The sequence below is a fragment of the Ursus americanus genome, chromosome 35, assembly GCF_024610735.1.
Source record: "Ursus americanus isolate L20-20 chromosome 35, mUrsAme1.1.p, whole genome shotgun sequence".
Classification (NCBI taxonomy): Eukaryota; Metazoa; Chordata; class Mammalia; order Carnivora; family Ursidae; genus Ursus; species Ursus americanus.
The window spans coordinates 3,587,562-3,659,650 of record NC_142161.1 but is presented as its reverse complement, the minus strand read 5'-3'; the positions used below and the strand labels follow the sequence as shown (position 1 = coordinate 3,659,650).

At 41.8% G+C, this 72,089-nt stretch overlaps 1 non-coding gene, 2 pseudogenes and 1 gene segment (V, D, J or C); 1 reads left to right on the top strand and 3 right to left on the bottom strand.

Annotated features, from left to right (window-relative positions):
- Positions 1-23,841: 23,841 nt before the first annotated feature.
- Positions 23,842-23,948, top strand: LOC123792268 (U6 spliceosomal RNA). Its single transcript, XR_006779671.2, has one exon. It is a non-coding gene; the product is annotated as a U6 spliceosomal RNA (small nuclear RNA).
- Positions 23,949-33,498: 9,550 nt separating this feature from the next.
- On the bottom strand, positions 33,499-34,070 carry LOC123792259 (T cell receptor alpha variable 13-1 pseudogene; annotated as a pseudogene).
- A 7,832-nt stretch (positions 34,071-41,902) lies between these two features.
- Positions 41,903-42,894, bottom strand: LOC123792261 (T cell receptor alpha variable 9-2-like). The segment is given in 2 exon segments: positions 41,903-42,492; positions 42,816-42,894. Coding segments are annotated over 2 exon segments (381 nt in total).
- An 11,308-nt stretch (positions 42,895-54,202) lies between these two features.
- Positions 54,203-54,706, bottom strand: LOC123792239 (T cell receptor alpha variable 9-2 pseudogene; annotated as a pseudogene).
- Between the last annotated feature and the right edge of the window lie 17,383 nt (positions 54,707-72,089).

The following is a 72,089-nucleotide window of genomic DNA, read 5'->3' as shown; positions in this document are numbered from 1 at the left end:
TGCTTCTCTCTCTCTCTCTCTTTCAGAAATAAGTAAATAAATAAAATCTTTTTAAAAAGGAAAAAAGAAACAGTATAGCGCATGGATGCAGAAGTTGTTATCTGTAACTTTAAAAAGGAGGCCTACAGAGAAATATTTTGAATTTTGGTTCACACAAGACTTGCACACCAGTGAGAGAAGATATAGCAGAGTAAATCTGGATATTTAATGGCTTTTCTTAACACATAATTTATATAACAATAAAATGCACCAAATTAAACAATTCTCTAAGGTTTGCCACATGTATGTATTTGTGAAGCCCTCACCACATTTGAGATAATGAACATATGCATCGCCCTAAATGTTACCTCTCTGAGGTAATGTAATCCTTCTCTCAGCCCTCACCACTCCCATTTCTAGGGAATGCTTCTGTCATGAATTAGTCTACATAATTTATAACTTTGTATAAATGGAATCATATGTACTCTTTTGTCTAGCTTCTTCTAGCATAATTGTTTTGAGAGTCTTGCATAGGCATAACTGTCAAGAGTTTGTTTCTCTCTGTTGCTGTGTGGTATCCCAACACGTGCCTATAAAACACTTTGCCTATTCACCTGTTGATGACCATACCGATTAGTCCCAGTGGGGCTCTTACAAACAAAACTGCTATGAACATTTGCATATGAAATTTCTCTACAGACATATGCTTTCATTTCTCTTGGGTCCATATCTGGGAGTACAATGGCTGGATCATATGGTAGGCGTACATTTGACTTGCTTAAACCAATATGTTCTAGTAGGTCTTTTTTGTAGGTTCCCTTGCATTTTCTGCTCAAATACGCTCTCTGTTAATAAAGATAAGTTCACTTCTTCCCTTCCAAACTGTATGGCTTTTGTTTCTTCTACTTGCCTTTGACATTGGCTCGAATCTCTACTTCAATATTAAACACAACTGGCTGGGAGCCAAAATTCTTCCCTTATTTCTGAAACTGAGGAGAAAGCAGTTAAGCTTTCACCATCAAGTATGACATTTGATGTAGATTTTTCTGAAGCCCTTTTTCAAGGTGAGGAAATTCCCTTCAATTCTATCTAATTTGCTGGGAGTTTTAATCAGGAATGGATCTGAATTTTGTCAAATGCTTTTTCTGTACCTACTGAGATTACCCCCCTAAACTGCTCATCTGCTACTTGTCAATCTCTCTGGGTATATTACTGATAAATTGTCACAACAAAATACTAAAGAAGATACACTCTCCCATTTTCCCAGTGATGAAACAAAGCTCAAAAGTATCAAGAAAGTTCATAGCAGAGCTAATAGTTTAGAACACAGAGCTGGATGATAGCAAAAGCCTGTTCCCTCTTTTTGACACCAGAGATTGTCAAATTTCAGAGACAGACTAGCGGGTAGCAAATGACTTCTTCCTAAGCCTTTGAACTATTTTAAAAGTGTCTTTTATAGGTTCTTTATTTACGCAAATGGAACTACTAAAAAAGAATTAAATAATTGCAGGTGTGGATCTTTTACCAAAAGAGGAAAGAAAACGTATTATACTGGATGCCCAAACTGCTATTTAGCAGCTGACGGAGGGTAGTGGCTTCACCATTCCGCCCAGACCAGTTATTCACACCCGAAATACGCAATGTACTGTAGCAAGAGTGAAAAACTCTTCCAGGATTTTGTGATTCACCGATATACTGGTGCTCCTTTCATGACTAGTGGTCACTCTGTTTCTGTTCCTAGAAACTTGCTTGTGATAACACAGTCTAGAGCATAGCTGTTCCAATTAACAGTATAAATGTGTCTAAATTTTTAAAAAATAGAATGGCCTTATGACCCTGCAATCTAGTATGATATATACTCAAACATTGAAAGAATTTGGATATTTACCATAAATATTGAGACGTTTTTGAATTCCTGTTTCTACCAAAACATGGAAGCAACCCAAAAGTCCAACAACAGATAGGAATGGATAAACAAAACGTGGTATGACATACACTGGAATATTATTGAACCTTAAAAAGCAAAGAAATTCTGACACGTGATGCAAGTGGGTGCATCCTGAGGACTTTACGTTAAAGGATGTATCAAAAAATGACCAATACTGTATAATTCCACTTCTACAAGGTCTAAAGTAGTTAAAATCATGGAAAGATAGGCAAAACAGTAGTTCTCAAGGACTAGAGGAATGGAGTAAAGGAAACTTATGGTTTAATGAGTACAAATATTCAGTTTTTCAAGATGACAAGAACTCTAGAAGTGGATGGTGGTGCTGTTTGAACAATGTAAATGTATTCGTAACACTGAACAGTACCCTCAGAAAATGAAAATGCTCAAATGGTAAAAATGAATGTGAAAAAGGTATAATTTTATAATTAAAAAAATTTGAGGATATACTTAATTAAGATTTCTACTCTACAAATCTGCCTCACAACCGAATATAAGAGGGTGTTACAAGACCAATTATTAACCATTCATTACCATCCAATTTTATTTTATTTATTTTTTAAGATTTTATTTATTTATTTGACAGAGGGAGAGACAGCCAGCGAGAGAGGGAACACAAGCAGGAGAGTGTGAGAGGAAGAAACAGGCTCCCAGCAGAAGAGCCTGATGTGGGGCTCGATCCCAGGACCTTGGGATCATGCCCTGAGCTGAAGGTAGACGCTTAACAACTGAGCCACCCAGGTGCCCCTAATTTTAAGGCACTGAGTAAAAGGGGGTAGAGGTGGAAGGAGGGAAATGAAGAGAGTGAGGATTTTGGAGTGTGGAACATTGATCAAACAAGGAGGGTTTGGACATATGCAAACTGAGTCACATGTAGGCAAAAAAAATGCCTTTGAAGGAGTGTTGAAGAGAAGCAGGAACTCACAAAAGGGAAAATTCACACTCTGCTCCTTCACAGGGACCACCTAGAGCCCCTAGTTATGATCCTTTGCGGATAAGACGGGTGGGAAGCAGGTCAAACTCCTGTATGCAAACTGCGGACACCCATGCTGGGGGTGTTAATAAGATGGAGTGAACACAGAGCAAGTCCCTTAGAAATTAACATGAGTACAGATGACTCACAGCCAACAAACCTAATTACACCAACCACTACACACACAACACTCAGTGCCTCACCCGCACATCATCGCACCCTGCAACCTGCCACCAGCGCACTTGGGGGCAGCAAGAGGGAGCTTCTGTAAGCGGCTAGTGAGCATGTGCAGAAAGCAGCCCCATCACAAGGGTTGGGAGAAACCACACATATGCAGTCAGCATCAGCCTGGGGAAAGCCAACGAAAGGGAGACTCTCAGCATCCAGTCTGGCCTCACAGGATGGAGAGAAGGCCCTGAAGTTGGTGCTCAGCGGTCCCAGACAGTAGGAGACAGACATGCCCCCCGCAGTGAAGGTGTGAAGCCTGACCCTGTCTGGATCTGAGCTACGGACTCCCCGCCCACTCCAGCTAAACCCTTGCTGCTTCCACTGTGTCTGTACTCCTCTAAATAGGATCAAGCATTCAAACCTGTAGCAAGAGCACCCTCTGTCTTGCTTCTAACCAGACTTAAGAAGAAATGAACTGATAACATAGACACGTGCTTCCTTCTGACCCCATTGTCAGGCCGGCAGGAAATGGGACAATCAGGAGTCACGTTGCTTCTGCTGCCGGGAGCTGGGGGTACAAGGAGGGAAAGAATCGAGCCCATCGATGTGTTGGGCTGCCGTCCTGACCTCCTTCGCTGTGTGTGATAAACTGAATTTAATCTGATGTGTTTCCCAATGAGAACAAGCCAGTTAGCAATAACTCACAACCATAACTCAGCTAAGAGAAACCACATTCACCACGACAATGGCCAATTAGATCCATCCTTAGCTAGGAAAGCTTCAAGGGACCTTGACAGGAGCCTACCCTTGAGCAGGAGTGGGACAAGGAGAGAATTAAATATTTACACAACTTTTTTCACTCCATCGATTTCTCTACAGAACTAGAGAAATACGTTTCTTTTTTTTAAACATTTATTTTTTTTATTATGTTCAGTTTGTCAGCATATAGTACATCTTAAGTTTTTGTTGAGAAATAAGCTTTTTAAAAAGAAGGTTGTGGCTAGTAATGTTTAATTCAATGAAATGCGAACACGTGGCAGGGAGATTGGCAGCCCATCGTCTCTGCATTAGCCATTAGTCCAAATGCTTTTGTGCAATCTACTAATAATAGTAAGGTGGCTATTACATGCATATAAATGTTTTGCCATATATCTCAGAAAGAAAGGTTTTCATTACAGGGATGACAAAAAATTACAAGCCCTGCAATAAATTGAATTATCTTAAAACAACAGAGCTTTATTAAGAAAGACATATAAATGGAGTGAAAGAGTATGTCCTAAAATGATCAAATAATCAGATATACACATAAGGTCCTTCATTTTTCACAAATCAATTTATAAATTTAATTCAAACATCAAACTTAAATTAAAACTATGAGTAAGTAGCAGAATTGACCTTTCCTTCTTTCTTTAACAAACATCTACTATAATCGATTATGTGAAAAAGTTTGTGCTAGGTACCACAAATATAGCAGTGAATGAGATGTAGAAGATGAGATGTCTTTTAAGTTGTATGAGAGAGGTATTGCAAATAGATATTTACCGAATTTTATAAACAAAAATAGATTTGTGAGTTTTATCTGAAGCTCCCATTGTCAACTGACTCCTGACCTTAATTTCCCTCAAACACACAAATAGTACATCCCATCCCTGGGCTCCAGGGAAGACCCATGACACAGTTTCTGAACAAAAAAAGGATCAAAGTACATAGAAAGGTCTGTCAAATTATGCCCCATTGAGAAGGAAGAAAATTATATGAATATGTAATTAATTAAAATATCTCAGCTATTTTAAAGCACATGTTAAATCAAAACTTAAAAATGAAATTAAAACAAGGAAGAACTTTGAGGTAAAGAATTGATGAAGTGGGGAATGCTCAAATCAAAATACATAAAGTGAAAAGATCATGAAACTGATTACAATACAAATATTTAGTGACCAAAGGAATATTAGCAATATTATATGATTACAGAAATATCACTTTTGTATTTGCACTTTCCATATTTCTGTATTTGGCATGTAATGTTTAAGAATCACAAAAATAAAAAATGATTTTGAAACAGAATATTTAAGTGCCCATCCATAAAAAGGACTGTAGCGTTGGTCCTAAAGGGTTATTAATAGGAGACGAGTCTTAATAGCAAATGTAGAGTTCTTTAAAAACTGAATTTCAGAATAAAGCATTACTAATTCCACTCAAGAATCCATTAAACAACAGTCATCCAACAAAGTGTTCTAACCTGTCTGCGTCATCTCCATCCTAATAGCATTATGTACGCTTTTAACATCTAACACATTAGCTTCCACTTACAGACAGACAACAGCACAAACGCTGTCCTGGAAGGTCTGTGTCAAAGGCCAGGGGGCTGCCCCGGTGGCAGGTTTGAGTGCAGGCAGCAGGTGTCTGGGGAGCAGTGTGTGCTTGCAGCACAGAAGTACACAGCTGAGTCTTCAGGCTGCGTGTCTGCGATGTGCAGGGACAGATGTCTGGCCGTCCTGTTCAGTAAGACAGTGAGCCTTTGGTCTTCTTTTGTGGTCATGCTTGAACGAATGTATATAAGGAGCCGGGGACCTTTTCCAAGCTCTTGCTTGTACCAAGGGAAGTAGACTGAGGCACTGTCTGAATAGCTGCAGTTGATGACAGAGCTGCGTCCCTGCCACACACTCAGGGTAGAAGGCCGCTGCTCCACAGTCTCTCCTCGGCTGAACCCTGTGCAGAAAGAAAAGGTCAGAGAGAGGAGAAGAGATTCCAGGTTCTTACCCATCTGAATGCTCTTTTCTACACTAACGGGGGAAACATGAGTAAAGCCGGTCTTGACTTCTGAAGACCATCCACTAATATCCTCTGTGTCCCATACTTGTCAATTCACAGCTCAGCTGCAGCCACGAGAACACGATTAAAGCTCCCCTGGATGTCTTCATGGCTCCTCCCCATTAGACCAGCTTCAGAACTGCAGCCTCCGGCCAGCTCAGCTCCTGCTCTTGCCAGGCCGCCCCTTCCTCTAACAGAGGACTTTCCCACGTTGTCCACCAGCCAATGAGAAAAAGGCCCTGCTCCTGCCACAGTCTAGTGCACCAGATGCACGAAAACGTGCCCTCCACGTGTTTTGCGTCGGCACAGGTGCACTTCCGTCTGTGGTCACAGCGCTACTGATCTCACCGGGGAAATGCGCTTCTCCTCGCCTGTGCCTCCGAGGGGCTCACCTGCAGCAAGGCGGCAATCAGTCAAACAAATTATATGTTAGATCAGGGATGGAGTGCACAGCGAGAATGTGGAGGTCAAGATTTATACCTCTGCGCACCACTGAGGCACTGATACTAAGCTGGAAAGAGGTAGATGCTATCGCTGTTTATTCCATGATGGGCTGGTGCACGTGTCTGACATCAGGAAGGAATCAAGATTTACTCCCTTCAACAAAGAAAATAGAAAATCTTCCCTTTCTGCCAAATCCACCGTCCTCAATTGTCTGTTATGGAGAGAAATTATTTCTAAAAGGAACATGGAAGCCAAAGATTAGAGTAAGAGAGAGAACATCAGTTGTTATTTCAAATGTCTCTTACCTCAGACTCTGCTCCTCCTACTTGGTCTTACCCATGACCTTGCTATTTTATTTCCAGAGGACTGACAATACCCTCAGTCAAAATGTGGAATCTGCCCTCAGTTAAGATGATTGTGACAAAAAAGTAAAGGAGCAAGTCTCAATGACAAGGGAGCAGGGGAGTAACTTCCATCAGTTATTACTATGGCAACAACAGGAAAATTTTTTTTTTTTTAAGATTTTATTTATTTATTTGACAGAGAGAGAGACAGCCAGCGAGAGAGGGAACACAAGCAGGGGGAGTGGGAGAGGAAGAAGCAGGCTCACAACGGAGGAGCCTGATGTGGGACTCGATCCCAGAACGCCGGGATCACGCCCTGAGCTGAAGGCAGACACTTAACCGCTGTGCCACCCAGGCGCCCCTAACAATAGGAAAATTTTGACCCAAAGTTTGAATAATTTGCATAGAGAAATCTGACATGATTTGAGAAATCTTTGAGAATGTTGTGTGTCTTATATAATGCAAAGTGTTAAAAGGCAGAGTAGAAATTCTGAGAAAACATCAAGATGCAAACTCAGAAAATATAACTGTATGTAACTTTATACTTGAAGGGATTACATTTTCTCCAATCAAAATGGACAACATGTCCTCCAGTGCAATTACTGACTCGTAGCCCCAGGACGATTTCCTCTTCAGTGTTACCATCTATCCTGTCATGCTTCCCACTTCCTGGCAACACTGCTTCACGTTCCATACTCCATCAGATTTCTCCTAAACACCACAGCAGTGTTCTTTCCCTGATGCTCATTGATAAAGTTCTCCAGTCCTTGAATTTCCAGAATTATCTCCCTCTGCCAAAACCCCTTTCTCATTCACATTAATTTCTGGAAATTTCTGACGACCTTTGTGAGAATAAATCCAGGGAAGCATAAATATTGCATGTGCTCCGGGAATGGCACCAACAGGAAACTGGTCCTAAAGAAGTGATCAGGAGAGAAGGTCTCTGGGAACAAAGACTACCTCATTTCTAAAAGCGAAGTCCCTTTCCTGTGATTCCTACTCATGAATCCTCTGAAATACAAACAATAAACTCGTCTTCATCCTCCCTCCCACCATGAAAGATTTAAAGACAGCTATGGTGAAGAACATCAACTCAATATATAAACATATGTGTAGGGGCGCCTGGATGGCACAGCGGTTAAGCGTCTGCCTTCGGCTCAGGGCGTGATCCCGGCGTTATGGGATCGAGCCCCACATCAGGCTCCTCCGCTGGGAGCCTGCTTCTTCCTCTCCCACGCCCCCTGCTTGTGTTCCCTCTCTCGCTGGCTGTCTCTATCTGTGTTAAATAAATAAATAAAATCTTTAAAAAAATAAAAATAAACATAGTGTATATATGAAATTGTTTTTATGTTTCGAAAACTTCTTGATTCAGAGAATTTTCCATTCTCTTAACCATTCGCCATAAAATAAGAATTCTCAAACTCTTCTTTGGACAAATTTCCTTCTTTTCAGAGATAGATTTTTAGGTCAATTTTTAACTACCTCACAGTTTTGCATTATCCAGAATATCATAGAATCAGAATCATGTCATAAGTAGCATTTTTGGATTGGCTGCTTTCACTTAGTAAAATGCATATGTTTCCCCTCTCCATGGCTTGATACCTCACAGATGGACCACCAATTATTTGTTCATCCAACTATTGAAGGACATGCTTCTTACTCCCAAGTTTTGGCAATTATGAATAAACTGCCATAAAACAACTGTGTACAAGTGTGTGTAGACATAAGTTTTCAACCCCTGGGTAAATACTCAGGAAGCCACTGTAAGAGTACGTTTAGTTGTATAAGAAACTGCCAGACAGCTTTATTAAAATGTCCATGTAAACACTTTCCTTCTGTAGTAATTTCCTGACAACATTTACTATGCCCTTTGCTGATGTCAAAGCCCCAGCTAGTCCAAAGCAGCCACAGACCCCAGGTGGCCCTGCCCGCTGCTCAGCGCACACGCTGCCTGCCATGACCCAGACCCCGTGCGCTCCTGCCTGTGTCCTACTGCCCCAGGCATCTCTCTGCTCAGGCACTTGCGCCTCCCACTCACGGGACTCACTTATAAAGGACAAGGACAAAGATAAAATTACTATGAATTTCAAGACAGTGAGGGCCCAGCATTAAACCAAGGGCAGGCTTCCTTGGGAGAGCGTGGGGCTGTGTAACTGCCCAGGTCCCCTGTTCAAGAAGCTGGCTCTGCTCCCAGCTTTGGGAGTCTGCCTGGTTACCTTCATCTGAATTTTCAGGGACCCAGTCTTTCCTGTCAATGCCCTTTCGTCAACATAACAACCAGAGCAGGCTGGGATTCCCTGTGTGCTGGAATCCTTACACATGCAAGTTTCAACTTTGGGTTTGGGGTAAGCAGTCTTTGTCTCTGGCTACAACAGAGATGGGTTCTTTAGGGGAATCCTGGAAGCTCTCTGCTCCCTTTCCCAACCTGGGCAGGATGTTATAAAACCGTGATCTATAGATTCATTCAAAATGCAAGGAAGAGCATGGATTTTCATGGAACACAATGAAAATTTCCGTGAGATCTTCCCACAAGGTGCTATTTAGAAATGACTTAAAAGGATACTTTTGTCAGTGATACATGTCAACACATCGTACAAATTGATCAATAGAAATCATTTAGATTTTGTGATTCTATAGCGAATTCTGTATGAGGTTCTCAGAGGATAAGCTCTTATGTCACCTCAGATTCACTGATTTAAGAATAATATGAGCTGCACCAAGTCACTTAGGCTCTAAAATCCTCCTTTTATTCGTGCATAAAATAAAGTACTTATTTACACAGTGTTATCTTATGGAAATAGAAAATAAATGTGGTAAGATAAATAGAGTGCCAAACGGTCAATAAAATTATTTTATTATATTTGTATTTCCAGGAGTGGAAAAGCTGAATACGGACCTTAAAAAATATTACGTTCTTTACATTTCTTTGAAGAAGAACTGCCTACAGGTAACTAAAAAAATTCAGGCATCTCTTTCTGTTTGTTGACGACCATTGAATTTTCTGCACATTTTCCATTTGGCTACTTACATATAATTTACATGCTACCTGCCAGGAGATCTGCTTTCCCAGGGCATTGGATATGGACATCTCTGTCACCTGCTCCAATGGTTCCACAGTAGAACTTTTTAGCTGCAAAGGACTTTCTGGGAAGAAAAAGGTCAAGAAAAGCAAATGAAATGACAACCCTGATGGGTCTCATTTTGGAGGGAAAAGGTGCTGTAACATAGATCTGAAAATCTGAAAATGTGCCAAGGCTGCTGTGGGTGCAGATGCCCCAGGGAGGGGCCGGGGCGCATGTGCAGCTGCAGTTGGCGTGCAGGCCCCAGATCAGCAGGCAGCACTGTGTCTCCGCAGCGCACAGGTAGGAGGCTGCGTCTTCCAGCTGGGAGGCCGCGATGTGGAGGGTGCTGGACCGTTCCCTCGTGTTCAGTGTGCAGTTGAGCCTTCCACTCTGCTTCGTGCCCGAAGCCACGTAAATCAGCCTGGTGAGGCCACCGTCCCCGGGGTTCTGTCGGAACCACTGCACACTGTCCACAACTTGGGAAAAATTGCACTTCAGAGCAGCGCCAGCTCCCTCCCGGGGGCTCAGGACTGAAGGGCTCTGCTCCACCTCCAGCCCTCTCACCCCTGCGTGGAAAGAGAAGAACAAACACAGGTCATGTCACTGGGGGTCACTAATGCAGTTTCCAAACTTGTAAAATGTCCCGAGACACACCCCTGGGGATTTAGGACTCTCTCGGAACTCAGTGTCAGCTCCCCCCACCACTGTGGGCTGCGGACCGCTCCCCAGCCCCGTCTGGACGCCCCCACTCACAGCACACCTGCACCCACAGGAGCCCCAGCAGAGCTCCCCAGTGTCTGCTCATGATTCCTTGTAGTTGCCGAATTACCGACACCCGTACTGTGCAGAGAGTAGAGTCCTGGGCCAGAGAAACTGTGTCTTACAGTCAAACGTTCCAGCAGAGCCACTGAGCACCAGTCACTCCTCAGCCCTGCCGCTCAGGGAACTCGAGACTCCACCCACAGTGGCCCAGTGGCACTGCACAGTAATGTCTCCAAAATTGTGCTTGTCAACAGTGCAGACAGACAGGGTCATAATTTCCAATATAGGAAGATACAAGAGATTTTTTTTTCTTAAAGCATTTTATGTAAGTAATTTGTTGGTTAGTGTGTGAAGAAAGATGAGTGATATTTCTAGAAGAGTCAGTGAGGAAAGGAGGTTACACAGAATCTTGAAACATTATGGCGAAGAGTGTCTCCATTCCCCAAATTGCATAGTCTGAAAGACAATGTGAGAATTCAGTCATGTAAAAATACTGATAAAGGAAAACTATCTGATAGCATGCATTGTGTATTGCAGAATAAATACAACTTCTTGAAATCAAGAGAGTTCTAGAAACCAAGACAGACAGTCCATCTGCACAGAAAATGATTCCAACCAGCATTTGGTTGGTGAAAAATAGGTTGTCTGCATAATGTCCCCTCTGATTTAATTTCCACTTCTCCACCTCTCCTGCTCACCCTGTCCACCACCACAGCTGAGTCTGTCCAGGCCACATGTTGCTTGTCATAGTCAATAGTGTCCTCTCCCTTTTCTTCTTTTATTTTCCTTATTTTTTCCTCTCTTATTCTTCTCTTCATTCTTCACTCTCATCAGAGATACATGAAAAGGTAGGATATGTGGGATACAGAAACAGTTTCAAGGCCGGTAAGTTTAAGCGATTTTATTCATAACAATTAACAACAGGTAGTGGGATCTTCTCTGTTCAGTTTCCATGGTCCAAATGCCCAGTAATAATCCTACCCTGGTACCTGTACAGAATTACCTGCATAGTGGATTTCTAGAGACGTGGCCCCCAGGTGTCTGAAGTTGATATGCAATGACAGAACTGAAAATCTGAGATCAACTTTACAACTTTACTCAAACTCTGTCCCTCCCTCTCTCAACCCCCCAATTATCACAGATAATTGAAAACATATTGGTAAACATTTTTTCTTTCCAATCTCCAAACATCCCTTATGTTCTTATAAGAGTACCTTAAAGTTGTTATCAAGGAATTTTTTAGGGAGTAATTCTAGGAATTTATAATTTATTTTTTTATTGTGTTCAATTAGCCGACATATAATATGTCATTAGTTTTTTATGTAGGAATTTATAATTTATGACTATAATTGGACTGGCTCACGTGATTTCTTTTTTATCTTTAACTGCTCAAGCCTGGACCATCAGAAAGTCTATCTTTCTGGTAAAGCCTAGAATGCCCCCTAGAGGAATGAAGCTGTCAGCAAAAACCCCTTCAGACCAAGCAACTCAGCAGACACATATCCCCAGCCCCATTCATTCCAAGCTTCCTGATGAAGGAAATGGAGACGGTCAGGAAAGAAGATATCTGCTTAGATTGAATGGGGATTACAAGTGAACCAAATCCTACTTTTAAAATGGAATTGCATGGAAACTGGTATCAGAAAATAATTCAGTAATTCTCACCTTCTGCTATTTTTTTGATTTCATAGCTTAGTTCAATAGAAATCCATAATAATTTATTGAGCTTTTAGTTTCAGTGGGGTAATTTACTAGATGCTCAGAATATATAAAACTGCAATGGAATATTATTCAGCCATAAAAAAAGAATGAAATCTTGCCATTTGCAACGACGTGGATAGAGCCTGAGAGTATAATGCTGAGGGAAATGAGTCTGCCAGAGAAAGACAAAGACCATGTAATTTCACTCATATGGAATTTAAGAAACAAACCAAACAGGAAAAGGGAAAAAATAAGAGAGAGACAGATAAATCAAGAAACAGACCCTTAACTAAAGAAAACAATCTGATGGCTACCAGAAGGGAGACGTTTGGGGGATGGGTTCATTGGTGAGGGGCTGAAGGACTGCCCTTGTCCTGATGGCACCGGGTGTTCTGTGGAAGGGCTGAATCACTATAACACTGTATGTTAACTAACTGGAAATAAAATTAAGACAATAAATAAATAAATAAATAAATAAATAAATAAATAAATAAACCATACTAGTTTACAGTCTACAGGAGAAGACAAAAATATACATAATTATAATAGAGTGGAAGAGTAGGACCCTAAGAGGAGTGAAAACTAAAAACCGTGTGACCCCAGAGGAGGGACAATTGTGCACAGTTTAGGTCAATGGACAAAATCCTATGACGAAGATAATCATTCTCTCCTTTCTCCTTTTTGGTGACAAGAATAGAGGAGAGTATGGATACACCTTTAGGATGACTTTTGTGACTTTTTATTACCTTTAACAATAGGAGAAATTTGTGAACACATGAATTATTAAAGTAATAAAACATTACCTGGAGAGTAAAATCCCTTTGGCTGTCACGCCCACATCTGACCCTTTGTCACTATTACCCTAATTCTTGCTCCATCCCGGCAATTTGGAGTTGAGGCTTCCAGATGTTCTACTAGACTTGAATCAACAGAAAATATATAAGATTGTATTTATAATTTATTACAATACAAATATACATACTGGCTCTACCTTTCTGTACCTTGATTTATGAACTCAATAGTAAATCGTGTAGGTCTTACTATATTAATCCATATACATCCCTTGTTCCATTATATTCCATACCGGGGATAGACTTCCATTTATACATCCTTTCTTCTACTGATTAAAGGTTAAGATGATTTATTTTATCTATGAAATACTACACCACTATAAAGCCTGTTGGGCATTCTTCACATGAGCACATGTTTTGCTAGGAACAGAGACTAAGAAGAAATGAAGGAATAAGCCCTGGGGCTAGCAGATGAAAATTACTCCAGGTGGTGGAAAGTCAGGGACAAAGGGCCTGAGGAAGAATGAAGATAATTCATGTTCTGATTATTGTGTTGGAAGGCTTTCTTTTTCTATTATTTTCCTAAATGTGCCATGCAATGGTGTTTTATTCTCTCATTTCATAAACTCTTAATGAAACTCCGTCCTGATATAGAGATAGTATATAGTTTGCTCCATCCAGCCAGTGAGGTTTTCTAAATATAGTAAATTAGCAAAAGAAAAAGCACACCCAAAGAGAAGCACTGGTATATACAAGGAAAAAAATCTCAGAATAAAACTCGACATAGAAAAAATGTACACACTTGCACACATACACACACACACACAATCTGAGGATATTGTCATTGAAACAGAAAGACACTTTACTTCTCCCAAATCAGCAAAGAAAAAGAGAAAATTCTATCAGTGGAACGGAAAAGAGAGGAATAAAGTGAAAGCATATGGAGCACTACCAGAATATTAGTAATAGGTTCAAATATATTGGTAATCAAACATATATTTACAAAATTATTGAAATGAATCAAAATTTAAAACGATTTGTCCATGTTGCTTGAGAGACAAATCTAAAAGAAGACAACAGGAAACAGGAGCGGGTGGGCTGGGATTTTCCTACTGCTCCAGGGTGCAAAGTCTAAAGTCCCCTCCTCACCTGCTAAACCCACCACACCCAAGGAGAGAACCCAAAGGATTGCCAGTTCTGCAAAAGAGGCAGTCAAAAGGTGTCCAAGAGAACACTTAGCTAGCAAACTAGATAACTCTTACAAAGGAAAGATCTAAGAAAAAAAAAGACAAAGGCTAAAAAAAAACAAAGGAAACTAAAAAAACTCAGCACAGCAAGGAAGACAATCAAAAGCATCAAAAGTCATCCTGCAGAGCCGGAGAAAACATTTGCGAGCCGCCTATATATAAGCGGTTATTATCCAAACTGTATAAGGAACTCCTACAATAATAGTTTAAAAAAAAAACTAATAAGCCAATCAAAGGTATCTTAGGACTAGAATGGACATTTCTTGAAGAAGACGTTCAAATGGGCAGCAAGAACGTGAGCAAACACTCAATGTCACTGATTAACAGGAAAATGTAATCAAAGCCCCAGTGAAATACACTTCACACAGTCATGCAATTATGCGAAAATGGGCCATTCAATTAAGTATCTCTGTGTTTAAAATATTGGTATTTCCCACAACATACAGGTGGGAGAAAAAAGCACATACTTTATTTATTTTTTTTAAGATTATTTATTTATTTATTTATTTATTTATTTATTTATTTATTTATTTATTTGACAGAGATAGAGACAGCCAGCGAGAGAGGGAACACAAGCAGGGGGAGTGGGAGAGGAAGAAGCAGGCTCATAGCGGAGGAGCCTGATTGAGGCTCAATCCCAGGACCCCGGGATCACGCCCTGAGCCGAAGGCAGACGCCTAATGACTGCGCTACCCAGGCGCCCCAAAAGCACATACTTTAAACTGTGTAATTTTCTAGTTCCTTTTTAATGATGACTATCTCAATGTATTTGCCTGTACATTTACTTAACTTCTCTGCTTTCATCCATACTTTATACATTTAAGAAAATTGATGGCTATTATCAAAAACACAAAAAGCAGGTGTTGTCAAGGATGTGAAGAGACTGGAGCACTTGCACACTGTTGGTGGGAATGCACAATGCTGTAACCATGGAAAACAGTAGAGAGGTTTTTCAAAAAGTTTAAAATAGAACGACCATATGATCCAGTAATCCCAATTCTGAGTACATTTCAAAAAGAATCGAAATCAGGATCTCAAAGAGATACTAAGCCCTCCTATGCCCATTACAGCACTGTTCACAATAGCCAAGATGGGGAAACTACTTGAACGTCCAATAACAGATGAATGCATACAGAAAGTGTGCTATATACATGAGTGGATTACTGCTTAGCCTTAAAACGGAGAAAAACAAACAAACCAGGAAATCCTACAATATGCAAGCACAAGGGTGACTCTTGAGGACATTACGCTAACTGAAATACGCCAGTCACAGTAAGACGAACAACGCGAGACTCCACTCTAATGTGGTATCTACAATAGTCAGATACTGAGATTCACAGAGTGAGACACAGAAGAGGTTGTCGTGGGCTCTAGGGACGGGGTAGTGGGGAGTTACTAATCCATAGGCAAGATGAAAGAGTAGAGAGCTGCTGTACAACATTGTACCCATCGGCAACAATCATGTATCGTACACTTAAAATTTTAAGAGGCTCTATCTCATGATAAGTGTCTTTAAACAATACAAATTAAAATTTAAAACAATAAGACAGCTCAGTTCTCCCTGTTAGAACAGCCAAAATCCAAAATACTAACACCATCAAATGGTTGTGTCAAAAACTGAGAAATAGCCCAGGTTAAGCCAATGAATTTCACCAAAGTAGCAATTAGTAAAAATGTCATGTGCACACCCCAAAAAGACAATTCATGAACTCGGAGCACTAAACCAAACCATGGAATGACGTTCAGGGGTATATTGTTAGAAAGCAGCTCATACAGTGAGGAGACAGTGAGTGTCTATTCTGCACAGGGATTGGTTATATCAGAATTGCTGTAAATATTATCAGAAATTGGTCAGTGGGTACCCCACCTCAAACTTGGGTAACAGTTCCAGTTTCGCTTGTGACTTCCAGACGCACAGCAAAAAACGATGCAGGTCAAGTTGCTCTGGCAAAATCAACTAAATTAAGCTTTGTTTGTAGGACTACATTCATTTAGCAAGTGATCACTGCCCAGGGACTTGTCAAGGCTGCTCTGTTTGGTTTTTATTTTAGTGTGGGCAAGAATGTCCAGCAATAGGAAACCTCATTCGTGGCTGACGGGAACGCACAATGGTACCGCCACAATGGAACACAAGCGTAGCTGTTTCTTACATAACTAAACAGACTCCTACCGTATGATGTCGCCACAACAATCCTGGGCGTCTACCCAAATGGCTGGAAAACTGCGTACACAAAAACGTGAACAAAATAGTTTACAGCAAATTTATTCACGATTGCCGAAACAGGAAAGCAGCAACCAAGATGTCCTTCGGAAGGGGCGCCTGGGTGGCTCAGTCGTTAAGCGTCTCCCTTCAGCTCAGGGCGTGATCCCGGCGATCTGGGATCGAGCCCCACATCAGGCTCCTCCGCTGGAAGCCTGCTTCTTCCTCTCCCACTCCCCCTGCTTGTGTTCCCTGTCTCCCTCTCTCTGTCAAACAAATAAATAAAATCTTAAAAAAAAAAAAAAAGATGTCCTTCAGAAGAAGAAAGGGTAAGGGAACTATGGTACAGCCACACAAAGGAATCTTACTCAGTGCTCAAAGAAATGAGCTATCAACCATGGGAAGACATGGAGGAATTTACATGAATATTTCTAAGTGAAAGAAGCCAATCTGAAAAGTCAGCGTTCTGTTTGATACTTAGTATGCGACATTCTGGAAAAGGTTAAACTAGGGAGACAGTAAAAAGATCAGTGGCTCTCAGGGGTTAGAGGGTGGAACTGAAGCACTTCCTTGAGTAAAGGAAAGACGAACTGGTGAACAAAAATAAAAAAGTTTAGTATTACACAAGATTTTGGGGAAATTTTTCATGTGTCCTTCTCATTTTCTCAAAGACCAACATCCAATCTTTCCTGGGTTTAGAAGCGATCATTGCTTCTTTGAAAGAGCCATGGATGCATGGCTGTTCTGTGATTTAGAAATTCTCTCACTTGCTTCCCATATTTTACTTCCCTCCACCCCAATACACTCAACACACGCACACACAGGTACACATGCACCAACGTGGGCAACACCATCTTCCTCAATTATCCAAAATATGTGGTTGCTGCTTTTCCCTACCCTTTCCCAAGGGCTCAGCACACACCGAGGTGCTTCCACAGCAGGCCTGGGTTTCTCCTTCTCGAGACTTTCATGCAAGTTTGCCTTTCTCCGTGGCACACCGTGTGTCTCTAAAAGTGTCACAGACACAGCAACACCCACCAGGCTGCCCTGAACAACTTGTGGGGCTGGACGTTCACTGCAAGCCTGAGCAAGAGACCCCTTCATTAGTTTTGTTTGTTTGTTTGTTTGTTTTAAAGCTTTATTTATTCATTTTGGAGACAGAGAGAGCCCAGGAGGAGGGGAAGGAGAAGAAGGAAAGGAGACAGAGAGAGTGGTTGACTCCCTGCCAAGTGCTCAGGCAGCCTGATGCAGGGCTGGATCACAGGATCCTGAGATCATGACCTGAGTTGAAATCAAGAGTCAGACATGTAAGTGACTGAGCCTCTAAGGCGCACTGAGAGCCATTCATTGGTACTTTGTTTTATCTTGAAATTATTTCCCCTCGCCCTGAGGAAAAGTAAGCATCAAACTGTTTCCTGTGTCACTAAGGAGCAGCTAGGGTTGGGGATGTTTCTTCTGGTTCCTGTGCTCTAGTCGTTTGTATGATTTTGTATCAAGCAGACACTGAGGGACAGACGACCACAGACTGAGCTGGAACCAGAGTGGCTCAGTCAGAGACGCTCAGCATCCAGGACCCTGTTGTGCTCAGAGTTTGTGTTCAGCTCCCCCTGCAGTCCCCGTCACTGTGTCATTCATGACACAGTAGTACACAGCGGAATCTGACGCTTGCACTGAGCCTTTCTCCAGGTGGAAGGATTTGGATTTGCTGTCCAAAGTGGCTTCAAATCCTTTGTTGCTTTCCTTTTTGTCACTAAAAGCCCTGAGTAAGAGCTGTAGACCTTCACTGGGATGCTGGACATACCAGAAAAGAGTTGGGGACCCTGTCGTTGAATAGATACAGTTTATAGTCAGAGAAGTCTTTTCTGAGAGGGTCACTTGGCCTTCTGTCTGGGTCACTGAGTTTCCCTGGGTTTCTCCTGAGGGGGAAAAAAAGAGACTTGTGTCATGTTGGGCATAAAGCTCTCGGGTAAAAATTAGAGTTAAAGGTTTTGGTGACACAATATAAAATAGGATCCAATTTTTCAGAGGCATTTTACTTACCAAGCATTAAGAGTACCACAGTCACGAAGCCTGGAGAACACTTCATCTCTGCAGTGTCACCTAAATAATGCTCTTCATTCTTACCATGAAGAAACCTTGGAGTGACAGAGAAATGAACAGTGGAAGCCCACATTTCACACAGGAAATGTGATTGTGATAGGAAGCTCCGCCCCCTGGTGGACGGGGACTGAAGTGCGTGCGTGTTGGCCAGAGTCCTCCCCAAGTCAGCCAAGTGTTTCATCCCTGACTTCATGAGGCACATGTCAGTCTTCAGGTGCCCTCAGAATTCTGAACAACAGAAATCCTGTCCTCTCAGGTCTATTCGTTCTTAAGACACTACCTGATACGGAAGTTCTATAACACAGCATCTGAGAGTGTTTCTGTAGCTGTAGCTGGGAGGGTAACAATCTTCTAAAGCATCTTACTACAGTGCTTCATATTCTCATGTGCCATGTGGGCCAGCCTGTAACCCACCGACTTCCAGGAAAGGGGATGGGGTTGAATACAGAAAAAGTAATAGGAAGTCAGGTCATTGCTGAGTGATCCCGTGTTTTTTGACATTGTACCCTGATAGAATAGTGACTGTCATTTTTTACATACTCACTAAATATTTTTATTTAACAAAAATAATGAACAAATGGTCTTTACTTGAAGTACAGTATCTACTGGGTCTTAAAATAATACCAATCTTAAGGAATACTATCTTTTTCATAAAAACTTTTCAGAAAAAATGGCACAGTATTTGATAGATACTTTGATAATCAAATATTCTTAATTTTCAGAATTATCAAAAACTGAAAATAGGAATCATAGACAGAAGAAACGCCATATGTAAAGTTGTCAGATCCCTAGAGAATGACCCGAGATTCTTATCTTATGTTCTCACTGTTTTGTTGACTCCGACGTAAGATGACACTGTAGTGTATGGGAATCAGGCAGCAAATACTAATGCTGCACTCTTAACAGGTTTTAGCTTCAAGGATGCTTTCCATTACCATGCCTCTGTCAGGCTTGTTGCAATATTTAAAAAAAGTAATAATCCCCACAAGGTAAGAAATCAGGATTATGAGGATAACCTTCTGGAAAGGGACACATCTTCAGTAAAGCCCTGTAAACATTTACCTCTAGACATACAGATGGAAGCTTAGCTCAGGCTGTTTCCTGGAGGACACTCTCCACAGAATCAGGTCAAGGGGCTTCATGAGTCCAGAGCCAACATTCTTTTTTCTGGCACTTCACAATACAATTATTTTGAGATTCTTCCATAGTCATAATTATTAAGACTGTTTCTTTCTGTTGCTGTGTAGTATCCCAACACGTGCTTATAAAACAGTTTGTCTATTCACCTGTTGATGACCATACCAATTAGCCCCAGTGAAGATCTCGCAAATAAAGCTGTTATGAACATTTGCATATAAGATAATTTATAGACATATGCTTTCATTTCTCTTGCACCCATATCTGGGAGTAGAGTGGCTGGATCATATGGTAGGCGTAGATTTGATTTTCTTAAACCAGTTTTTTCTAGTAGCTTTTTTTCATAGATTCCTTTGCATTTTCTGCTCAGACAATTATGCTGCTATTATTAAAGATAAGTTCACTTCTTGCTTTCCAAACCGTATGGCCTTTGTTTCCTCACGTGCCTTATTACATGGGCTGGAACCTCTACTTCAATATGAAATACGAGTGCTGAGAGCCAAAACTCTTCCCTTACTGCTGAAACTAAGGAAAAAGAGTTAAGCTTTCACCATCAAGGATGACATTTGATGTAGACTTTTTGTGAAGTCCTTTTTTAAGGTGAGGAAATTCCCTTCAGTTCTCTGTAATTTGCTGGGAGTTTTAATCGGGAATGGATCTGGATTTTGTCAAATGTTTTTTCTTTCTTTTTTTTTTAAAGATTTTATTTATTTATTTGACAGAGATAGAGACAGCCAGCGAGAAAGGGAACACAAGCAGGGGGAGTGGGAGAGGAAGAAGCAGGCTCATAGCAGAGGAGCCTGATGTGGGGCTCGATCCCATAACGCCGGGATCACGCCGTGAGCCGAAGGCAGACGCTTAACCACTGTGCCACCCAGGCACCCCTGTCAAATGTTTTTTCTGTACCTACTGAGATTACCCCCCTAAATTGCTCATCTGCTACTTGTCAATCTCTCTGGGTATATTATTGATAAATTGTCACAACAAAATACTAAAGAAGATACACTATCCCATTTTACCAGTGATGAAACAAAGCTCACAGTTATCAAGAAAGTTCATGGCAGAGCTAATAGTTTAGAACACAGAGCTGGATGATACCAAAAGCCTGTTCCCCCTCTTTGACACTAGAGATTGTCAAATTTCAGAGAGATTTGGAAATCTCTTCTGAGATTCTTCCTATGCTTTGGAAATATTTTAAGAGTGTCTTTTACGGGTTCTTTATTTATGCAAATGGAACTAATAAAGAAGAATTATTTAATTCTTAGATGAATAGGAATACGGTCTCAGATGTGACCCTTTTATCAAAAGAGGAAAGAAAACATATTATACTGGATGCCCAAACTGCTATTCAGCAGCTGACCAGTGGGTAGTGACTTCACGATTCCTCCCAGACCAGTTATTCACACTCGAAATACCCAATGTACTGTAGCAAGGGTGACAAACTCTTCCAGGATTTTGTGATTCACCGATATACTGGCGCTCCTTTCATGACTAGTGGTCACTCTTTCTCTGTTCCTAGAAACTTGCTTGTGATAACACAGTCTAGAGCATAGCTGTTCCAATTAACAGCATAAATGTGTCTAACTTTTTAAAAAATAGAATGGCCTTATGACCCAGCAATCCACTTCCAATATATACTCACAATTAAAAAGAATTTGGACGTTTACCATAAATATTGAGATGTTTTTGAATTCCACTTTCTACCAAAAGGTGGAAACAACCCAAAAGTCCATCAGCAGATAGACATGGATAGACAAAATGGTATCTTACATACACTGGAATATTATCGAACCCTAAAAAGCGAAGAAATTCTGACACGTGATGCAAGTGGATGCATCCTGAGGACATTATGTCAAATGAAATTTCAAAAAAATAACCAACACCGTGTAATTCCACTTCTATGAGGACTAAAGAGGTTCAACTCAAGGAAGGAGAAAGCAGAATAGTAGTTCTTAAGGATTGGAGGATTGGAGTAAAGGAGAGTTATTGTTTAATGAGTACAAATATTCAGTTTGTCAAGATGAAAAGATTCTAGAAATGGAAGGTGGTGCTGGTGGAACAACAATGTAAATGTATTTCATAACATTGAACTGTACACTCAAAAAATGTTCAAATGGTAAAAATGAATGTGAAAATGGTAAAATTTTATAATTAAAAAAATTTGAGGAGCTACTTAAGATTTCTACTCTACAAATCTGCTTTCCAAACAAATATAAGAGGGGGTTATAATGGAAGACCAATTATCAACCACCCATTTTCAAGGCCCTGCGGTAATGGGGTCAGAGCTGGAAGGAGGAACATGAAGAGAATGAGGATTTTGGAGTGTGGAACATTGATCAAACAAGGAGGGCTTGGACGTATGCAAACTGAGTCACATGTTAGCAAAAAATGCCTTTGAAGGAAGATTGAAGCGAAGAGCAAGAACTGACAAAGGGGAAAATTCACACTCTGCTCCTTCACTGTGTCCCCCTAGAGCCCGTAATTATGAGCATTTGTGGAGAAGACAGGTGGGAACAGGTAAACCTCCTGTATGCAAACTGTGCACGAGGACGCTGGAGGCGTTAACAAGACGGAGTGAGAAAAGCTACGTTATAGAGCGGGCCCTTGGAAACTCAATGTCAGTACAATTGACTCACAGCAAACAAACCTAATTAAACTAATCATTAAATGGCATAAAACAGCATGGAATAAAACAAACAAAAGAAGGAAAACCACAGAGACATTTCGCGGCCTTCCTTATTCTAACACTGCCTGTAATATGTGACTCAACAAATATTTACTGAACACACTGATTTGAAAAATCCAACAATTCACACCCGTTATTGCTGACTTTGAGTCAAAGCTTTCTAAACTTCCTTAGCTAATTCTTTTGGCTGAATCTAATTGCAAAATGGCAAATTGTTTATTGGGGCTACTCTAGTCCTCAACAAACAACGTCAACACAAATGTTCAGGGATGAGGAAGTGTTTGATGCATGATAACTCTTATCCAGAGAGGTATTTCTTAGAGTGAAGTTTCCCTCCAAGCCTACACGTGTGCTGCCACAGCCCTAGCCACTTCCTGTCTGGGATGGCAATTCCCTCACCACCCCCCTGGGGCCCGACAACAGAGAGGGGCATCAGGAAGAGCCCTGGGTTTGGGTACACCTCCCTCCATCACGCCACTCACTGTGGCCTCCCTCAGTGCACAGAAATACACTGCGGAGTCCTCCAACTCTGAAGCTGACATGACAAGTTGGATGGATTTTCTTGTCTTCTGGAAATTCAGTGAGTAGCGACCATTAGTGGCATTTTGCTGGCTGTAAGAATCCTGACGAATCAGGAAAATCATTGCCCCACTGCTGGGCTGCTTGTACCACAGTAGACTGTAACTTGGGTCACTTGTACTAAGTGTGCATTCCAGAGCGACAGCCCCCTTCTCCTGCACTAACATCGCCGGTTGGGCTTGAGTTACCTTCTGGGCAATACTGGATCCTGAAGGAAAAAACATAGAATCAGAGACTTCGGGAATATGTGATGTGGCACAAAGAACTTTCTATTTTACACACTGTCGTCCCTCCTTCCCAAGGCATCCACAAGATGCCGACTATCTCTCATGATTTTAAGTCATAGAGGAGGCACATTCCCACAGGGACCGTCTTACCTAGCCACACGGAAGCCACGAGCACCCTCAGAAGCCTGGAGAGCAACATGTTTGAGTTCTCCCACTAGATGGAAAATGTATTCTTCAATTTCAGGGCTTGGTACAGTGAGGGGAGCCTGACAAGGTGAGGGAAGGATTGCTGGGTATGTGCTGCTGTGGCCCCGGAACAGGAAGCAGGGGTTTCCTGGTGGAGCAAATGTGTGGGTCCTGTCATAGCTCTCTATCTTCCAGCTGCGAGTCTCACTACCCCACATCCTTTTGCACTAAGCGACTTTTTTAAATTTAAATTTAATTAGCCAAAATGTAGTACGTCACTAGTTTCAGACATAGTGTTCAACAATTGGTCAATTGTGTAAAAGCCCCCAGGGGGCATTAAGCAACCCCAATTGAAAACATTACATCTGAAAATAAACATGAGTAAAATCCATATCGAAATGAGGATTGCAGGTCGATGGGTTAGCTAACTGTGATATGTTCATTCATTGCACCTGTGATAAAAGTGGGTGGATGGCACTTACTGAAAATATGACAGGTGGGGCTCACCTTGGGAGCACATATATTAAAATTGGAACCATACAGAGAAAATTGGCATGGCTTGTGTGCAAGAATGACATGCAAAGTCACGAAGCATTCCATAATTTTTAAAAAACTGCTTGTAATTAATTATGTACACAACATAAAATGTAAGAATTATGAAGGGGCGCCTGGGTGGCGCAGTCATTAAGCATCTGCCTTCGCTCAGGGCATGATCCCAGCGTTATGGGATCGAGCCCCACATCAGGCTCCTCTGCTATGAGCCTGCTTCTTCCTCTCCCACTCCCCCTGCTTGTGTTCCCTCTCTCGCTGGCTGTCTCTCTCTCTGTCAAATAAACAAATAAAATCTTTAAAAAAGAAAAGAATTATGAAGAAAAGTTGTAAGACTCATGTATGTTCCCACTATGTGATTTCACCTAAGGCAGAAATGAATCACGTTGTGATAAGAAGGCAGTGTTTAGACTCATCACTGTCGCTCTTTCAATGTACCATATTGTTACGACAGTGTTCCTCCTCATGACCCATGTCTGTTCAGATGCCCACCTTAGGGCCAAAAGCAGAAAAATCAAATCCCTCTTTGCTGAAGAGTTTGGGCTGCAGCCCTCAGACAATAGATCCTGTCACCGAGGTCTCCGTCTCCTCACTGTGTCATTTCCACAGCGCAGCTCTGTTCAGAAAGGCCGGAATAGACACCAGAGTTTGGTCATTAGGTTATCAATCCTTTGAATTTATATTTTTCCCATTACATCAGTTGAACCATAATAAGCTTCCATGGTTCGTATGCTCAGTTCTGAGCACTCGAGGGGACCACTCGGTCTACTTACATCCTTCCTTCCTCCCCAATGATGTGGTTTTGGAATATAGGTGAGGTTCAGTGTGGTGGAGTCCGGAGCTGATGACCAAGAAAGAATTCTTGAGGCGTCTTTGGAGCAAAATTGGTGTTTTATTAAAGCACAGGACAGGACCCGTGGGCAGAAAGAGCTGCTGCCCCAGCTTGTGAGGGGTGGCTGATGATAGACTATGGGGTTGGGGGAAGCTAAGGAAAAAGGGAGGTTGAAATAATACTTTCATACTGTAAACAAGACTCATAGGATACCAGAGGCCTTGCCATTGTCAAGTGAAGGTTGTTTTTCCCTCTAGCAAGGCATTAGCGTGAAGATGGTTGGGAACTTCCTGAAGGAACATCACACTCTGCCTGCTTCAAGCATCTGTCCATGGGCTGCAGGTTATAAAGACAGTTAATTGTATCTACACTGCCTTCTGGAAGCTAGGTTATTGATAGAAATGTTTTGTAATTGTAGATTGCTAACACATTTGTAAACTGAGGGAGACTCATGTCTGGCAGGATTGTGATTTCTATAAATTAACTCTTTGTTTTTCCTTTCCTTAGCTTTAGGGCAGCCAGGAGTGCCTGAGGAATGTCACCTACATCCCACGGGGGGGGGGGGCGTCTGCTTCTGCTTTGTGCTCAACTTGCCTTCTGTTCCCTCATCACCAATACCCTCAACACATGCACACACACGCACACACACGCGCACACACATGCACCAATGCTGGCAGCACCATCTTCCTCAATTCTCTAAAAATGTGTGGTGCTTCTTTTCCCTGACCCTCTCCCTAGGGCACAGCCCACACCGAGGTGCTTCCACACCAGCCCCGGGTTTCCCTTCCTCTAGTCTTTCACGCAAGCTTGCCCCTCTCCATATACAGCTCATTTTCTAAAATGGGTTGGCATCACTGCCTGCTGATACTTCTTTCCTCTTTCTCTTTCTGTTTGCAACTTCCACCCCTTTGGGATGTCTTTACTAAAATTCTAAAAGAGTATTAGATGGCCTTGGGTGGTGCAGCTCAGATCCTGATCTCAGTGTCCCAGGATCCAGCCCCCTGTCGGGCTCACTGTTCAGCAGGAAGTCTGCTTCTCCCTCCCCCTTCTCATCCCTCTGCTTGTGCTTGCCCACTCTGTACCTCAAATAAATAAATAAAATGTTTATTTAAAAAGGTATTAGAGAAATCAAGAGATAAATGTGTATTATTAATCTACCATGAGTTTCTTTTTTTTAGAGACTTCAATTTTAAGTAATCTCAACCCAACATGGGCTCAAGCTTACACCCTGGAGAACCAGATTTCCAGCTCAAGCCACAGAGCCAGCCAGGCACCCCTAATCTACTGTGTTTATCCAAAAGTCTGATAAAACTCTTATTGTATGCCCTTTGAATACTTTCAAGTATATATTCACATGCATTTATATTTACAAAGGTTTGAAAATAAAATTTACATTTTAAAGCAATTAAATAAAAAATTAACTAACCAAGAATATTTAACAAAAATATAAGGGACTATGTTAATATTCTGATCATAGTTCATTCATAAAATCTGCAGATAAGGAGATGATTTTTAGAGAAGATTGCAACAATATTGGCAAAGTCTGGCAGTGCAATACAGACATTGCTTTTTCTATTATTTTTTCCACAACTTCACTAACTCCCATACATTCTGCCAATCGCATGATTCGTGGCTCTCTGTAAGAGGTTGCAAACAGGAGTTAGGGAAATCTGTAGGATTTCTCTCCCACTGTCACCTATCGATCTACATTGTTAGGAAATATCAGTGAAAGAGCATTTTCTCTCATCCTATTTTCTGGGCACTGAGAATTATCTCACTTGAGTTCTTACGGTCAGAAAGCCAACTGACCTATTTAACTGTTCAGGACATGACCCACATTCTCCATTCTGTTTCTGCCCCCAAGTCTTCATGTTGAATATCAGCCTGTGTCTGCCAGCTGATCTACTAGAAAAGAAGCCAGGGAAGAAGTCCCCAGACTTTCTTTTCCGTGCTCGGATACATGTGTTCCACCTCCTTTCTTCCCTTCCCTTCTTTCTCTACTAAAACCTGCTTTGGGGCTGAAGCTCTCCCATCACCTCTCCTGCCACATCATGTCAGGAACACACCAGGCAGAGGCCACCTTCTCAGACACACCGTGTGTCTCTGAAAGTGTCACAGACACAGCAACACCCACCAGGATACCCTGAACAACTTGTGGGCTGGACGTTCACTGCAAGGATGAGTAAGAGACCCCTTCATTGTTACGTGGTTTTACCTTGAAATCACTTACGCCCTGGCTGAGGGACTCTTGGCATCAAACTGTCCTCAGTGTCACTAAGGAACAGCTGAGGTGGGGATGTGATTTCTGGTTCCTATACTCTCAACATCTCTATGATTTTGTATCAAGCAGACACTGGGAGACAGACAACCATAGACTGAGCTGGAACCAGAGTGGGTCAGTCAGAGACGCTCAGCATCCAGGTCCCTGTTCTGCTCAGAGTTTGCGCTCAGCTCCCCCTGCAGTCCCCGTCACTGTGTCACTCAGGGCACAGTAGTACACAGCTGAATCCGACGCTTGCACTGAGCCTTTCTCCAGGTGGAAGGATTTGTAATCTCTGTTGTACGTGGCTACAAATCCTTTATTGCTTCCTTTCTCCTGGTCCCTCGATCCTTTCAGGAGGAGCTGTGGACCTTCTCCCGGATACTGGACATACCAGAAAAGGGCAGGGTACTGTGATGCTGAGTAAGTACAATTCATAGTCAGGAAAGCCTTTTCTGAAAGAGTCACTTCGCCCTCTGTCTGGGTCACTGAGTCTCCATGGGTTTGTCCTGAGGAAAAAGAAAAGAGACCTGTGTCATCTTGGGCATAAACCTCTCGGATAAAATTATAGTCAAACCTTTTTCTGATACAAAAGAAGAAAGAATCCAAATTTTAAGTAGGATTTTACTTACCAAGCATTAAGAGTACCACAGTCACGAAGCCTGAAGAACACTTCATCTCTGCAGTGTCACCTAAATAATGCTCTTCATTCTTACCATGAAGAAACCTTGGAGTGACAGAGAAATGATCAGTGCAAGCCCACATTTCACACAGGAAATGTGATTGTGGCAGGAAGCTGCGCCTCCTGGTGGACGGGGACTGAAGTGCGTGCATGTTGGCCAGAGTCCTTAAACACTGAAAGAGACAATACCAGACTGGTCATGCAATTACTACTCCAGACCCCTTCATAAAACCCAATCCCGCCAGAAGCATCATTAAATCAGATAGCTGAACTAATGAGTATCTCTTGGATATGTCAATTTACAAAAAAATCATGTGGTTGATGTCAGTATGTTTTTAGCTTCCAAATATTAGAAAGACAATGAGGTTTCTTAACATTCTAACTTTTCTTAACCCTTTCATGTAGCTCTTGCATCCTATTAGAAAGGAACAGAAAATACATCAATTATTTGATGTACTCATGAAATTAAAAAAAAAATCCTGCCATAAAAACAAAGTCTCAGATTTACAAAGACACCATAGAAGCTAAGAAAAGATGCTTGAGCAGGTCATCATAAACATGAATTCCAATGATCGTCCTTATATAAGAATTTCTTTAAAAACATGAAGACAAAAGCATGGAAAAGTTCAATTAATTCCATCTTGGTTACAAAAAGTTTGGCACTGAATTTTGTGAAGAATCAGTATAAATGATTTATTTTCCTGATCCATGAAAACAAGATATATCAAAGCCAGGACAGCTGCCTGGTGCAACCAAATGATCTCTAGGGAGCACTTGCTACCATCCACCAGAGACAACACTTCACGCTGGGAATACACTGGACACAACATTAAACAAACACTAGTGGGGAGACTTTTCTAGGATGGCTGACGATGGGGCTGTCCATGCCTTTCTGGGAGTCAAGGAAATCCCATAAAATCTGGAAGGTAGAATACGCCCTGAAATACTGTCCTAAGGAAACATCTGAGTATCTCCGAAGGGATCTGACACAGTTGCGTTCCCTCCATGAGCTATGAGGGTGGACAGGTAATGGTATGTTATTTTCTACATGGGTTGAACCAGTCTCTTGCCTGAAAGCTACAGCAATCACAAGAGTTAAATATCAACTGGATTTTGTGTTACTGCCTATGCCATTTCAATTACTCTCTAGGTAGCAGAGGAAATTTCTCTGGGACAGTTAGGTAAGGTTAGGTCTCACACAGAAACTTCACTTCTCCTGTCACACACCAACCCTCTGGAAAAGTGGAAACATCAAATGGAATATTAACACTGAAATGAGTTACTGTAGCAGTTCCCCTTGAACTACTGCAGCCTGGTACAGCCTTAGCCCTCACGGCCCTGCATCCTTCCAAGTCCTAGGCTGTCTCATGACAGACTGCTCACTGTGGCCCACATAACTCAGATGCCCAACCACACGCATTCCAACCTTCACAAACTGAACTAGACACTCTTCCTTTCATCCCAGGTACAGACTGCTCTGTGGACAGTCATTTAATCACCATCACATGACCTAAACCTTTGGTGCTCTGAACAAAATCCCAGAAAAAGACTGCTCTTGAGAATTTGTGAAATGACCTTATATGTACAATTTATTACCAATTAGGCAGATGAAATAGGGGAAATGGATCCTTGGTTACATGTTTATCGACTAGGATGACATCATGCATCCTTCACTGACAGGAATTGAGAAAGTTACCCGTATTAGAGATCTTAAACTGAGGTTCTCTGGAGAATCAGCAGAAGCAGACAGTCCACAGATGAGTGTAAATGCAATATCCTAGAAAAAAACTTGTAACTGAATGACAGACAACTCCATCCAAGGCCGCTAGAATAGAATTCTCCCAGGTGTTTGGAAGCACCCATTTGAATACTTTCCATTGCATTCTTTTGAGGTTATTTTTTATCTTTTTTACAGGTATTTCCTCACTTTAAAGTTAAAATGTTGGGTATTTCTGGTTATCCTGAATTGTTCTCTCACTAATAAAATAACTGGCATAGGTATAGCCTTTAATAGATTCAATACCTACCCTAGGGCTATAGTTCAGCTCTGCACAAACATTGCTAGTGCAAACATGTTTAAGAATTACTGGGTACGTTATTTCACATCAACTCCTGGAAAAGCCAAGTAATAACCATACCCTAATGCTACTGCTAGAGTGAATCTTCATCAATTCAGTTACCCTTAAAATGTGACAAAGTATCTACTGATAAAAATTTAAGACGACGTTTGTACAACTAAACTCGTGCACAGCACGTGACTCATCTTGATTACATGAGCTGAGCCAACCTTCAACACCATCTCTGCAATATGAACTGGCAGACATATTTTGTAGACTATGTGTCAAGTCTCTAAAGGAATCCGGACACTTGAAATGATGAGCTATTCCTATGAAAATAACGTCAAAGTTCTAAATCACAGGGGCAGGAAACACTGGAGTGGTGACAGAGGTGAGGTCGTGCGTGTGCCCGGTGGCATGTGCCTCGTCCCACGAAGACATGCAGTTCTCAAATGGTTATGTGTTGCATGCTGCCATCCATATGACATTCTTAAAAACACAAAAATAAAAATAGACCAATATTTGCAAGGATTTGGGAATGTGGAAGTGTGTAATGGCAAAAGAATAGCACAAAGGACTTTTGGGCAGCAACTAAACTATTCTGTACAGTGATTGCATGATGATTACACCATCTACACAATTTTTAAAATTCAAAATTCACAGACCTGAACACCAAAAATAGTCACTATTCCATATAATTCTTATAAAATTAAAAATTTTGGGACACCTGGGTGTCTCAGTTGGATAAGCATCTTCCTTTGGTTTAGGTCATAATTCCCAATTCTGGGATTGATTCCTGCATTGGCTCCCTGTTCATTGGGCAGCCAGCTTCTCCCTTTCCCCCTGCCCCTCACCCCAGCTCTTTCACTCTCCCTCTCTCTCTCTCTCTCCCCCTTTCTCTCAAATAAATAAATAAATAAATAAATAAATAAAGCCTTTAAAAAAACCTTCAGTTGAGATATTTAAAATAAACAAATAAACAAATAAATAAATAAATAAAACAAAAACATTTCAACACTGAGATCAAAATGGCAAAATAGGAATTCCCTACCATCTCTATCCCCCCCTCCGCGCATAAAACCCAGTGATTTTCATAGTCATAACTAAACCAAAGAGAGTGCCTGTGAAGAAGTCCAGAGAGGAGACACAGCACACCATGGAACAAAACAAATCTGACAGATTGAGGAGGGCACGAAGACCAATTTCACTTTATCCTCCTCACCCCCGCCCATGTGACACGGCTCCGAGCCCAGAGAAACCTTCCAGCCTGTGATTTCCGCGTGGAGGGAAGTGAGAACATGTGAGTGAACACATGGCCCTCCAGCTCCGGGGGGGGCTGCATGAGAGAAACCTCTTTCTAGCCCAGCCAGAACACTGAGGGGTACTGCTCACTGGGGAGCGGGGTGCACCTAGCAGAACAGCACCCAGGGCTCTTGCGGGACAGTAAACCAACAGGGACCCAGAAACCATGGCACAGCCTCCATGGTTAGCCTGCAGCTCCCCACAGATGGTCCACGGGCACACACGACACTCAGTGCCTCACCCGCACATTGTCGCACCCTGCAACCTGCCACCAGCGCACTCAGGGGAAGCAAGAGGGAGCTTCTGTAAGCGGCTAGTGAGCATGTGCAGAAAGCAGCCCATCTCCCGGGTTGGGAGAAACCACGCAGACGCAGTCAGCACTGGCCTGGAGAAGGCCAACAAAAGGGAGACTCTCAGCACCCAGTTTGGCCTCACAGGGTGGAGAGAAGGCCCTGAAGTTGGTGCTCCGCTGTCCCAGGCAGTAGGAGACAGACACGCCCCCCGCGTGAAGGTGTGAAGCCTGACCCTGTCTGGATCTGAGCTACGGACGCCCCGCGCACTCAGGCTAAACCCTTGCTGCTTCCACTGTGCCAGTGCTCCTCTAAATAGGATCGAGCGTTCAAACCTGTAGCAACGGCACCCTCTGTCTCGCTTCTAACTGACTTAAGAAGAAATGAACTGATAACATAGACGCGTGCTTCCTTCTGACCCCATGTCAGGCCTGCAGGAAATGGACCAATCATGAGTCACGTTGCTTCTGCTGCGGGGAGCTGGGGCTACAAGGAGCGAGAGAATGGAGCCCATCGGTGTGTTGGGCTACAGTCCTGACCTCCTTTGCTCTGTGTGATAAACTGAATTTAATCTCATGCGTTTCCCAATGAGAACAGCCAGTTGGCAATAGCTCACAACCATAACTCAGCTAAGAGGAACCATTCTCACTGTGCCCATTGCCAGTTAGATCCACCGTTAGTTAGGAAGACTTAGAGGGACTTGACGGGAGCCTACCCTTGAGCAGGGGTGGAAGAATGAGGGAATTAAATATTTACACAACTTCTTTATTTCCTTTGACTTTTTTCCAACACTAGAGATACCACTTCTTCTTCTTCTTCTTTTTTTTTTTTTAAGAGCATTGTGGCTAGTAATGTTTAATTCTGAAAAACGTGAACACGTGGCAGGGAAGCTGGCAGCTGTCATCTCTACATTAGCCATTAGTCCAAATGCCTTTGTGCAATCTGCTAATACTAGTAAGGTGGCTGACACATGCATGTAAAAATTTCCCACATATCTCAGAAGGAAGATTTTCATTATAACGATAACAGAAAATTACAAGTCCAAGAATAAATTATCTTCAAACAACTGAGCTTTATTAAAAAAGAAATGCATATACGTGGAAAGAAACAGTATGTTGTAAAACAATCAAATAATCGGATATACACATTAAGGACATTTCTTTTCAAAATCAATTTGTAAGTTTAATTCAATCATAAAGCTTAAATACAAATGATGAGTAAGTAGCAGAATTCTCCTTCTTTCTTTAACATCTTCTGGTAATTAATTATGTGAAAAAGTTTGTGCTACTTACTGAAAATATACCAGTGAGTGAAATACAAAATTCTGTCTCCTAAATTCTATGAGAGGGTAATTGTGAACAGAGACTTACAAAATTTTGTAAACGAGAGTAGATTTCTGAGTTTTATCTGAAACTCACATTGTCAAATCACTCCCTATCTTAATTTCCCTCAAACGCACAAATAGTACATACCATTCCCTGGCTCTAAAGGAAAACCTGTTCACAATTTCTGAACAAGAAAGTGATCAAAGCACATAGAAAATTTCAGCAGTCAACTTTGCCCCAAATACAGAGGAACAAAACTAATATGAAACCATAATTAATGAAAATACCTCACAGAGCTATTTTGAATCACAAGTTAAATGAAAACTTAAAAAAATAAAAATTAAAAAAAAACAGATCTTTGAGGGAAAGATTTGATGAAGTAGGAAATGCTCAAATCAAAATCTATTAAGTGAAAAAATCATGAATGTAATTCTAATAAATATCTGTAGAGACTAAAAGGAATATTAGCAATATTATCTGTTTACAGAATTATCACTTTCATGTTTCTACTTTCCATACTTCTATATTTGGCATGTGATGTTTTAGAATCAGAAAAATTATAAATGCTATCTTTGAAACTAGTATTAAGTGCCCACTCATAATAAGGACTGTATTAGTGGTTATTTACAGCAGAAGACTCTGAATAGCCAATGTAAAGTCTTCTTAAAACCTGAATTTCAAAATAAAACATTACTAACTCCATTCAAGAATCCACCAAAAAACAGTCATTCAACAAAATGTTCTAACCTGTATGCGTCATCTCCATCCTAATAGTCTTATTATATGCTTTTAACATCGAACACATTAGCTTCCACCTCCAGACACATAACAGCACAAACGCTATCCTGGAAGGTCTGTGTCAAAGGCCAGGGGGCGGCCCTGGTGGCAGGTTTGAGTGCAGGCAGCAGGTGTCTGGGGAGCAGTGTGTGCTTGCCGCGCAGAAGTACACAGCTGAGTCTTCAGGCTGCGTGTCTGCGATGTGCAGGGACAGATGTCTGGCCATCCTGTTCAGTAAGACAGTGAGCCTTTGGTCTTCTTTTGTGGTCATGCTTGAACGAATGTCTATAAGGAGCCGGGGACCTTTTCCAAGCTCTTGCTTGTACCAAGGGAAGTACTCTGAGGCACTGTCTGAATAAGTACAGTTGATGACAGAGCTGCGTCCCTGCCGCACACTCAGGGTAGAAGGCCGCTGCTCCACAGTCTCTCCTCGGCTGAACCCTGTGCAGAAAGGAAAGGTCAGAGAAAGGAGAAGAGATTCCAGGTTCTTACGCTTCAGAATGCTCTTTTCTACACTAACAGAAGGAAACCTGAGTAAAGCCAGGCTTGACTTCTGAAGACCATCCACTAATATCCTCTGTGTGCCATGCTTGTCAACTCACAGCTCAGCTGCAGCCACGAGAACACGATTAAAGCTCCCCTGGATGTCCTCATGGCTCCTCCCCATTAGAACAGCTTCAGAACTGCAGCCTCCAGCTAGCTCAGCTCCTGCTCTTGCCAGGCCGTCCCCTTCCTCTAAAAGAGGACTTTCCCACATGGTCCCCCAGCCAATGAGAAAAAGGCCCTGCTCCTGCCACAGTCTAGTGCACCAGATGCATGAAAACAAGCCCTCCACGTGTTCTGCGTCGGCGCAGGTGCACTTCCGTCTGTGGTCACAGCGCTACTGATCTCACCGGGGAAATGCGCTTCTCCTCGCCTGTGCCTCTGAGGGGCTCACCTGCAGCAAGGCGGCAATCAGTCAAGCAAATTATATGTTAGATCAGGGATGGAGTACACAGTGAGAATGTGGAGGTCAAGATTTATACCTCTGCTCACCACTGAGTCACTGGTAGTAAGTTGGAAAGATACAGATGTTACTGCTGTTTATTCCATGATAGGCCTGCTACACATGTTTGAAATCAGGAAGGAATCATGATTCATTCTCTTAAAAAAGAAGTTAGAGAAACTTCCCTTTCTGCCAAATCTATCATTCTCATTTTTCATGGAGAAAACTCTTTGTAAAAGGAACGTGTAACCCAAGCTTAGAGTAACAGAGAGAAGATCGTATGATATTTCAGATGCCTCTGATCTGAGGCTCTGTTCCTCCTAGCTAGTCCTGCCCATGACCTTGCTTTTTTTCAGAGGATTGACAGTACCAACAGTCAAAATGTGGACTATTCCCTTACTGAAGATGACTAAAACAGAAAGTAAAGGACCAAATCTAAACAATAAGGGAGCAGGGGGGATAACTTCCATCAGTTCTTAATATTTCAACTATAAGAAACACTTAGACCCAAGACTGGACTAATTTATAAAAAGAAACCTGACATGATTTAAGAAATCTTTTTGAATGCTATGTGTTTTATATTCTGGAAAGTACTGAAAGACAGAGTAGAAATTCTGATGAAACCTCAACCTGCAAACTCAGAAAATATAACCACAAAAGTTTATTCGTGAAGTGATTTCATTCTCTCAAATCAAAATAGATGGCATGTCCTCAAATACAATTACTGACTCATGGCCTCAGGACCATTTCCTCTAAAGTATCAGCCATCTATCCTGTCATACTTCCCACTTCCTGGCAACGCTGCTTCACGTTCCATACTCCACCAGATTTCTCCTAAACGCCACTACAGTGTTCTTTCCCTGACACTCATTGATAAAGTTCTCCAGTCCTTGAGTTTCCAGAACTATCTCTCTCTGACAAAACCCCTTTCTCACTCACATTAATTTCTGGAAATTTCTGATGACCTCTGTGAGAATAAATCCGGGGAAGCATAAATATTGCATGTGCTCCAGGAATGGTACCAACAGGAAACTGGTCTTAAAGAACTGACCAGGAGAAAACGTCTCTGGGAATGAAGACTACCTCATTTCTAAAAGCAGAAGTCCCTTTCCTGTGATTCCTACTCATGAATCCTCTGAAATGACAAAGAATAAACTCATCTTCCTTCCACCTCTCCCACCCTGAAAGATTTAAAGGCAGCTATGGTGAAGATAGCTGCACATATATGAATATATGCACATACATGAAATTGTTTTTATGTTTGGAAAACTTCTTGATTCAGAGCATCTTCCATTCTCTCACCAGTTTCCCATAAAATAAGAATTCTCAAACTCTTCTCTGGGCAAATTTCCCTCTTCTCAGAGACCGATAAGACCATATTTGCACTTGTGAGGTGTGACACTGACAACGAATGTAATGGTCTGAATATGGCCATTCACACGAATGACTCTCTTCCATGAGTTAACTATTGCAGAGAAACAGCCATTCTTGGAACAAAATTCCCAGCTCCATGATGATTTCATAGAATATTGCTTTACTTTTTGTTAAAGTGTTGGCCGAGAAAACCTTCATCTACCATCTTCATGGACTTCCAGCCACATGAGTCTTCATTCCAATGATCATTTTGCTGACAGTGTGTGAAATATAGTCATTATAGTCATTGTGACTTCAAAGGATGTCCACCTGGGATAAGAAATGTATTTGCTATTTTGGGGAAAGTCCTTAGAAACGCATGTCGGTGTTCACATGGCACCACCACCTTTGGCTTTGTCCTACAGAAACAGTGAGAGGTGCATGAGTTTGCTGGTAGAGTAACAGCGGCTCAGCCTGAGTCTCCCTTCCTGCCTAAGGTCTCAGACTTTTACACAAAGTGGACCTCTCCATTCAGGCATTGAAACTGATTGGACCACGGCTTTATCAGACCCAAACTGCAGAGATCTAAATGGCTGGGCTTGCATTAAACACTTTCTCTTTATGTAGCAGGATGGTCCCACAGCACAGAGGCAGGGGAAAGAATGTTTTAAAGGAAGTAGGAAACCCACTTTCTTTCTCACACAGCTCATTTAGTACCTAATTGTTCCATACTGTCATCTTGGTTACAGTCTCTGTTTTGTAAAATGAAGTTGGACTCAAGAATTTCTAAGGGCTCATCCAGCTCCAAATTCCTTTGATACTATAAAGCAAATATGTGTTGAGAACTGTTTGTGTGCAGTGTGGACTGGTGTCAGAGTGGGATGAAATTACCTGCATCATGGACCCCAAGTCCATTTTCACAACCACACGGGGTAGAGTGGGTCTGAGGTCGATCCTGACCCTCTTCAGAATAGACACACAATCCTCAGGATGAGGTCCTGTTTGGGTTTTCATTTCTTCCATGAGATCAGTAAGGTGCCAAGGAGAACTAAATCCAAATTAACATGGAAAAAAATGGAACTTTATTCACTGAGTGGAAAGCCCTTCGTAGGCAGTGAGACCAGGGGCCTCCATGGGTGAGCCATGGGTAAACAGGATGTTCTTCTGCAGTTGTATTTCTTCTAGGTATCTGTTACATATTATTTATGTATTGTATGAAAAAAAAAAGAATCTCCGCAGTGGAGACAACCGAGGGGAGGCCGGTGAGCTCACCAATATGAAAAGTGGGAAGCACTTTCTAGAACAGCCTAATTGCTTACTGGATTCTGGATTTCTCCATAAGACTTTAGTTTGGAGGTTCAAAATTTCCAGCCAGGGATACCTATACAAGTTTTGAGATTATTTCAAAATGAAAATGTAAGATCTTTATTCAAAAAGCAGGGAAAAGGTGTCACTAGGTAATGTTACTTGGGGACCATTTTTTGAAAATGCTTTAAGTCTTCATGCATATTAGTTTCATGTCTCTCAATTTAATTTTTTAAAGACTTTCCTATTTTCAAACATTTCAACCAGGTTCCAAGATAATGAGACAGGTGTCCTGAGGTCCCAGTGCACCACTGCCCTCGCACGGGTATCGCCTCTTCCACGGTCAACTCCCCCGGACACCTTCCACCACGGACTAGCCTACACTGCCACGTCATAGTGCCCAAAGCCCACAGTTTACCTGGGGTTCACGCCTGTGTTGTACATTCTGTGGGTGTCAACGAATGTAAGTACGTGTCCACCATTGTCGTGTCGGAGATGTGGGCTCACTGCCCTGACCGTGCTCCGTGCTCTTCATCCCTGCTGCTCCGCTCAACCCTTGGCATCCACAGTCTTTCACTCCTTCTATAGTTTTGCTCCTTCCAGAAAGTCATAGAATTGGAATCATACTATATGTAGCCTTTCCCAATGGTCTTTTTTCTCTTAGTAAAATGCATATAAAGTCCCCTTATGCCTTCATCACTTCATGGCTCATCTCTTTTTTGCACCAAATCATATTCCATCTTGGATGGACCACCATTTCTTTATTCATTCACTTATTGAAGGACATGCTGCAAACTTCCAAATTTGGCAATTATGAATAAACTGCCATAAAACACCTGTGTACAAATCTGTGTGTGGACATAAGTTTTCAACCCCTTTGGGTAAATACTCAGGAAGCCACTGCTGGATTGGACTGTAAGACTGTGTTTAGTTGTATAAGAAACTGACAAACAGCTTTATTGAAACATCCACAGAAACACTTTCCTTTTGTGGTAATTTCCCAACAATATTTACTGCACCCTTTGCTGACGTCGAAACCCCAGTTAGCCCAAAGCAGGCACAGACCCCAGGTGGCCCTGCCCGCTGCTCAGCGCACACACCACCTGCCGTGACACAGACCCCGAGCCTGCGAGCACTCCTGCCTGTGTCCTGCTGCCCCATGTGTCTCTTTGCTCAGGCCCTTGCTCCTCCCACTCACGGGACTCACTTAGAAAGGACAAGGACAAAGATTAAATTACTATGAATTTCAAGACAGCGAGGGCCCAGCATTAAGCCAAGGGCAGGCTTCCTTGGGAGAGCGGGGGGCTGTGTAACTGCCCAGGTCCCCTGTTCAAGAAGCTGGCTGCTCCCAGCTTTGGGAGTCTGCCCGTTTACCTCCATCTGAATTTTCAGGGCACAGGCCTTCCTATCAATGCCCTTTCATCAACATAAAAAACAGCAGGCTGGAATTCAGTGTGTGCTGTAATCATTCCATATGCAAGTTTCAACTTAGGGTTTGGGGTCCGCGGTCTTTGTCTCTGGTTACAACAGAGATGGGGATGTTTAGGGTAATCCTGGAAGCTTTTTGCTTCCTTTCCCAAACTGGGAATGATGTTACAAAATCGTGAGTAATAGATTCATTCAAAATGCAAGGAATAGCAATGGATTTTCATGGAACAGAAAAAATATCTCATGGTAAGTGTTCTTTACACGATACTAAATAAATTTAAAAAAAAATAGACACCACAGGTCTTACCCATTAGAATGGCCAAAATCCAAAACACTAACACCACCAAATGCTGGTGTCAAAAACTCAGAAATAGTCCAGGTCAATCCAATGCATTTCACCAAAGTGCTATTTAGTACAAGTGTCATGTGCACATCTGAAAAGACAGTTCATGAAGTGGAAGCACTCAAACCAAAACATGGGATGAGGCTCAGGGGTATATTGTCAGAAAGCAGTTTGTATAGTGAGGAGACCAGAGCGTATCTTCTTCACAGTGACTGGTTATAATACCAGAGTTGCTGTAACTGATATCAGAGATGGCTCAGTGGGTGCCTCACATCAAAGCTGGGAAACAGTTCAAGATTCGCTTAGGATTTCCAAAGGCACAGCCAAAACGATGCAGGTCAAGTTGGTCTGACAAAATAAACTAAATCAAGCTTTATTTGTAGGACTAAACTGATTTGGAAGTGATCTTTGCCCAATGAATTTTCAAGGCTGATCTGTTTGGTTTTTATTTTAACAGCAGAAGGCTGTCCGGCAACAGGAAACCTCATTTGTGGCTGACGGGAATGCACAATGGTTCTGCCACATTTGAAGACAAGCGTAGCAGGCTCTTACACGGCTAAACAGACTCCTACCGTAAGATCGAGCAATGACAATCTTTAGTGTTTGCCCAAATGGCTAGAAACTTCTGCTACACGAAAATGTGCACACAAATGTTTATAGCAGCTTAATTCATGATTGCCAAAACATGAGAGCAACCAAGATGTCCTTCGGTAGAAGAAAGGGTAAGTAAACTATGGTACAGCCAGACAAGCGAATCTTATTCAGTGCTAAAAAGAAATGAGCTATCAAGCCATGGACAGACGTGGAGGAAACTTACATGCATATTTCTTTTTTTGTAATAATTTTATTTTGTTATATTAGTCACCATACAGTACATCCCCAGTTCTTGATGCAATGTTCCATGATTCATTACTTGCATATAACACCCAGTGCACCATGCAATATGTGCCCTCCTTACTACCCATCACTGGCCCACCCCAATCCCCCACCCCTCTCCCCTCTGAAGCCCTCAGTTTGTTTCCCAGAGTCCACAGCCTCTCATGGTTCATTCCCCCTTCTGTTTACCCCCCGTTCATTCTTCCCTTCCTTCTCCTACGGATCTTCCTATTTCTTGAAGCCAATCTGAAAAGGCTGTATTCTGTTTGATACCCACTATAGGACATTCTGAAAAAGGTAAAACTATGGAAACAGTAAAAAGATCAGTGGTTGCCAGGGGTTAGAGGGAGGAAGGGAAAAACTTCTTTAAGTAATGGAATGTTGAACTGATGAGCAAAAATTAAAAGCTTAGTAATACACGAGATGAGGGGAAATTATTTGTGTGCTCCTCTCAATTCCTCAAATACCAGCTTGCAGTGTTGGGTTTAGAAGTGATCATTGCTTCTTATAAAGGGCCGAGGAGTACACAGTTGTTCTGTGACTTAGACATTTTCTCACGTGGCCCACATAATTTATTCCCTCCACCTCAATACCTTCAACACACACACACACACACACACACACACACACACACACAAACACACACACCCAACGTGGGCAACACAATCTTCCTCAATTATCCAAACTATGTGGTGCTTCTTTTCCCTGACCCTTTCCCGAGGGCACAGCACACACTGAGGTGCTTCCACACCAGCCCCGGGTTTCCCCTTCTCTAGTCTTTCATGCAAGTTTGCCCCTCTCCATCTACAGCTCATTTTCTAAAATTGGTTGGTGTCACTGCCTGCTAGGAACTTCTTTCCTGTTTCTCTCTATGTTTGCGGCTTTCTGCCCTTTCAGATATCTTTACTATCTTTTTAAATAGAGTTTTATAAAAATCAAGAGGTAAACATGCATTATTAATCTAGCATGGGTTTTTTTTTTAAGATTTTATTTTTAAGTAGTCTCAACACCCAACATGGGGCTCAAACTTACAACCACGAGATCCAGAATTGCAGCTCTACCTTCTGAGCTAGCGGTAACCCTAGTCTACCATTTTATCCAAATGTCAGAGAAAAATTCTTATTATATAAATTTTTGAATTGTTTCAAGTACATTCTGACATGTATTTATATTGATAGAGGTCTCAAAAAAGATTATATTTTAAACCAATAAAAAAATTGATTTAAACCAAGAATATACACTAATATATAAGGAAATGTATTAATATTCTAATCACGGCTCATTCATAAAATCTACTGAAGTGGATAATAATTAAAGAAGATCACCAGGCACCTGGGCGGCTCAGTTGGTTAAGCAACTGACTCTTGCATTTGGCTCAGGTCATGATCTCAGAATCCTGAGATCAAGCCCCATTTCAGGCTCCCCACTCAATGAGCAGTCTGCTTGAGATTTTCTCCCCACCTCCCGCACCCCCCAAATCCCCCCCATACATCATCTGGCTGTCTCTCACTCTCTTTCTAAAGTAAACTGATAAGACCTTAAAAATATTTTAAAAAATAAAGAAGATTGCAACCTTTTTGGCAAAGTCTTGCACTGCAATACAGACAACTGCTTTTCTATTATTCTTCGTACAACTTCACTTACCCCCCATACATTCTCCCAATCCCATGGTTTGTGGCTCTGTGACAGCTTGCAAAACAAGAATTAGAGAAATCTATAGGATCTCCCCCCCAGTGTCACCTATCTATTTATATTGTTAGGAAACATCAGTGCAACAGCATTTTCTCTCACCATATTTCCTAGGCTCTGAGAAGGATCTCCTTGAGTTCCTACTGTCAGAAAGCCAATTGATCTATTTAACTGGCTAACCATGACCCACTTCCTCCATTCTGTTTCTGCCTCTACTTCTTCAGTTGAAAATCAGCCTGTGTTTACCACCTGGTTTACTAGAAAACAAGCCAGGACTGAGTTCCCTGGCTTCTCTTTTCCTTGTTCGGGTACATGTGTTCTTCTCCTTTCTTTCTCTACTAAAACCTGGTTTGAGGCTGAAGTTCTGCCATCACCTCTCCTGCCACACTCTGTCAGGAAGACACTGGGCAGAGGCCACCTTCTCAGACACACCGTGTGTCTCCAGTAGTGTCACAGACACAGCAAAACCCACCAGGATACCCTGAACAACTTGCGGGGCTGGACGTTCACTGCCAGGATGAGCAAGAGACCATGTGATTTTACCTGGAAATAAACAACTCCTTGGCTGAGGGACTCTTGGCATCAAACTGTCCTCAGTGTCACTAAGGAACAGCTGGGGTGGGGATGACACTTCTGGTTCCTATACTCTCGGCATCTCTATGATTTTGTATCAAGCAGACGCTGGGGGACAGACAACAACAGACTGAGCTGGAACCAGAGTGGCTCAGTCAGAGACGCTCAGCATCCAGGCCCCCGTTCTGCTCAGAGTTTGCGCTCAGCTCCCCCTGCAGTCCCCGTCACTGTGTCATTCATGGCACAGTAGTACACAGCGGAATCTGATGCTTGCACTGAGCCTTTCTCCAGGTGGAAGGATTTGGAATCTTTGATATAGGTGGCTTCAAATCCTTTGTTGATTCCCTTCTCCTTCTCCTTCACGGCTTTCAAGAGGAGTTGTAGACCTTCTCCCGGATACTGGACATACCAGAAAAGAGTGGGGGACCATGTCGTTGAAAAAGTACAGTTTATAGTCAGGGAAGCCTTTTCAGAGAGGGTCAGCTGGCCTTCTGTCTGGGTCACTGAGTCTCCATGGGTTTGTCCTGAGGAAAAAGAAGAGACCTGTGTCACCTGGGCATAAAACTGTTGAATAAAATTATAGTCAAAAGTTTTCTGACAGGGGCGCGTGGGTGGTTCAGTAGTTAAGCGTCTGCTTTCGGCTCAGGGTGTGATCCCAGAGTCCTGGGATCGAGCCCCGCGTCGGGCTCCTCCACTGGGAGCCTGCTTCTTCCTCTCCCACTCCCCCTACTTGTGTTCCCTTTCTATCTGGCTGTCTCTCTGTCAAATAAATAAATAAAATCTTTAAAAAAAAGTTTTCTGACACAATGGAAGAAAGAATCCAAGTTTTAAGAGGCATTTTACTTACCAAGCATTAAAAGTACCACGGTCACGAAGCCTGGAGAACACTTCATCTCTGCAGTGTCACCTAAATAATGTTCTTCTTTCTTACCATGAAGAAGCTTTGGATTGACAGAGAAATGAACAGTGCAAGCCCACATTTCACACTGGAAATGTGGTTGTGATGGGAAGCTGCGCCCCCTCGTGGACGGGGACTGAAGTGCGTGCGTTTGGCCAGAGTCCTCCCCAAGTCACCATGTGTTTCATCCCTGACTTCATGAGGCACATGTCAGTCTTCAGGTGCCCCTGGAATTCTGAACAGCAATCCTGCCCTCTCAGGTCTATTTTGTTCTTGAGACACTACCTGATATGGAAGGTCTTTAACACAGCATCACAGGGCGTTTCTGTAGGTGGGGGGATAATAATCTTCTAAGCATCTTACTACAGTGCTTCATATTCTCATGTGCCATGTGGGCCAGCCTGTAACCCACTGACTGCCAGAAATGGGTTGGGGTTGAACATGGAAAAAGTAATAGGAAGTCAGGACATTGCTGAGTGATTCTTCGTTTTTGGTACTGTGCCCAATATTTAGAACTGTGACTGTCATTTTTTTAAGCACTCCCTAAATAATTGTTAAATTAAACAGAAATGAACAAATGGCCTTTAATTGGTATACGGTATTTACTGGGTCCTAAAATAATACCAATTATAAGGAATACTTATCTTTTTAACGAAGGCTTTCAGAAGAAAAGTCACACTATTTTGTACTCAATAATTTTAATAGTCAAATATTCTGGAAAATCAGAATTGTTCAATGGTGGAATATATGAATTCTAGACAGAAAAAACGTCATAAATGAAGTTGAATCCCACAGAATGATCCCAGATTCTTTTTTTTTTTTCAAGATTTACTTATTTATTTTAGAGAGGGAGAGGAGAAAGCGAGGGGTGAGGAAATGGGAGAGGGAGAGGGAAAGTGGACTCCTCGCTGAAATTGCAGCCTGATGCAGGACTTGATCTCATGACCCTGAGATCAAAACTTCAACCAAACCCAAGAGTTGGGGGCCCTGGGTATCTCAGTCTGTTAAGCAACTGCCTTCATGTCAATTCATGATCCCAGGGTCCTGGGATGGAGCAGCACGTCAGTCTCCTTCTTTGGCGGGGAGCCTGCTTCTCCCTCTCTCTCTCTGCTGCTTCCCTTCCTTGTTCTCTCTCTCTCTCTTCCAAATAAATAATATAATCTTAAAAAACAAAAACAAAAACATAAAACAAGAGTTGGATGCTTAACACACTGAGCTACTCAGGCACCTGAATCTGTGATTATTCTCTTATGTTCTCCCTGTTCTATTGACTCCAACATAAGGTGACTATTTTATGTGAATTAGGAATGGGTCATCTCCATCCTAAACTTATCATGTGCTTTTAATGCCTAACATATTAGCTTCCACTTGCAGACCAGCAAAGGACAAACGCTATCCTGGAAGGTCTGTGTCAAAGGCCAGGGGGCTGCCCGGTGGCAGGTTTGAGTGCAGGCAGCAGGTGTCTGCGGAGCAGTGTGTGCTTGCCGCGCAGAAGTACACAGCTGAGTCTTCAGGCTGCGTGTCTGCGATGTGCAGGGACAGATGTCTGGCCATCCTGTTCAGTAAGACAGTGAGCCTTTGGTCTTCTTTTGTGGTCATGCTTGAACGAATGTCTATAAGGAGCCGGGGACCTTTTCCAAGCTCTTGCTTGTACCAAGGGAAGTACTCTGAGGCACTGTCTGAATAAGTACAGTTGATGACAGAGCTGCGTCCCTGCCGCACACTCAGGGTAGAAGGCCGCTGCTCCACAGTCTCTCCTCGGCTGAACCCTGTGCAGAAAGAAAAGGTCAGAGAAAGGAGAAGAGATTCCAGGTTCTTACCCTTCAGAATGCTCTTTTCTACACTAACAGGAGGAAACCTGAGTAAAGCCAGGCTTGACTTCTGAAGACTGTGCACTAATATCCTCCGTGTCCCATACTTGTCAACTCACAGCTCAGCTGCAGCCACGAGAACACGATTAAAGCTCCCCTGGATGTCCTCATGGCTCCTCCCCGTTAGACCAGCTTCAGAACTGCAGCCTCCAGCCAGCTCAGCTCCTGCTCTTGCCAGGCCGTCCCCTTCCTCTAACAGGGGACTTTCCCACATGGTCCCCCAGCCAATGAGAAAAAGGCCCTGCTCCTGCCACAGTCTAGTGCACCAGATGCATGAAAACAAGCCCTCCACGTGTTCTGCATCGGTGCAGGCGCACTTCCGTCTGTGGTCACAGCGCTACTGATCTCACCGGGGAAATGTGCTTCTCCTCGCCTGTGCCTCCGAGGGGCTCACCTGCAGCAAGGCGGCAATCAGTCAAGCAAATTACATGTTAGATCAGGGATGGAGTGCACAGCGAGAATGTGGAGATCAAGATTTATACCTCTGCGCACCACTGAGTCACTGATAGTAAGCTGGAAAGAGGTAGATGCTATCGCTGTTTATTCCGTGATGGGCCTGCTGCACGTGTCTGACATCAGGAAGGAATCAAGATTTACTCCTTCAACAAAGAAAATAGAAAACCTTCTCTATCTGCCAAATCTACCGTCCTCAATTGTCTGTTATGGAGAAAAACTATTTCTAAAGGAACATGGAAGCCAAGGATTAGAGTAAGAGAGAGAGCATCATTTGATATTTCAAATGGCTCTTTGCTCAGACTCTGCTCTTCCTGCTTGGTCTTGCTCATGACCTTGTGATTTCCAGAGAGGTGTCTGTACCAACAGTCAAAATGTTTCATCTTGGGGCGCCTGGGTGGCACAGTCCTTAAGCATCTGCCTTCGGCTCAGGGCGTGATCCCCGCGTTCTGGGATCGAGTTCCACATCAAGCTCCTCAGTTAGGAGCCTGCTTCTTTCTCTCCCACTCCCCCTGCTTGTGTTCCCTCTCTCGCTGGCTGTCTCTGTCAAATAAATAAGTAAAATCTTCTTTAAAAAATGTTTCATCTTCCCTCAATTAAGATGACTGTGACAAAAGTAAAAGTCCAAATCTCAAAGATAAGGGAGCAAGGGAGTAACTTCCATCAGTTATTACTATGTCAACTACAGGAAACTTTTTGACCCAAGGTTTGAATAATTTTCATAGAGAAATCTGACATGATTTAAGAAATCTATTTGAATCCTCTGTGTCTTATATAATGCAGAGTATTGAAAGAAAGAGTAGAAATTCTACTGATGAGAAAACCTCAAGATGCAAACTCAGAAAATATAACCGTATGTAGCTTTAAACTTGCAGTGATTACATTTTCTCCAATCAAAATGGACAACATGTCCTCCAGTGCAATTACTGACTCGTAGCCCCAGGACGATTTCCTCTTCAGTGTTACCATCTATCCTGTCACGCTTCCCACTTCCTGGCAACACTGCTTCACGTTCTATACTCCATCAGATTTCTCCTAAACGCCACTACAGTGTTCTCTCCCTGACACTCATTGATAAAGTTCTCCAGTCCTTGAGTTTCCAGAATTATCTCTCTCTGACAAAACCTCTTTCTCATTCACATTAATTTCTGGAAATTTCTGATGACCTCTGTGAGAATGAATCCAGGGAAGGATAAATATTGCATGTGTTCCAGGAATGGTACCAGCAGGAACCTGGCCCTAAAGAACTATCAGGAGAAAAGGTTTCTGGGAAGGAAGATGACCTCATTTCCAAAAGTGGAAGCCCCTGTCCTGTGATTCCTACTCATGGGTCCTCTGAAATGACAAAGAATAAACTTATCTTCCTTCCACCTTTCCCACCCTGCAAGATTTAAAGGCAGCTATGGTGAAGAACATCAACTCAATATATAAATATATGTGTGTATATGAAATTGTTTTTATGTCTGGAAAACATCTAGATTCAAAGAAATTTCCTTTCTCTCACCCATTCCTTATTAAATAAGAATTCTCAGACTCTTCTCTTGGCAAATTCCCCTCTTCTCCAAGATAGGTAGTTAGGTCAATATTTGTGCTTTTTAGGCATGACACGCAGAACAGAATGCAAGGGACTTCATGTGACCATTCATATGAATAATGCTATTTCATGTATTACCTGTTGCACAGATGAGGCCATCCATTGGACAAAATTCCCAGCTCCCTGATTGTTTCATAGAATATTTTCTACTTATGAGGGTTTCAAGGGGAGGCGGTGGGGTAATTGGCTAGCCCAGTGATAGGTATTAAGGAAGGCACATATTGCAAGGACCACTGGGTGTTATAGGCAAACAATGAATCGTGGATCACTACATCAAAAACTAATGATGTACTGTATGGTGACTAATAGATCATAATAAAATAAAAATGAATAAAATAAAAAAACAAAAAAGTGAAAAAAATAAAGTGAGTTGCTTGTAGACAAAAAATGAAAAAATAGGGATGCCGGGGTAGCTCAGTCAGTTAAGTGTCTGCCTTCGTCTCAGGTCATGATCCCAGAGTCCTGGGATCGAGTCCCGCGTCGGCTCCTTCCTCAGTGGGGAGTCTGCTTCTCCCTCTACCTGCTGCTCCCCCTGCTTGTACTCTTGCTCTCTCTCTCTGGAAATAAATAAATAAAATCTTTTTTAAATAAATAAATAAATAAATAAATAAATAAATAAATAAATAATAAAAAAATAAAAAATAAAACAGCCTAATTTCTTTCTGGATTCTGGCTTTCTCCTTGAAACCTTACTTTGGAGTTTCAAAATTTCCAGCCACAGATATCTATACAATTTGTGAGATCATTTCAAAATGAAAATCTGGGATCTTTATTCAAAAAGCAGGGAAAAGGTGTCATCAGGTAATGTTTCTAGGGGAGCCATTTATCTAAAATGCTTTAGTTCTTCATACATATTAGTTTCATGTCTCTGAATTTGATTTTTGAAAGACTTTCTTCTTTTCAACCATCTCATCCAGGTTCTCAGAAAACTGAGGCAGACGTACTGAGGCTTTTTATTTCAGCTCGTACTCGTGCCCCCACACAGGTATCGCCTCTGCTATTGTCAAACCCCCCCCTCCCGACACCTTCTACGGTGAAGGAGCCTATGCTGCCTCGTCGGGTCGCCAAAAGCCCGCGGGTGTCCTGGGGTTCACGCCTGTGTTGTACATTCTGTGGGTTGAACGAATGTAAGTACGTGTCCACCGCTGTCATGTCGGAGATGTGGGCTCACTGCCCTGACCGTGCTCCGTGCTCTTCATCCCTGCTGCTCTGCTCAACCCTTGGCAACCACCGCCTTTTACCCCCTCCAGAGTTTTGCCTTTTCCAGAATGTCATAAGATAAGAATCAGACCTTATGTAGCCTTTTCAGATGGGCTGTTTTCACTTAGTAAAACGCAAATAAGTTTCCCCTATCTCTTCATCACTTCATGGCTCATTACTTTTTAGCACCAAATCATATTCCATTTTGGATGGACCACCATTTATTTATTCATTCACTTATTGAAGGATATGCTGCTTACTTCAGAGTTGTGGCAATTATGAATAAACTGCCATAAAACACCTGCGTAAAACTCTGTGTGTGGACATAAGTTTCCAACCCCTTTGGGTAAATACTCAGAAAGCCACTGTAAGAGTATGTTTAGTTGTATAAGAAACTGCCAAACAGCTTTATTAAAATGTCCATGTAAACACTTTCCTTCTGTAGTAATTTCCGGACAGAATTTCCTAAGCCCGTTGCTGAGTCAAAGCCCCAGCTAGTCCAAAGCAGGCACAGACCCCAGGTGGCCCTGCCCACTGCTCAGCGCACACACCACCTGCCTTGAACCAGACCCAGAGCCTGCATGTGCTCCTGCCTGTGTCCTGCTGCCCCAGGCATCTCTCTGTTCAGACACTTGCTCCTCCCACTCACGGGACTCACTTATAAAGGACAAGGAGAAAGATAAAATTACTATGAATTTCAAGACAGCGAGTGCACAGCATTAAACCAAGGGCAGGCTTCCTTGGGAGAGCGGGGGGCTGTGTAACTGCCCAGGTCCCATGATCAAGAAGCTGGCTCTGCTCCCAGCTTTGGGAGTCTACCCCTTTATCTCCATCTGAATTTTCAGGGACCCATCTTTCCTGTCAATGCCCTTTCATCAACATAACAACCAGAGCAGTCTGGGATTCCCTGTGTGCTGGAATCCTTACACATGCAAGTTTCAACTTTGGGTTTGGGGTCAGAAGTCTTTGTTTCTGGATACAACAGAGATGGGGATCATTTAGGGTAATCCTGGAAGCTCTCTGCTCCCTTTCCCAAACTAGGAATGATGTTACATAATAACGAGGCATAGATTCACTCAAAATGCAAGGAAGGGCAATGCATTTTCATGGAACAGAGTGAAAATTTCCATGAGCTCTTCCCCACAAGGTGCTATTTAGAAATGACTTAAACGGACACTTCTGACAGTGATATGTACGTATTGTATAAACTGAGCAATAGAAATCCTTAAGATTTTGTCATTCTAAGTGTCTTCTTCCTCAGGTGCTCAGAGGATAAGCTCTCATGTCCCCTTAGATTCACTAACTTTGGAATAATATGAGCTCATCTATGGCACTTACGTTCTAAAATCCTGTCTTATCTTGCATGAAATAAAAGTACTTATTAACAGGGTGTTACCTTGCTGAAATAAAAAGTATATGTAATTGAATAATTAGAGTGCCTGACCCTCAATAAAATTATTTTATTTAATGACTTTATTTATTTATTTGACAGAGAAAGAGACAGCCAGCAAGAGAGGGAACACAAGCAGGGGGAGTGGGAGAGGAAGAAGCAGGCTCCCAGCGGACCCTGATGCCAGGCTTGATCCCAGGATGCTGAGATCATGACCTGAGCTGAAGACACAAGTTTAACGACTGAGCCACCCAGGCGCCCCTAAAATTATTTTGTTATATTCCTATATCCAAGAGGAAAAAGATGAATACAGACTGGAAAAAACATTACACATATTCTCATTACTATCCTTTGAGAGTAGAACCATCTATAGGTAACTAAAAAATTTAGTCATCTCTTTCTTTTCTTCATTATCATCTATTTTTTTGAGTCTTTTCCATTTGAGTAATTTACATATAATTTATATGCTAGCTGCCAGAAGGTCTGCTTTCCCAGGGCAGTAGATACGGGCATCTCTATTACTTGCTTCAAAGTGTCCATGGAGGAGAAAAATAAGGGCAAGAAAAGCAAGTGAAATGACAACCCTGATGGGTCTCATTTTGGAGGGAAAAGGTGCTGTAACATAGATCTGAAAATCTGAAAAGGAGCCAAGGCTGCTGTGGGTGCAGATGCCCCAGGGAGGGGCCGGGGCGCAGGCGCAGCTGCAGTTGGTGTGCAGGCCCCGGATCAGCAGGCAGCACTGTGTCTCCGCGGCGCACAGGTAGGAGGCTGCATCTTCCAGCTGGGAGGCCGCGATGTGGAGGGTGCTGGACCGTTCCCTCGTGTTCAGTGTGCAGTTGAGCCTTCCGCTCTGCTTCATGCCCGAAGCTATGAAAAACAGGGAGGTGAGGCCACTGCCCCCGGGGTTCTGTCGGAACCACTGCACACTCTGCACTGAGCTAGAAAAATTGCACTTCAGAGCAGTGCGGGCTCCCTCCTGGAGGCTCAGGGCTGAAGGGTTCTGCTCCACCTCCAGCCCTCTCACCCCTGCATGGAAAGAGAAGAACAAACACAGGTCATGTCACTGGGGGTCACTGATGTAGTTTCCAAACTTGTAAAATGTCCCGAGACACACCCCTGGGGCCGTAGGACCCTCTTGGAGCTCAGTGTCAGCTCCCCCCACCACTGTGGGCTGCGGACCACTCCCCAGCCCAATCTGGATGCCCCCACTCACAGCAAACCTGGACCCACAGGAGCCCCAGCAGAGCTCCCCAGTGGCTCTTCATTTTTCTTCTTTGTGGCTGAATTACCCACATCCCCAGTTGCAGAGTGTAAAGTCCTCAGTCTAGAGAAATTGTGTTCTTACACTCAATGGGTTCCCACAGAATCTTTGAGCCAATCACACCTTGGCCTTGTTATTCGTGGAATTCGAGACTCCACCCACAGTGACCCAGGTGCACTGCATAGGAATCTCTCCAAAATTGTGCTTGCTAACAGGGCAGGGAGGTATAGGCAATATTTCCAATATAGGAGGATAAGAGGGCTTTACCTTAGAACACTTTATGTAAGAAATTTGTGGCACGGTGTGGGAGGAAAGGTGAATGATATTTCTAGTAGAGTCAGGGCCTAAAAGGGGTTACAAAGAACCTTGAAGACACATAGGGAAGAGTGACACCATTCCCAAAATTGCATAGTTTGAAGACAATGTGACAATTCAATTATATAAAAATACCAAAAAAGGAAAACAATCTGATAGCATGCATTGTGTATTGCAGAAGTAACTACAACTTCTTGAAATCAAGAGAGTTCTAGAAACCAAGACAGACAGTCACCATCTGCATAGAAAATGATTCCAACCAGAAGTTGGTTGGTGAAAAATAGGTTGTGTGCATAACGTCCTCTCTGATTTCATTTCCACCTTTCCACCTCTCCAGTGCAACTGGTAGACACCCTGCTTACCCACAGAGCTGAGTCTGACTGGGCCACTCGTTGCTGCTCAACGTCAATATTGTCCTCTTCCTTTCCTTCTATTTTTGTTCCTTATTTTTTCCCCTCTTCTTCTCTTCATTCTTGTTCTCTCCACTCTCAGCAGAGATGTATGAAAAGGTAAGATATCTGGGATATTGAAATAATTTCACGGCCAGTAAGTTTGGGCGATTTTATTCATAACAATTGACAACAGATAATGGGATGTTCTCTGTTGAGTTTCCATGGTCACAATACCCAGAAATAATCCTGTCCTGGTTATCTGTGAAGAATTATGCGCATAATGGATTTCTAGAGATATGGCCTCCAGATGTCTGAAGTTGCTATGCCATGGCAGAACTCAAAACCTGAGATGCACTTACACAATCCCTGTCCCCCCTCTCCACCTACCTTTGCTATCTGTAATTGGACAGGCTCACATGAGTTCTGTTCTCTAACTGTTCACCCTGGGCCCTCAGAAAGTCTTTGTTTCTTGTAAAGCCTAGAGTGCCCCCTAGAGGCCTGAAGCAGTCAGCAAAGACCCCTTCAGACCAAGCAATTCAGCAGACCCAGATCCCCAGCCCTTTTCATTCCAAGCTTCCTGATGAAGGAAATGCAGATGGTCAGAAAAGAAGACACCTGCTTGGATTGAATGGGGATTACAAGTGAACCTAATCGTACTTTTAAAATGGAACTTCTAGGAAATTATATCAGAAAATAATTAAGTAATTCTCATCTTGTGCTATTTATCTGATTTCTTTACCTTAGTTCAAAGGAAATCCGCAATCCTTGAGCTTTTTGTTTCAGTGGGATGTTTTACTAGCCGTTCAGAATATGTAAACGAGTAATGGAATATTAATCAGCCATAAAAAAGAACAAAATCTTGCCATTTGCAATGACATGAATGGAGCTAGAGAGTATAATGCTGAGGGAAATAAGTCAGTCAGAGAAAGACAAATACCATGTGATGTCACTCATGTGGAATTTAAAAAACAAACGATAGAAGAAAAAATAATAGAGAGAGATAAAGGAAGAAACAGACTCTTAATTAAACAGAACACACTGATGGTTACTGGGGAGAGGTTTGGGGGATGGGTTCATTGGTGAGGGAATGAAGGACTGTCCTTGTCCTGATGAGCCCCGGGTGATCTGTGGAAGGGCTGAATCACTCTATTGTATACCTGAAACTACTATAACACTGTATGTTAACTAACTGGAAATAAAATTGAAAGAATAAACAAACAAATAAAATATATAAAAGAGGAAAACATACCAGTGTACAGTCTACATGTAAGTTACATGATTTAATAGAGTCAAAGAGTAGGACCCTAAGAGGAGTGGAAACTAAAAACATATGACCCCAGAGGAGGGAGAAATAAGTATAGTTTGTGTCATTGGACAAAATCTTATCAAGAAGGCAAATATTATCTCCTTTTCCTTTTTTTTTTTTTTGGTGATAAGAATAAAGGAGAATATGGATAAATCTTTATGATGACTTTTATGCTTTTTATTACTTTTAACAATAGAAATTTGTGAATATATGAATTATTAAAAGTAATAAAACATTACCTACAGAGGAAAAGCCCTTTTACTACGACTCCCAATTCTGACTCTTTCGTCACTTACTACCCTATTTCTTTGTTCATCTTCACAATTTGGAGTTTGACGTTTCAGATGTTTTATTGAATTTGGATCAAAAGGAAATATATAGTATTTTATTTAGACTTTATTATAATACAAATATGCATTCAGGGTATACCTTTCTGTGACTTCCTTTATCAACACAATAGTAAATCTTATACGTCTTACTCTATGAACCTATATGCATCATTGTTCCATTATATTCCATACTGTGGATATACTCCCATTAATACATCCTTTCCTCTAGTGATTAAAAGTCAAGATGATTTATTTAATCCAGGAAATACTACACTACAATAAACCTTATTAAATATTCCTCCCATGAGCACATGTTTTTCTAGAACAGAGACTAGGAAGAACGGAAGGAATAAACCATGAGGATAACAGGTGAAAATTACTCTAGTCGGAGGGGAGTCAGGGCCAAAGGGTTGAGGAAGAATGGAGAGAATTCATGTTCTGATTATCTGTGGGCAGTTTTTCCTTTTTCTATTACTTTTCTTAATGCACATTGCAAATGTAATTTATCCACTCATTTAAGGTACTGTTCCTGACAATTTGTCCTGATACAGAAATAGTGTGTAGTTTGCACCATCTCACTTGAGTTTTACTGTCAGAAAGCCAACTGACATATTTAACCGGCCAGGACATGACCTACTTCCTCAAAGTTGTTTCTGCCCCCACCCCTTCATGTTGAATATCAGCCTGTGTCTGCCACCTGATTCACTAGAAAAGAAAGCAGGGCAGAGGTCCCTGGACTCTCTTTTCCGTGCTCGGGTACATGTGTTCCTCCTCCTTTCTTCCCTTCCCTTCTTTCTCTACTGAAACCTGGTTTGGGGCTGAAGCTCTCCCGTCACCTCTCCTGCCACACTCTGTCAGGAAGACACTGGACATCACCTTCTCAGACACACCGTGTGTCTCTAAAAGTGTCACAGATACAGCAACACCCACCAGGCTGCCCTGAACAACTTGTGGGGCTGGACGTTCACTGCAAGGATGAGCAAGAGACCCCTTCATTGTTACGTGGTTTTACCTTGAAATCACTTACGCCCTCGCTGAGGGACTTTTGGCATCAAACTGTACCTGGTGTCACTAAGGAAGAGCTGGGATTGGGGATGGTTTCTGTGCTCTAGTCATTTGTATGATTTTTGTTATCAAGCAGACACTGAGGGACAGACAACCACAGACTGAGCTGGAACCAGAGTGGCTCAGTCAGAGACACTCAGGATCCAGGCCCCTGTTCTGCTCAGAGTTTGCGCTCAGCTCCCCCTGCAGTCCCCGTCACTGTGTCATTCATGGCACAGTAGTACACAGCTGAATCTGATGCTTGCACTGAGCCTTTCTCCAGGTGGAAGGATTTAGAATCTTTGTCATAGGTGGCTTCAAAACCTTTGTTGCTTCCCTTCTCCTTGTCCCTCAAGGCTTTCAGGAGGAGCTGTGGACCTTTTCCCGGATACTGCACATACCAGAAAAGAGCAAGAGAACCTGACGCTGAGTAAGTACAGTTCAAACTCAAGGAAGCTTCTTCTAAGAGGGTCACTCGGCCTTCCGTCTGGGTCACTGAGTCTCCATGGGTTTGTCCTGAGGAAAGAGAAAAGAGACCTGTGTCACCTTGAGCATAAAGCTCTGGGATAAAATTAGAGTTAAAGGTTTTGCAGACACAATGGAAGAAAGAATCCAAATTTTAAGAGGCATTTTACTTACCAAGCATTAAGAGTACCACAGTCACGAAGCCTGGAGAACACTTCATCTCTGCAGTGTCACCTAAATAATGTTCTTCATTCTTACCATGAAGAAACCTTGGAGTGACAGAGAAATGAACAGTGGAAGCCCACATTTCACACAGGAAATGTGATTGTGGCAGGAAGCTGCGCCCCCTGGGGGACAGGGACTGATGTGCATGCCTGTTGGCCAGTCCTCCCCAAGTCAGCCAAGTGTTTCATCCCTGACTTCATGAGGCACATGTCTGTCTTCAGGTGCCCTTGGACGTCTGAACAACAGCAGTACTGTCCTCTCAGATCTATTTGTTCTTAAGACATTACCCGATATGGAAGTTCATTAACACAGCATCCCACAGCATTTCCGTAGCTGGAGGTAACAATCTTCTAAGCGTCTTACTACAGTGCTTCACATTCTCATGCGTCCATGTGGGCCAGCCTGTAACCCAATATTTAGAACCATGACTGTCATTTTTTAAGTACTCACTAAATACTTTTAAATTAAACAAAAATAATGAACAAATGGCCTTTAATTGAATTACCCTATTTACTTGTTCCTAAATTATTAGCATTTGCAAGAAATACTTTTTAAGAAAAGCATTCAGAAGAAGTCACACTATCTGATAATCAAACATTGTAATAGTCAAATATTCCTGATTTTTAGAATAATTAAAAAGTGAAATATAAGAATTATAGACAGAAGTAACATCATACATGGAGTCACTGAAACCCTACAGAATGATCTGAGATTCTTATGTTCTCACAGTTTTATTGACTCCAACATAAGGTGACTAGAATATGTGAATTAGTCACCAATACTAATCCTATCCTCCGACCAGGTTTAGCCTCAAGGATGCTTTCTATTACCATCCATCTGACACATTTTGTTGTCAAATATTAATCAAGTAACTTTTTCCAAAAGGTAAGAAATCAGGATTTTCATGAAAAAGTTCTGGAGAGGGACTCATCTTCCATATCCCTGTAAACATTTACTCTAGACACATAAGGAAGCTTAGCTCAGCTGTTTCCTGGAGGCGTTCCCACACATTCAGGTCGAGGAACATCAGGAGTCCAGAGCCAACGTGGGAAAGGTTTTCCAGGTGCAGAGTGAAGTAAGAAATTCGGGCCTGGATACTGTTTGGTTCATGCACCCCTTCACTTCCCCTTCGTCTTCCAAATCACATTGTCAGAACCTGCCTCATCATTACGCTAGTAAGCAATTTTGGACAAGCCACTACAAATGTCTATTCAGATATGCAGGAACAATGGGAAATAGGCTGTGATAATGCTGGTTGAAAATAAACAGATTAGCACATGGATGAAAAAAGTTCTTATGCATAACTTTAAAAAAAGATAATTTCAGGCCAATGAAAGCCAACAGGAGAAGTAGTTTGCATTTGATGTCACACAAGAAGACTTGCATGTCATTGAGGGAAGATACTGCATAGTAAATTTGGATATTTAACCCTTTATTAATACATAATTTACATAACCATAAACTGCACACAATTAAACAATTCTGTAAGATTTGACGTATGTAGGTATTTGTGAAGCCATCACCACAATTGAGATAATGAACATATGCATCACCCCAAAACTTCCCTCACATTTCTTTGTAATCCTTCTCTCAACCCTCACCGCCCCCATTTCAGAGAACCCTTCTGTGAATTAGTTTGTATATTTTATACTTTTGTATAAATGGACTCCTATGTACTCTTTTGTCTGGTTTCTTCTCAGCATAGTTATTTTCCGAACCTTCCATAGTCTTAATTATCAAAACTTCGTTTCTTTTTGCTGCTATGTAGAATCCCGTCACGTGCCAATGAACCAATGTGTTTATTCACCTGCCGCTACTCTAAGGATTAGTCCCAGTGGGGCTGTTACAAATAAAGCTGCTATGAACATTTGTGTACAAGATTTTTATAGACATACGCTTTCATTTCTATTGGATCGATTTTCGGGAGTGGAATATGGTAGGTGCACATTTGACTTTGTTAGACCAATTTGTTCTAGTAGCTGTTTTGTAGATTCCCCTGGGTTTTCTGCTCAATTATGCTGGCTGTTAATAAAGGTAAGTTCACTTCACCCTTTCTAAACTGTATGGCTTTTGTTTCTTTTACATGCCATATTGCATTGGCTGGAACCTCTACATCAATATTAAATACAAGTGCTGAGAGCCGAAACTCTTCCCTTATTTCTGAAATGAAGCAGAAAGCATTTAAGATTTCATCATCAACTATGACACTTGATGTAGGTTTTTGAGTGAGCCCCTTTTTCCTTAAGGAAATTCCCTTCAATTCCTTCTTTGCTAGGAGATTCTCTCAGGAATGGATCTGGGTTTTGTCAAATGCTTTTTTGTACCTATTGAGATACCCTCCTAAATTGCTCATCTGCTATTCTCAATCACTTTGGACACATTATTGATAAATTCTCACAACAAAAGATTAAAGAAGATAGCACTCTCCTATTTTACAAATACTAAAGGAAGGTCAAAAGTATCAAGAACTTGATGACAGAGCTAAGACTTTTGAACACAGAGCTGGATGAGGGCAAAAACATGTTCCTTGTTTTTGCCACTAAAGATTGATGATTGAGAAAATTTGAGAGAGAGCCTGGAGGGTAGCAGAATGACTTCTTCCGAAGCCTTCGAAATATTTTAAGACACTCTTTAACAGGTTCTTTATTATACAAGTGGAACTAAGAAAGAGATTTAAATAAGTGCAGGTTTGGCCCCTTTCCCAAAATTGGAAGGAAAATATATTACGATACCCAAACTGCTATTCAGGAGCTGACCACTGGGTATCGGCTTCACCATTCCATCCAGACCAATTAGTGACCCCTGATCTATGCAATGCGCTGTAGCAAAAGTGACAAACTCTTCTAGGATTTTGTGATTCAGTGATATTGGAGTTCCGTTCATAACTAGTGATCGCTCTGTTCCTTGAAACTTGCTTGTGGTAACCCAGTCTATAGCATAGTTGTTCAAGTTCACAAGTATAAATGTTTCTCAAAAATTTAGAAATAGAATTGCCTTACTACCCAGCAGTCCACTTGTGGAATATACTCAAAAATGGAAGGAATTTGTCTATATACGAAAAGTATTGAGATGTTGATGAATTCCTGTTTCTACCAAAAGGTGGAAGCAACCCAAAAGTCCATCAACAAATAGGAATGGATAAACAAAATGGGATAGGACAGTATCCAACTTTGAAAAGCAAAGAAATTCAGTCACATGATGCAACAAGGAAGAACCCCGAGGACACTACGTCAAACAAAATGTCACAAAATGACCAATACTGTATCATTGACTTTTACGAGTTATCTAAAGTAGTTAAACTCATGGAAAGAGAAAGCAGAATGGCAGTTTCCAAGGCCTGGAGGGATGAAGAAATGGAAAGTTACTGTTTAATGAGTACAAATACTCAGTTTTTGAGATGAAAAGAATTCTAGAAATCGATGGTGTTGCTGGTTGAAGAACAGCGTAAATGTATTTAATGGTACTGAACTATACACACAAAAAATGTTAAAATGGTAAAAATGAATGTTAAAATGGTAAAATTCTGTAATTAAAAAAAATTTGAGGAGGGGCACCAGGGTGGCTCAGTCAGTTAAGCATCTGCCTTCTGCTCAGGTCATGATCCCAGGGGCCTCATATTCAGCCTGGTGTCAGGCTCCCTGCTCAACATGGAGTCAGCTTCTCCCTCTCCCTCTGCCCTTCCCCCCTGCTCATGCTCGCTCTCACTCTCTCACTCTCAAATAAATAAATAAAAACTTTAACAAAAATTATGGGGAGATTCTTGTTAAGATGTCTACTCTACACATCTGCCTTCCATGCAAATATAAGAGGATGATACAATACAAGACCAATTATCGACCACCCATTACCATCTGAATTTTAAGGCACTGCGGGAATGCGGTTAGAGGTGGAAGGAAAGAAATGGAGAGAATGAGGATTTTGGAGTGTGGAATATTAAACAAACAAGAGTGCTGGGAAGTGTGCAAACTGAGCCATGTATTGGCAAGAAGCGATTTTTAAAGGAGTGTTGAAGTCAAGGGCAGGAACAAAGAGGAAAATTCACACTCTGCACCTTCACAGTGTCCCCCTAAGAGCTCCTAGTTATGAGCATTTGTGGATAAGACTGGTGGGAAGCAGGGAAACGGCCAGTATGCAAACTGAGCACAGCTACGCTGGAGGCGTTAGTAAGAAGGAATGAACCCTAGTACAAGCTGCATCACAGAGCAAACCCCTAGAAACTAAATGCCAGTACAGATGACTCTGGGAAACAAACAGGGTTTCAGAGGGGAGGGGCGTGGGGGGATGGGTTAGCCGGGTGATGGGTATTCAGGAGAGTATGTACTGCATGGAGCACTGGGTGTTATATGCAAACAATGAATCATGGAACTTTACATCAGAAACTAATGATGTACTGTATGGTGACTAACATAACATAATAAAAAAAAGATGTCACATGATCATCACTGTATTTCAGCAAAAACAAACACAAAAGCAAACCAAAAAAAAGAGAGAGAGAGAGAGACTCTCAGCACCCAGTCTGGCTTCGCAGGATGGAGAGAAGGCCCTGAAGTTGGTGCTCCACGGTCCCAGGCAGTAGGAGACAGACACGCCCACCGCGAGAAGGTGTGAAGCCTGACCCTGTCTGGATCTGAGCTACGGGCTCCCCGTGCACTCAGGCTAAACCCTTGCTGCTTCCACTGCGTCAGTGCTCGTCTAAATAGGATCGAGCGTTCAAACCTGTAGCAACGGCACCCTCTGTCTCTCTTCTAACTGACTTAAGAAGAAATGAACTGATAACATAGACGCGTGCTTCCTTCTGACCCCATTGTCAGGCTGGCAGGAAATGGGCCAATCATTGCTTCTGCTGCAGGGAGCTGGGGGTACAAGGAGTGAGAGAATTGAGCCCATGGTCCTGTTGGGCTGCTGGCCTGATCTCCTTTGTTCTGTGTGATGAACTGAACTTATTTACCATTGGGGTGTCATGGAGACTAGCTCACTACACTAAGTATTCTCTGTGCTCTATTCATCCCTCCTGCTCCCCTCAACCCTTGACAACCACAGTCTTTTATTCCTGCTGGAGTTTTGCCTTTTCCAGAATGTCATAGAATCTGAATCATACCGTCTGTAGCCTTTTCAGATGGGCTGTTTTCACTTAGTAAAATGCATATACGTTTCCCCTTTCTCTTCATGGCTTTATAGAGCTCCTCTCTTTTTAGCAGCAAATCATATTCCCATGTTTGGATATATCACTATTTATTTAATCATTCGCTTATTGAAAAACATGCAACTTACCTCAAGGTGTTGGCAATTATGAATAAAGCTGCTATAAAACATCTGTGTGTGTGGACATAAGTTTTCAACACCTTTGGGTAAATACTCAGGAAGCCACTGCTGGATCGGACTGTAAGAGTATGTTTAGTTGTATAAGAAACTGCCAAACAGCTTTATTGAAACATCCGCGGAAACACTTTCCTTCTGTAGTAATTTCCCTACAATATTTACTAAGCCCTTTGCTGACATCAAAGCCCCAGCTAGTCCAAAGCAGCCACAGACCCCAGGTGGCCCTGCCCACTGCTCAGCACACATGCTGCCTGCCCTGAACCAGACCCCCAGCCTGTGAGTGCTCCTGCCTGTGTCCTGCTGCCTCACGTGTCTCTCTGCTCAGGCACTTGCTCCTCCCACTCACGGGACTCCCTTACAAAGGACAAGGACAAAGATAAAATTACTATGAATTTCAAGATAGTGAGGGCCCAGCATTAAACCAAGGGCAGGCTTCCTTGGGAGAGCGGGGGGCTGTGTAACTGCCCAGGTCCCATGTTCAAGAAGCTGGCTGCTCCCAGCTTTGGGAGTCTGCCCTTTATCTCCATCTGAATTTTCAGGGACCCAGTCTTTCCTGTCAATGCCCTTTCGTCAACATAACAACCAGAGCAGGCTGGGATTCCCTGTGTGCTGGAATCCTTACACATGCAAGTTTCAACTTTGGGTTTGGGGTCAGAAGTCTTTGTCTCTGGCTACAACAGAGATGGGTTCTTTAGGGGAATCCTGGAAGCTCTCTGCTCCCTTTCCCAACCTGGGAATGATGTTATAAAACCGTGATCTATAGATTCATTCAAAATGCAAGGAAGAGCAACGGATTTTCATGGAACACAATGAAAATTTCCGTGAGATCTTCCCCACAAGGTGCTATTTAGAAATGACTTAAAAGGATACTATTGTCCGTGATACATGTCAACACATATTACAAATTGATCAATAGAAATTATTTAGATTTTGTGATTCTATAGCGAATTCTGTATGAGGTACTCAGAGGGTAAGCTCTTATGTCACCTTAGATTCACTAACTTTGGAATAATATGAGCTGCACCAAGTCACTTTTGCTCTAAAATCCTCCCTTTATTCGTGCATAAAATAAAGTACTTATTTACTGAATATTATCTTACTGAAATAGAAAATAAATGTAGGAAGACAAGTATAGTGCCCAATCTTCAATAAAATTATTTTACTATATTTGTATTTCCAGGAGTAAAAAGCTGAATTCAGACTTTAAAAATATCATGCACATTGTCTTACATTTCTTTGAAAAAGAACCACCTATATTTAACAAAAAAATATACTCATCTCTACTTGTTGAAAACCATTTATTTTTTTGAGCCTTCTTTATTTGAATAATTTACATTAATTTATATGCTAGTTGCCAGGGGATCTGTTTTCCCAGGGTATTCCATATGATAATCTGTCATGTGTCCCAATGGCTTCTTCATAGAGCTTTTTAGGAGCAAAGGGCTTACTGGGAAGAAAAAAGCAAGAAAAGCAAGAAAAGCATCATGTGCTGTTTATGTACTTTAGTTCAAAAGAAATCCATAAATAATTCTTGAGCTTTTTGTTTCAATGGAATAATTTACTAGATGTTCAGAATATATAAGAGTGTAATGGAATATTATTTATCCATAATCAAAGAATGAAATCTTTAAAAAATGAATGAAATCTTGCCATTTAATGACATGGATGGAGCCTGAGAGTATAATGCTGAGGGAAATAAGTCAGCCAGAGAAAGACAAATACCCTATGATTCTACAAATGTGGAATTTAAGAAACAAGCCACACAAGGAAAGGGAAAAGTATATGATAGACAGAGATAAATCAAGAAACAGACTCCTAACTAAACAGAAAAAACTGATGGTTAAGAGGGAGAGGGCTGGGGGATGGATTCATTCGTGAGGGGATGAAGGACTGTCCTTGTCCTGAGGGGCCCCAGCTGTTCTGTGGAAGGGCTGAATCACTCTATTGTACACCTGAAACTACTACAACACTGTACGTTAACTCACTGGAAATAAAATTTAAAAAACAAACAAATAAATAAAATGTATAAAAGTCAAAAACATACTAGCTTACAGTCTACAGGGGAAGGCAAAAATATACATAATTATAATAGAGTGAAAGAGTAGGACCCCAAGAGGAGTGAAAACTAAAAACTATGTGACCCCAGAGGAGGGACAAATACGTACAAATCCATCAGGTCGATGGACAAAATCCTACGAAGAAGATAATCATTCTCTCCTTTCCTCTTTTTGGTGACAAGAATTGAGGAGAGTATAGATAAACCTTTAGGATGACTTTTATGACTTTTTATTACCTTTAACAATAGGAGAAACTTGTGAATACATGAATTATTAAAGTAATAAAACATTACCTGGACAGTAAAATCCCATTGACCGTCACTCCCAATTCTGACCCTTTTGTCACTTACTACATTATTTCTTTGTTCATCTTGACAATTTGGAGTCGATGTTTCCAGACGTTTTACTAGATTTGAATCAACAGAAAATATATAGTATTTTATTTAGCCTATATTATAATACAAATACACATTTTGGGTATACCTTTCTGTAACTTCCTTCATAAACTCAATAGTAAATCTTGTAGGTCTTACTATATTAACCCATACACATTCTTTGTTCCATGACATTCCATGCTGTGGATATACGTCCATTTATACATCCTTTCCTCTATTGATTAAAGGCTAAGATGTTTTATTTAATCCAGGAAGTACTGCACTACAATAAGCCTTATTAAGCATTCCTCACATGAGCACATGTTTTGCTAGGAACAGAGAGTAGGAAGAACTGAAGGAATAGCCATGGGGCCAGCAGATGAAAATTACTCCATGTGGAGGAAAGTCAGGGACAAAGGACCTGAAGAAGGATGAATATAATTCATGCTCTGAATATTGGGTTGGAAGGTTTTCATTTTTTATTTTTTTCTTAATGTGCATTGCAACTATAGTTTATCAGCTCATTTCATAAACTCTCTCTGAAATACGGTCCTGTTAGTACAGATAATGTACAGTTTTCTACAACCAGTCACTGAGGTTTTCTAAATATAGTAAATCAGCAAAAGGAAAAGCACACTCAAGGAGAAGCAGTGGTATATACAAGGAAAAAATATTACAGAATAAAATTAGACATAGAAAAAAATGTACACACTTCCACAACACACACACACACACAATTTAAGAATATTGTCATTAAAACAGAAAGACACTTTACTTTTTCCAAGTCAGCAACGAAAAAGAGAAAATTCTATCAGTGCAACAGAAGAGAAAAGAAAGAAAGAAGTATATTCCAAAATACTAGAAATGAATCCAAATATATCAGTAATCAAAACACAGATAAAAGGAAATGATTGAATTGAATCAAAATTTAAAACTATTTCTCCATATTGCTGAAGACATAATCCTAAAAGGAGACAACAAAGAAAGGTGAGCAGATGGGATGGGATTTTCCTGAGGCCCAGGGTACAAAGTCTAAAGCCCCCTCCTCACCCGCGACAGCCACCACAGCCACCAGAGAGATCCCAAAGGAGTGTCAGTTCAGCCAAAGAGGCAGTCAAAAGGTGTCTAAGAGAACATCTAGCTAGCAAACTAAGCTAACGCCTACAATAGGAAGATCTACTTAAAAAAAAAAAGAGGTTAAAAACCAAATCAAACTAAATACTCGGCACAGTAAGGGGAACAATCAACAGCATCAAAAGTCATCCTACGGAATGAGAGAGAATATTTGCAAACCACATATATGATAAGGGGTTAATATGCAAACTGTGTAAGGAACTCCTACCGTAATAGTTTTTAAAACAAAACTAATAAGCCAATTAAAAACGAATAAGCCAATATTCCAGTCCAAGGACTAGAATAGAGAGTTCCTTAAGAAGACATTCAAATAGCCAACAAGTATGTGAGCAAACACTCAATGTCACTGATTATCAGGAAAATGCCAATCAAACCCCATGAAATACAACCTCACACAGTCATGCAGATATGGGAAAATGGACCATCCTATTAAGGATTTCGGTTTTGAATATGTTGGTATTAACCACAACTTAACAGTGACAGATAAAAGCACATGCTTTAAACATGTATCATTTTCTAGTTCCTTTAAAAAAAAAAGACTTATTTATTCATTTGAGAGAGAGAAAGAGAGCTTGAGAAAGATCATGAGCAAGGGGGAGGGGCAGAGGGAGAAGTAGACCCCCCACCGAGCAGGGAGCCCAATGGGGGACTGGATCCCAGGACCCTGGGATCACCACCCAAGTGGAAGACAGATGCTTAACTGACTGAGGCACCCAGGGCCTCCTAGTTCCTTTTTAATGGTGACTCTCTCAATGTACTTGCCACTGCTTTTACAATAACTTCTGGTATCATCCATAAGTTATACATTTCAGAAAATTGATGGCTATTATCAAAAACACAAAATGTAGGTGTTGTCAAGGATGTGAAGAGACTGCAGCACTTGCACATTGTTGGTGGGAATGCACAATGCTGTAACCATGGAAAGCAGTAGAGAGGATCTTCAAAAAGTTCAAAACAGAACTACCATAGGATCCAGTAATCCCACTGCTGAGTACACATCAAAAAGAATTGAAATCAGGATCTCGAAGAGATACTAAGCACTCCTATGCTCATTGCAGCGCTGTTCACGATAGCCAAGATGGGGAAACTACATGAATGTCTAACAACAGATGAATGGATAAAGAAAATGTGGTATGTACATGAATGGATTACTATTCAGCCTTAAAAAGAAAAAAAGGATATCCTACAATATGCAACCACATGGGTGACTCTTGAGGACATTATGCTAACTGAAATAAGCCAGTCACAGAAAGACAAGCAGTGCAAGATTCCATTCTAATATGGTATCTAAAATAGTCAAATTAGTTACTAATCCAGCAAGGTGAAAACAAGAGAGTTCCTGTGCAGCACTGTACCCATAACCAATGATCATGCATTGTACACAAAATTTTAGGAGGCTCTATCTCATGGTAACTGTTCTTTACATGATACAAATGAATTTTTTAAAAAAATGAATAAAACGCCACAACACTAACACCACAAATGCGGGTTTCAGAACCTTAGAAGTAGCCCAAGTAAAACCAACAAATGTCACTAACATAGTAATTAGTGAAAGTGTCATGTGCACACACTGAAAAGACAGCTCATAAACTGGGAGCACTCAAACCAAAGCATGGAATGAAGCTCAGGGGTATATCGTTAGAAAACAGCTAAGAGTGAGGCAGTGAGTGTCTGTTCTTCATGGCGATTGGCTATAATATCAGAAATGTTGTACATTATATCAGAAATTAGTCAGTGGGTACCTCACACCAAACTTCAGAAACAGTTCGGTTTTCACTAATGATTTTCAGAGGCACAGCAAAAAATGATACAGGTCAAGGTAGTCTGGCCAAATAAACTAAATTAAGCTTTATTTCTAGAACTAAACTGGTTTTGTCTAGCCAGGGAATTTTCAGGTCTGGTCTCTTTCTTCTTTATTTTAACACCGGCAAGATGTCCAGCAACAGGAAAACTCCACATGGCTGACGGGAGCGCCCAGTGGTTGTGCCACATTGGAACACAAGCGTAGTTTCTTACACAACTAAACAAACTCCTACCGTATGATCTAGCAATGACAATCTTTAGTGTTTACCCAAATGGCTGTGTACTTCTGCCTACACAAAAATTTGAACAAAAATGTTTATGGCAACTTTATCCATGATTGCCGAACCATGAAAGCAACCACAATGTCCTCAGTAGAAGAAAGGGTAAGTAAACTACGGTACAGCCTGATTAAGGGAATCTTTTTCAGTGCTAAAGAGAAATGAGCTATCAAGCCATGGAGAGACGTGGAGGAAACTTACATGCATATTTCTAAGTGAAAGAAGCCAATCTGAAAAGGCTGTATTCTGTTTGATACCCACTATAGGACATTCTGGAAAAGGCAAAACTATGGAGACAGTAAAAGATCAGTGGTTGCCAGGGGTTAAGAGGGAGGAACTGAAACACTTCTCTAAGTAAAGGAAAGTTGAACTGGTGAGCAAAAATCAAAAAGCTTAGTACTATGCAAGATGTGGGGAAGTTTTTTATGTGCTCTTCTCAATTCCTCAAAGACCAACAGCCAATTTTCTCCTGGGTTTAAAAGTGATCATTTCTTCTTATAAAGAGCCGTGGACGCATGGCTACTCTGTGTCTTAGAAATTTTCTTTCTTGGTCCTCTTATTTTACTTCCTTCCACATCAAAACCCTCAACACACTCACACTTGCACACAAGGGAACACGCACACATGCACGCACACATGCGCACACACACACACACACACACACACACACACACACACACACACAGGGCTCAGGCACCAATGCGGCAGCACCATCTTCCTCAATTACCCAAAAGTATGTGGTGCTTCTTTTCCCTGACCCTTTCCCGAGGGCACAGCACACACCAAGGTGCTTCCACACCAGCCCCGGGTTTCTCCTTGTCTAGTCTTTTATACAAGTTTGCCGCTCTCCATGCACAGCTCATTTTCTAAAATTGGTTGGTGTCACTGTCTGCTGATAGTTTCTTTCCTCTTCCTCCTTCTGTTTGCAGCTTTCTGCTCTTTCAGATGTCTTCACCATCTTTTTTAATAGAGTTTTAGAGAAATTAAGAGATAAATGTGTATTATTAATCTCCAAAGGTTTTTTTGGGGGGAGGGATTTATTTTTAAGTAATCTCAACACACGACATCATGCTCAAACTTACAACTCTGAGATCCAGGGTTGCAGCTCTACTGAAAGAGCCAGCCAGGTCCCCCCAGTTTACCACATTTACCCAACTATCTGAGAATAATGCTTATTATACACCCTTTTGAATTATTTAGAGTGCATTTTGACGTGCATTTAAATTTATAGAACTTTGAAAAATTTATCTTTAACCAATTAAACATCAGTTTAAATGAAGAATATATAACCAATATATAAGGAAATGTATTAATATTCTGATGATAGCTCATTGATAAAACCGACTGATAAGGGGATAATAATTAAAGAAGATCACAAGGCACCTGGGTGGCTTAGTCAGATAACCGATTGATACTTGATTTCAGCTCACGTATGATCTCAGTGTCCTGAGATCCAGAACCATGTCAGGCTCTGTGCTCAGTGAGGAGTCTGCAGCAGATTCTCTCTCCCTTTCCCTCTGTTCCTCCCCATCTACCCACACTCTCACTGGCTCATGCTCTCACTCTAAAAAGAAATTACCAAGTCCTTAAAAAGTATTTAAAGCATTAAAGAGATTGCAATAATTTTGGCAAATTTTGGCAGTGCGAACAGACATTGCTTTTTCTATTATTTTTTGTACAACTTCACTGACTCCCATATATTCTCCCAACCCATGATTTGTGGCTCTCTGTGAGAGGCTGTAAAGCAGGAGTTAGAGAAATCTATAGGATTTCCACCCCAGTGTAACCTATCTATCTATATTGTTAGGAAACATCAGTGCAAGAGCATTTTCTCTCACCATATTTCCTGGGCACTGAAAAAAAATCTCACTTGAGTTCTTACTGTCAGAAAGTCAAGTGACCTATTTCACTGGTCAGGACATGACCCACTTCCTCCATTCTGTTTCTGCCCCCACCCCTTCATGTTGAATATCAGCCTGTGTCTGCCAGCTGATTTACTAGAAAAGAAAGCAGGGCAGAGGTCCCCGGACTCTCTTTTCCTTGCTCGGGTACATGTGTTCCTCCTCCTTTCTTCCCTTCCCCTCTTTCTCTACTAAAACCTGATTTGGGGCTGAAGCTCTCCTGTCACATCTCCTGCCACACTCTGTCAGGAAGACGCTGGACATCACCACCTTCTCAGACACACCGTGTGTCTCTAAAAGTGTCACAGATACAGCAACACCCACCAGGGTGCCCTGAACAACTTGTGGGGCTGGACGTTCACTACAAGGATGAGCAAGAGACCCCTTCATTGTTAGTGGTTTTACCTTGAAATCACTTACGCCCTGGCTGAGGGACTCTTGGCATCAAACTGTCCTCAGTGTCCCTAAGGAACAGCTGGGGTTAAGGATGTTACTTCTGGTTCCTACACTCTCTACGTCTCTAAGATTGTGTATCAAGCAGACACTGGGGTACAAACAACCACAGACTGAGCTGGAACCAGAGTGGCTCAGTCAAAGACGCTCAGCATCTAGGCCCCTGTTCTGCTCAGAGTTTGCGCTCAGCTCCCCCTGCAGTCCCCGTCACTGTGTCATTCATGGCACAGTAGTACACAGCTGAATCTGACACTTGCACTGAGCCTTTCTCCAGGTGGAAGGATTTGGATTTGCTGTCAAAGGTGGCTTCAAAACCGTTGTTACTTTTCTTCTCCTGGTCCCTCGAGGCCTTCAGGAGGAGCTGTGGACCTTCACCAGGATACTGGACATACCAGAAAAGAGTGGGGGACCCTATTGTTGAATAAGTACAATTCATAGTCAAAGAAGCCTCTTCTAAGAGGGTCACTTGGCCTTCAGTCTGGGTCACTGAGTCTCCATGGGTTTGTCCTGAGGAAAGAGAAAAGAGACCTGTGTCACCTTGGGCATAAAGCTCTGGGATAAAATTAGAGTTAAAGGTTTTGCAGACACAATGGAAGAAAGAATCCAAGTTTTAAGAGGCATTTTACTTACCAAGCATTAAGAGTACCACAGTCAGGAAGCCTGGAGAACACTTCATCTCTGCAGTGTCACCTAAATAATGTTCTTCTTTCTTACCATGAAGAAACCTTGGAGTGACAGAGAAATGATCAGCGCAAGCCCACATTTCACACAGGAAATGTGATTGTGGTAGGAAGCTTCGCCCCCTGGTGGACGGGGACTGAAGTGCGTGCGTGTTGGTCAGAATCTTCCCCAAGTCACCATGTGTTTCATCCCTCACTTCATGAGGCACATGTGAGTCTTCAGGACCCCTGGAATGCTGAACAACAGAAATCATGTCCTCTCAGGTCTATTCGTTCCTAAGACACTACTGATATGGAAGCTCTTTAACACAGAATTGCAGGGTGTTTCTGTAGCTGGGAGGGTAACAATCTTCTAAGCATCTTACTACAGTGCTTCATATTCTCATGTGCCATGTGGGCCAGCCTGTAACCCACTGACTGCCAGGAAAGGGGGTAGGAGTTGAACATGGAAAAAAGTAATAAGAAGTCAAGTCATTGCTGAGTGATTCTGTGTTTTTCTACACTGTACACCAATATTTAGAACAATGACTGTCATTTTTTATGTACTCACTAAATATGTGTCAAGTTTAACAAAAATAATGAACAACAGCGTTTATTTGAAATACAGTATTTACTGGGTCTTAAAATAATATCAATCGTAAGGAATATTATCTTTTTATTAAAAGCTTTTAGGAAAAAAAGCACAGTATTTGATAGTCAGATATTTTCATAGTCATATATTCTTAATTTTCAGAATCATTAAAAAGTGAAAAATGGGAATTATAGACAGAGAAAACACCATACAAGAAGTTGCCAAATCCCTAGAGAATGACCTGAGACTCATCTTATGTTCTCACTGTTTTGTTGACGCCAACATAAGATGACTAGTATTGTGAATCAGCCAACAAATACTAATGGTGCACTCTTAGCAGGTCGTAGCCTCAAGCATGCTTTCCATTAAAATCCGTCTGTCACATTTTGTTACCAAGATTTAGAAAAATAATAATCCCCACAAAGTAAGAAATCAGGATTAGCAGGATAAAATTGTGGAGGGGGACACATCTTCTGTAAAGCCCTGTAAACATTTATCTCTAGACACAGAGATGGAAGCTTAGCTCAGGCTGTTTCCCGGTGGCCACTCTCCACAGAAATAGATCAAGGAGGTTCACGAATCCAGAGCCAACACAGGAAGTCTCCCACATGCAGAGGAAAGTAAGAAATTCTGGCCTGGATACTGTTTGGGGTCACACACGCCTTCCCTTCCCCTCCACCTTTCAAATCACATGGTCAGTCCTGCCACAAAACTATGCTAGGAAGGAATTTGGGACAATCCCCTACAAACTAGTGTTCAGATACACATGGAGAATCCCAAAGAGGTTGGGATGATAATGGTTGAAAATAAATAGGGGGCGATTGGTGGCTCAGGTGGTTGAGCCTCGCGCTCTTGGTTTTGACTGGGGTCATGATCTCAGGGTTGTTGGTTGAGCCCCTCATGCAGTTATACGCTTCTCAGGAGTCTCACCCTTTCTCTTTTCCTCTCTCTCTCTCCTCCTCCCCCCACTCGTGCTTCTCTCTCTCTCTCTCTCTAATAAGTAAATAAATAAAATATTTTTAAAAAGGAAAAAAGAAAATAAACAGTATAGCACATGGATGCAGAAGTCGTTATCTGTAACTTTAAAAAGAAAAGAACCTTCAGGCCAATGAGGGCCTACAGAGAAATATTTTGAATTTTGGTTCACACAAGAAGACTTGCACACCAGTGAGCGAAGATATAGCAGAGTAAATCTGGATATTTAATGGCTTTTCTTAACACATAATTTATATAACAATAAAATGCACCAAATTCAACAATTCTCTAAGGTTTGCCACATGTATATATTTGTGAAGCCCTCACCACATTTGAGATAATGAACATACGCATTGCCCTAAATGTTACCTCTCTGAGGTAACGTAATCCTTCTCTCAGCCCTCACCACTCCCATTTCTAGGGAACGTTTCTGTCATGAATTAGTCTACATAATTTATAACTTTGTATAAATGGAATCATATGTACTCTTTTGTCTAGCTTCTTCCGGCATAACTGTTTTGAGAGTCTTGCATAGGCATAACTGTCAAGAGTTTGTTTCTCTCTGTTGCTGTGTGGTATCCCAACACGTGCCTATAAAACACTTTGTCTATTCACCTGTTGATGAACATACCGATTAGTCCCAGTGGGGCTCTTACAAACAAAACTGCTATGAACATTTGCATATGAAATTTCTCTACAGACATATGCTTTCATTTCTCTTGGGTCCATATCTGGGAGTACAATGGCTGGATCATATGGTAGGCGTACATTTGACTTGCTTAAACCAGTATGTCTTAGTAGGTGTTTTTTGTAAGTTCCCTTGCATTTTCTGCTCAAATACGCTCTCTGTTAATAAAGATAAGTTCACTTCTTCCCTTCCAAACTGTATGGCTTTTGTTTCTTCTACTTGCCTTTGACATTGGCTCGAATCTCTACTTCAATATTAAACACAACTGGCTGAGAGCCAAAATTCTTCCCTTATTTCTGAAACTGAGGAGAAAGCAGTTAAGCTTTCACCATCAAGTATGACATTTGATGTAGATTTTTCTGAAGGCCTTTTCTAAGCTGAGGAAATTCCCTTCAATTCTATCTAATTTGCTGGGAATTTCAATCAGGAATGGATCTGAATTTTGTCAAATGCTTTTTCTGTACCTACTGAGATTGCCCCCCTAAACTGCTCAGCTGCTACTTGTCAATCTCTCTGGGTATATTATTGATAAATTGTCACAACAAAAATACTAAAGAAGATGCACTCTCCCATTTTCCCAATGATGAAACAAAGCTCAAAAGTATCAAGAAAGTTCATGGCAGAGCTAATAGTTTAGAACACAGAGCTGGGTGATACCAAAAGCCTGTTCCCTCTTTTTGACACCAGAGATTGTCAAATTTCAGAGAGAGACTAACGGACAGCAAATGACTTCTTCCTAAGCCTTTGAAATATTTTAAAAGTGTCTTTTATAGGTTCTTTATTTAAGCAAATGGAACTACTAAAAAAGAATTAAATAATTGCAGGTGTGGATCTTTTACCAAAAGAGGAAAGAAAACGTATTATACTGGATGCCCAAACTGCTATTTAGCAGCTGACCAAGGGTAGTGGCTTCACCATTCCGCCCAGACCAGTTATTCACACCCGATATACGCAATGTACTGTAGCAAGAGCGACAAACTCTTCCAGGATTTTGTGATTCACCGATATACTGGTGCTCCTTTCATGACTAGTGGTCACTCTGTTTCTGTTCCTAGATACTTGCTTATGATAACACAGTCTAGAGCATAGCTGTTCCAATTAAGTATAAATGTGTCCAAATTTTTTAAAAATAGAACGGCCTTATG